At 37.3% G+C, this 50,605-nt stretch overlaps 2 protein-coding genes across 2 annotated transcripts; both read left to right on the top strand.

The window, feature by feature from the left end:
- Window positions 1-7,022: 7,022 nt before the first annotated feature.
- Window positions 7,023-22,737, top strand: LOC127653357 (eukaryotic translation initiation factor 3 subunit B-like). The gene is made up of 19 exons (XM_052140027.1): window positions 7,023-7,249; window positions 7,634-7,826; window positions 11,553-11,672; window positions 11,759-11,816; window positions 14,093-14,221; window positions 14,326-14,483; window positions 16,487-16,618; window positions 16,724-16,790; window positions 16,879-16,925; window positions 17,080-17,290; window positions 17,385-17,457; window positions 18,908-19,030; window positions 19,112-19,190; window positions 19,280-19,418; window positions 19,936-20,061; window positions 20,155-20,232; window positions 21,284-21,392; window positions 22,054-22,166; window positions 22,257-22,737. The coding sequence occupies exons 1-18, from the start codon at window positions 7,147-7,149 to the stop codon at window positions 22,152-22,154; spliced, it is 2,046 nt and encodes a 681-aa protein (XP_051995987.1). The 5' UTR covers window positions 7,023-7,146; the 3' UTR covers window positions 22,155-22,166; window positions 22,257-22,737.
- Window positions 22,738-23,782: 1,045 nt separating this feature from the next.
- Window positions 23,783-37,730, top strand: LOC127653092 (carbohydrate sulfotransferase 12-like). Its single transcript, XM_052139603.1, has 2 exons — window positions 23,783-23,818; window positions 33,495-37,730. Exon 2 carries the CDS (start codon window positions 33,547-33,549, stop codon window positions 34,855-34,857), a length of 1,311 nt encoding a protein of 436 aa, XP_051995563.1. The 5' UTR covers window positions 23,783-23,818; window positions 33,495-33,546; the 3' UTR covers window positions 34,858-37,730.
- The last annotated feature ends 12,875 nt before the right edge of the window (window positions 37,731-50,605 follow it).

Raw genomic sequence — 50,605 nt, 5'->3', positions numbered from 1 at the left:
AAAACAACAATATAAAAATAAAATCAACTGAAAATTAAATGATGCCTATATTCCTTAACTTTGAACACTATTTTGGGGGGCTTTGTTGATAATTTTGTTGTATAAATACAGTAGCGCCCTTTATCATAACAAGTTCAGTTTATTTGCCAACTAGTTCTTTGCTTAGATTTGATTTATGTGGTGAATTTAGCAAAGATTAGTTTAATTGTTTTGTTTGCAGAAATATGGCCATTCTTGAAATACTTTCTAATACTGTAAATTTGGAGCTCAATAGTCTGAACTAATGGAAAAACATGATGGCCAAGTAATTAATGCATACGGCATTTCTATTGATTCTACTGTCTAAAACGTATTATCAACCATAAGGCACCTAATTCTCCATATACCATAAAATCAGCAGAACAGACTTGAACTATTCTTAAACAGAGCACACATAATTAAAAGAAAACCTAATCTCCAAAAGAGTAACTTAAATTAAAATAAAAAAAAAACAAAAACAAAAAAAAAACATTGTATTTTCACATACAACTACATAATTAAAACAAAACGGAACTCAATGCAGAATAATAACAACCAATTACTTAAAAATGACAACTAATAATATTCCCAAACAGTCCCCAAACCTAGGATAATCAACAACAGCAGGAGTTAATAATATTGAATTTGTGACTGCATTTTCTTGAACTATGCTTTTATTTAAAGAGGGAGCAATAGATGTTGTACTATTGGCATTTTAGTAGTATACAGTTGAAGTATACAGAAGAAACACATTGTTAACTTTGATTTAATATCAGCAAACTGTATTTTTGGCAAGTCGTTAGGACATCTACTTTGAGTAGTTTTTCCAACAACTGTTTACAGACAGATTGTTTCACTTTTAATGGACTATATCACAAACTCAGTGCCTCTTTGCTTGACATCATGGGAAAATCAAAAGAAATCAGCCAAGACCTCAAATATAATTATGGACCTCCACAAGTCTGGTTCATCATTGGGAGCAATTTCCAAACACCTGAAGGTACCACATTCATCTGTACAAACAATAGAACTCAAGTATAAACACCACGTGACCACACAGCCATCATACCTCTCAGGAAGGTGACACATTCTGTCTCCTAGAGATGAACATAGTTTGGTGCGAAAAGTGCAAATCAATCCCAGAACAACAGCAAAGTACCGTGTGAAGTTGCTGGAGGAAACAGGTAGACAAGTATCTATATCCACAGTAAACAAGTCCTATATCGACATAATCTGAAAGGCTGCGCAGCAAGGAAGAAGCCACTGCTCCAAAACTGCCATAACAAAGCTAGACTACAATTTGCAAGTGCATATGGGGACAAAGATCTTACTTTTTGGAGAAATGTCCTCTGGTCTGATGAAACAAAAAATAAACTGTTTGGCCATGATGACCATCATTATGTTTGGAGGAAAAAGGGTGAGGCTTCACTTTATTAAGTAATATCGATTAAATGAGTTAGTTTCCACATTACATGATATTAAAGCTTGTTTAACAATCGACTACTGCAGAAACAGGTGTATAAAATATAAAACATAGTTCATTATAATCTCTTTTGATAATTGTACACCTGAAGCACAAGTGCTAGCGCTGCAGAATTGTTTTGCCAATTGGGTTGATAGGAGACATCTCTAAAAATAGAGAAACCCCTGCTAAGTTAACGGGAGCATTGCAGTTTTGTTTCCTTAAATGTCATCTTCTGAATATCGGTGAATGAATGCATTTATGGTCAGAGATATCAAGTAGGAATATTCCACATCCAACTTGAATGGAAAGCAGCATAACCGTGTACACTGACAAAATAAAATCTATTGCAAGCAACATTTAAATCGCAAATATTATTATATATATTTTTACCAGGTATTTTGACCTCCTTGGAAGATTCATATGAAAAATTATGATTTTCAAATGTCTGTTTGCAAGACGTTCATTTCACAAAACAGTCATGCTGCAGTTAAAATTAGACTTGCTTGAGCATTAAGTGTTGTTTCAAGTTTTGGCTTTCGTGCATGGACATGTTTTTAAAATGTCAATTGGTATTACTAGTTGACTGCCATGTAATGTATGATGGCCAAATGCATAGGGTGTCTTATTCATTGTGAAACTGTGTTTTCTTAATGGTATGAATCACACTGAAGGCCTAGACTTTAAATGCATGCCCCACCACTGACTCTGATAGAAAATGTGTGGGCAGAAATGAAAAAGCGTGTGAGGGCAAGGAGGCCTACAAACTCCATTACAGCAGTTCTGTCTGGAGGAATGGGCCAAAATTGCAGCAACTTGTTGTGAGAAGCTTGTGGAAGACTACCCAAAAACATTTGACTCAAGTTAAACCATTTAAAGGCAATGCTACCAAATACTAATAAAGTGTATGTAAACTTCTGACCCACTGTAATGTGATGAAAGAAAGAAAAGCTGAAATAAATAATTCTCTCTACTATTATTCTGGCATTTCACATTCTTAAAATAAAGTAGTGATCTTAACTGACCTAAGACAGGGGATGTTTTCTATGATTAAATGTCAGGAATTCTGAAAAACAGAGTTTAAATGTATTTAGCTATGGTGTGTGTAAACTTCTCACTTCAACTGTAATTCAATTAATCCTCTATTTATCATATTTAGTCCAATCTAAAACTATTTTTTAATGATTGTGTTCAGTTGTGAAGTTATAGATTGATCCGTCCTCATCACAAAAATGTACTGATGAAGCCTTTAGGAAACTTTTGCACAGGTATAACTTTACTCCTATACACACACTTTTGGAACATAATGCTGGTTATATGTAAATGCATAATGAATTGGATGATACAAATATTTTGGTCCAAAGTTTGTTTATTGGATGGAGTAGAATAATTTCCTTTATACTCCACTGTCCATAATACATAAATGCAATAAAAAAATAAAAAAAAAACCCATTTATTTTAATTGTGGTCGTTATTAAGCTGAGAAAGTTTAAAACAAAGAACAGAGAGAACAACCCTTTGTCCAGAGTGATTTATAATTGTATACTTTTGCTTTGAAACAAGTGAAAATGTAGTTAGTGTATATAGATTTAATTAAAAGTTTAGCTACATAGGCTAATATTCAATTTAATTTCACCGAATTAAAATAATAGGCTTGTTAAAAAGAATGAAGACTATTTTAGTATTGTGGGCCTATTAAATCCAATTTGTAATAACGGAAATATTTTTTAATTCTTGCACTATAGTGTCAGTCCCTCATGTCTCCAGAGCTGCATATGAATCATTTGACAATAAGAGCTAAATAACTGGATTTCTATTCACAACAGTCCTTTGTTCCTTGGAGGCAACTTGGAAGCAGGAGGATCAGAAAACTGGACGATAACCGGAGGAACCAACACATTAACACAGAAGAGGAGAACAACAATTAAGTAAATATCGACAAAATACAACACCAGGTAAGTACTGGCAAGTTAGTCAATACTAGGGAGTCCAACATTTCTGAGCAAACCTTGACTAAAACAGAAAAAGAGAGAGTGTGAAAGCTGGGAATAAATGCAGTCCTTGATTATTCGCTAATGATGTGCAGGAGCGTGTGATCAAAACTTCGGGGAGAATGAGCTGTGTGGACAGTGAAGGAGAGAGAGCAGAATGAGGAGTGAGAGAGGGAGGCCGGTGGATCCGTGACAGTTATTTCATGAAACTGTGGCCTTTAACTGAAGTTGTAGCCTACCAGTTAAAGGCCCACATTATTTTACATCCTGCACTGTAAAAAAACATAGGCCTACGTAAAATGTACTCTAAAATACCGGCAGCTGTAGCAGAAATGTACTGTAAACAAATGTGGTGACCATGTTTCAAGTTTTGTGGTAGCCTATGTAATGTTTATGTATATTACAGTTCACTACCGTTTATATTACTAAATTATATAAACTTGTCCTTCTGAAACTATAAAAGTCTGCTTTTCACTTTAAAATGTATTGTTAATAATCACTGTAGTAACTACAAAAGGCAACATGATGACTTAAAGTTCCAGGAGCATTAAATAATACTTGTATAAAGACAGTGGACAGTGTTATTCCATTAGGGTTACATGTGTTATACTAAAAGAATGCAATAAACAGGGTTTGAAATTAACTTTTTGGTTCACCGGCAGGGTTACTTATAGTTTCCAAGGTCGCTAGCCGCTCAACATTTTCCCTAGCCAAAATCCCTGCCTCACAAGAAGTGATAAAGATAACTGTACTGTAACTGCATTTGCATTTGTTTGGACATTTTATTTGAATGAGAATGATATTAGTTTAGCAAGATACAAGCCTAATTATTGAAGTCACCATATCTGAAGGCAAACATGGACAGTTGGAATAAGAGTAGTAGTTCTAATAAAAATGAACTCTAATAGATTTAATATGAATCTATAAGTTACAGTTAGTGCTACTGCAGTAAAAAGAAGAAAACAAATCAGTAAGGATGATGTATATTTTAAAAACTGATCATGTGATTTGTTTGTTTTTAGCTTGACCTCCTTGTGATGTTTATAAAGAAGGGGCTGTCTAGCAGTTTGGGAGGTTTGACTTCCTCCATAAAGAGCTTTTTACTAGAATGTTCTCATTGTTGGGAGGGTTACTTTTGACATGTATTCCACTACAGATTAAAGAATACATGCTGTAAAATGTCATTTGTAATGTATTCAGTTAGATTACTCAAGGTCAGTAATGTAATGTTTTCTAAATACTTTGAATTACTTCTTCAGCACTTGTAGATTTTTTCACTTGTTTTGACTATAAAAACTCTGTCAGTACAGTAAGACAAAAAACACATGTCAAAAATACATTCTCTGAAAAAACGAAATATATTATGCGGTGTTGTTTCTAAAACAAGTTAAATCAAACTGATCTTGTTTTAAAGATTTTTAGATATTTTTTTACAGGAAAACAATACAAAAATTATCATCAATAATATGATTTTTGCCCTAATATCAAAAGTCTTGCTAGAAAAAAGAAATTATGATCCAACGTGAATTTTCTTGATAAAAAAATATAATCATGCCTGGTTACATGTGCATGTAACTGGGGTTCGTGTGATATGAGTGCAAAGTGATAATCTGTGTTCCACAACTGCTTTCAGGTCCTTAAATATCCTATAACGTGCAAGTAAGGGCAGCCGGTGGACTTTCTGGTGCCCTCCTAGGGTAAGATGGTGCCCCCCTAGGGTAAGATGGTGCCCCCCTAGGGAGTTGGTGCCCTACGCAGACTGCGTATTCTGCTTATAGGGAGTGGGGGTACTGTATGAATGTAACACATCGTAAGAAAGTGTTTCACTGCCGTTCAAATGCACTTTGGATCACATCATTTATATGTATAAATGTTTTCCCTCTGAAAGGACTAAATATTAAATGAAACAAGTGGCAATAAAATGCAGTAATCTCTTCAGTAATCAAAATACTTTTTGAATGTAACTGTATTCTAATTACCAATTATTTAAATTGTAACTGTAGTGGAATACAGTTACTTATATTTTGTATTTTAAATACGTATTACCGTTACATATATTACATTACTCCCCAACACAGAATGTTCTCTGAAGGATTCAAATGGGTCACATATGTTCTATGGTCTCCACTGTCCACCGCGGTATCGAGTGCAGCCTGACTGAATCACACAACTTTCATTTTGTGCTGTCCCAGAGCTCTGCCGGTCATATCTCTGAAACATGATGTGCACTGTGTCGGTTCATGTGAAAGCACGCTTCAGAGGCATGAATACCATTAAATTTACTTCAGCAGTGGCTCCAAGTAGGCCGACATTCAAAGAATTTTCAAAGCAGGAAAAACCTTGAAAATTTCACCCGCCAAAGTGGCTAGTTTTCTACTCCCATTTGGTGGGTTGGCAGGTGTTAATTTCAAACCCTGCCAATAAACATTAACTAAACAACACAGAACACCCAATGTACATAACTGATAAAAATAAGAAGAAACACAACTATTCCTATAAAATATAAAAAAATTTGATGGGTCATGCAAGGACTTTTGGGAATGCCTGGTTATTTTTTTTCACCATCATTTTAACAGTTTACTCTAAAAAGTACATGTATTCTCTTGTTAAACATAATATACATTTTTAATTATTCATTATATGGTTAAATAATACTTATTTAACATCTAAAAAAAAACATTTATTGTCTTATTAAATATATTATAATGTTTTACTGAATAGGTTTAAGGTAGCTACCCATTAACCAATTATTAAAGGTAACTCTGGTATTTGTGTCATATTGGACTTACACTGACACCTAGCGACTTGGATGCAGCATCATTTAAAATCAATAGATTTCAGTTTCAGATGCTATTGTGGACATTTAGTATTCACAGTCAGCCATGATTATTTTAATCAATGAGTGAAAGTGTCAAATAGTCATGTGACTCTAACATGGCAGCCCCCATGTGCAGACCGTCTCCATGTAGAATAAAATAGCTTTTTTAAGGTTACTGCTATCACTGGAGTCTTCATTTTAATGTGAGTTCTCCTGATTTCCTATATATTGCAAAATTACAATTAATTTATTTAGGAGTTATACTTTTTTAATGAGGAAAACATTACTTGGTTCACCTTTAACTTTTTTACTGTAGCATTTTACATTCTTTTATCATTAAAATAATGGAAATCTTTTCAGCCCATTTCACACACACGAATTTTTAGCTAATTTAGAATGACTGGTATATATGACTTATAAAATCTTCAAAATGTCCCTTTATTGATGAAACGAAAAGATACGTATTAAAGAAGGTTAGGGTGGAATTGTAGTGGAAAGCTCATCCTGTCACATGAACAGGAAGTTGAGCGCGATAAGCCGAGGGAAAGACCAATCTTACCATAAAGGGGTGAAATATGTCATGTTGGTAGTAAAATAACACATTTGAGTAATTTTTTTTAATCAAGACTAAGATTTAAAAAATATGTTGTTATAAATTAAAAAGTAATTCTATTATATACACTGATACTAACAGTTGTGAAAGAGCGGTCATATCGTCCTCGACACACATGGTACGGCCCTTCTCTGCTCGTAGTGGTTGGCGCCGGCTGCCTTGCACATGGCCGAGTGAGTAAAATCTCTGGATTGCCGCAGTGACACTCTTTTACCAGCCCAGACTTACAGCAATCGATCTCTAAATGCGAGATACGGACAATATGGAGGCCGATCTGGAGTATGATGACGAAGAAGAGCCTTCGTTTAGTGATCCGGAGGATTTCGTTGATGACATCAGTGATAATGGTAAGAGAGGCCTGTCTTTAGCTCGAATGCTAACGTTAAATCAGCCACACTAAACACTAAAGATCATCATGTCCGCTCGGAACTAACACGAGCCCCTTTCAGATAAACTGAAATTCAGATTCAGCTTTTATGCTGGTTGTTTGTTCTATTACAGAGTTCACACTAGTAAAGTTTTACTGTTCCAGCATATGCGCAAATAGGACGAAAGCATTGTAACATCAACAGGGAAATTGAGGCGCGTGTCATCAGATTATTCTAGGTGCACAATGTATGGCTCTTGAATAAGCACCTTTTCAAAGTACATTGTGGTGATATCACACCTGCAGCATCTTAAGATGTGTCTGATGATATATGTCATTTATTGGATGGTTTGTCTTTATGCAGAGTTGCTTGAGGATGTTCTCCGGGATAAACCTCAGGAGGCTGACGGCATCGACTCGGTCGTTGTGGTTGATAACGTCCCTCAAGTTGGACCAGAACGACTAGAGAAACTGAAGAACGTCATCCAGAAGATCTTCTCAAAGTTTGGCAAAATCACCAATGAATTCTACCCAGAGGCAGATGGAAAAACCAAGGGGTAAACTACTTTGGCTGTATTGTTGAAACTAGGGATTTATCATATATATATATATATATATATATATATATATATATATATATATATATATATATATAAAATTTTGTCTAATAAGATTGGAAGTCCATTTCCACTACACACACTCAATTTTTCTGCTTTTGTAAGTAAAAATGTTGAGAAACAAAGTCCTAATTATGAAAAAAAAAAATAATAATTAAATTATGATATACTGAAGCTTAATTGAGATGCTGTGTCATGGTTATGAGTTACTAAATCATTATTATGGGAGACATTCATAATTATCAGATAAAGATTATGAGATACTAAATCAAAATTATTAGAGGAAAAGTTGGAATTACAGTGTTTCCCACATGATTTTGTGAGACTGTGGAGGGTGGACCTCGGGGGAAATTTTGTAAATTTGAAAGTTAAATGCATCATACTGGTGCACATTGAGAGCCAATTTAAGAGGCTAGACCTATGAAGAACTTAGTGCTCTAGTGAACAATGTTGTGCTCTAGTAGTAATTTAATCATTAACACATTGGTTGTATAGATTAGGGCTGCAACTAACGATTATTTTGATCTAACAATTAGAATGGTTATTCTGCGGTTATTGCAACAATTAATCATTTTGCCTGACATAAAAGTTTGTATTAAATGTGCTTACTAACAATAAAGAGGACAAAATCATCTTTTAAAAATACCTCTAAATGACATTCACTGAATTAAAGGAAAAAAATACTTTTAAGTTTAATTCAGTAAAGAAATTCACTGCAAAATGTCCCATTGTTACGAAGTGTTTTTGTCATGTTTTCCATTTAAATTGTCTAAAAATCCTTAAAAAAGAAACATTTACTTGAGAAGCAACATATCAATGTATCTTAAATAGTGTATTTTGCGTAGAAGTGTATTTTTTCACTTGGTTATTCTGCGAGTGCATTAAAGACAAAATATACATGTATTAAAAAATGAAATTTGTATGCTAAAGAAAATGTACATTGTTTTAAAGGAGTTTGATATTTATGAGAAAACAAGCCAAATCAAAATGTATATTGTTGCAGTGTATAATGGGGTGTAGACTAACTCTCTCACCTTTTTGTTCTCTTCAATCCATCTTTTACTCACAAAAAATCTCCCTCTTATTACTAAAGCTGTGTATTGCCAATTACCTTCATGATAAGAAATGCACAGTGACACATAGGCCTATATTCTGATTCAAGAAATCACGAGCCATCACGTTATAATCTAGTTGCAGCAAGTGCACGCTTGGGACGAGCGTCCTCACGACAGTGTGTATCAGCCGGGTTCAGTTTCAAATTCTCCCCCTTTGATTGTGACACTTCACGCAACTCATAGAAGAGGCGCTGACTGAATAGAGAAATGCCAGTTTGGGAGTTTGTAGTTATTTACATGATCTGCTTCTGTATTATGTAAACATTATTAAAGCAGTAACACATTCAATATAACTGCATTTAAGATGAAACACCGGGGTGTTGCTTTTTAAAGAGCTCCGGCTCCTTTTATTCCACAATGAGAGTGTGTATGTATTTACTTGGTATTTTTGTATAATTCCCTCATACTTTGCGATCTACAACACCTGAAGCTGTTTGGAAAGTTTAGAGTGCATTTGGACTGTGATCTGTGTAATTCTTCCTCTTCTCAGTCAGGCGCGAACTGCAGTGCTGCTCTCACGCATCATCATTAGAGTTTAATGCGATCTCATGTTACATTTACATTAAATGAGTTCAAATTACTTTTCGACAACAGAAATTAACGCATTAATGACCCTAGTATAGATATGAAAGGTGATGATTTCCAGAGGCTCTGGTAATTTTGATAATGTTAGATAATTAGCTAACGTTAGCTAGCTAGATAACATGTTGCATACGTTATACATGGTTTTTCATGACAAGCAGCCGAATATGTCAGTCGACATAAGCGAGGAGACTGACAGCTAACATTAGATTAACATTAATTATCAATGATAACTTCTACAGTAACATTACCTGTTTCCTATCGTACATTGCTAATGATATAAATGTATTGTGAGAAGTGTAAAAATATTTTCGGTTCATTATGAAACTGTGGCAGGACAAATTAGATGGGGATGCCACTGTCTAGGTAATTAATGGGAAACACTGAATTATGAGATCGTGAATCTTAATTTGAGATACAAAGTCATAATTTTGAAAAACTAAATAAATTGAGATGTCTCATCTAAACCTTTTGACTTACCTCAAAATGACAACTTGATCTTATCATTTTGACTCCTTAGTCAAAATTAAGAAAGTTCATATTTTTAAATATCTCAGATTTTTAACTCTCATTGTGTTTTTCTCAATATTGACTTTTTATCATAACTTCTATTTTTTTTATCTAAATTTTTATTTATAATTATGACTTATTATCTCAAAATTGTGAATTTTTATTCTTATATTTATGATTTAGGATGTCATATTTGTCACTTAGTATCTCATACTTGTGACTTCTCATAATTTTGACTTTCAATAATTACATTTTTAATCTCATAACTAACTTTTTATCTCAAAATTATGAAGTTGTATCTCATAATGTTCACTTACTAAAGCACGATTTGTTTTTCTATGTGGTGGAAATGGGCTTCTATAGATAACCAAAATGTTGGCCAGTGGGGTTGCAGCGGTATGAGATTTTCACGGTACGATTACACTCTGGGAAAATATCACTGTATATGGTATAACACAATTATTATAATTTTTTGGTTGAACAGATGCTTTATTATAATTGAAACTTGAAACCATTCAAACCAAAAGTCTTCCTTTTGAAAATAAATAGAAAAAATAAGAAAGCTAACAGAATTATAATAAATAGAATTATAAACATGATAAAAAATATCATGTAACTATAACATTTTATATAACTAGAGCATGTTAGTTTACATATTAGCATAGCATGTCAAATGAACTGCTAAATGAAAAATAACATTAGCTGTGTGAGCTTTTAAAGTAATGTCCTATGATTATTAATAATTAACATATACTGCTCCTGTCTGTACCTTTAACTCAGTGGCTCTCAACTGGTTTTGTTTCAGGACATAGATTTTACATGGGAAATCAAGTGGCGACCCACCATAGTAAAATGTAACCTTTATTTAAAGTATCCTGGGTCGCATTTCCTTTTTATGTTGCATAGTTTTGTTCATGGTTTTCAAGTACAAGCACATGCATCAAGTGACATTATTTTTGTTGTTGACATAAAAATAGGCTCCTCATTACCATGGTTAGGTCAGTGTAGCTAGTCTTATATAATGGCAATAATAATAACAAATTATAATATTTATAAAAAAAATAAGTACTAGCTGAAACGCAACTTGAAACTAACTACAACTGCCACTGTTGATATAAAATGAGGTCTAATAGATTGTACCTTTTAGATTATTTCATATGAAACTATATAGATGCAACCCTACTGGCCAGTATATTAGATCTTTAGTGTTTTGCCTGTTGTTTAAAGAACTGTTCACACTAGAGCTCCATTCTATATTTGTATATGCTGCAAGCAAAATCAGGCATCAAAATATTATAATATACAGTAGAAAAGATATAAATTTTCTGTTTGAATTGAAAAGTAAAAGTCTAGAAATTCTGTTTACTGATATGATCAACAATAAATTGTGCATCCTGAATGCATGGTTGTACTTGACTGTTAGTGTTTTAATAGTCAATAATGCTCTTCATCTTCACAGGTACATTTTTCTGGAGTATTCTGCCCCAAGCCATGCTCTTGAAGCAGTCAAGAATGCTGACGGCTACAAGCTGGACAAGCAGCATACTTTCCGTGTTAATCTGTTCACAGACTTTGACAAGTATGTTGTGCTTAATTGCAATAGCATTTGTGAATATAGAGAAACATGGACCGTTTCGTGGCCTTACTTTCTTGTCCTCTTTATAGGTACATGTCAATCTGTGATGAGTGGGAATCTCCTGAGAAGCAGCCCTTTAAAGATTTTGTGAGTATTTATTACCAACTACTGTTCTGGGTATGGACAATTAAGTAGTGAGAGCAGAGACCTTAAAGATCTTTATAGAACTATTTTCCAAATATTTGTAGCCTTTTTTAACTTGGCCCATATTTATTCAATCACAACATGAAAGATATGTCTTCAGTAATGGTTTTGTATATTTCTTTTACTTGCTTTATTTGAGGATGTTAAAATACTTATGTCTGACATTATAAAATGATATGCATCAATGACAGAATGTAATTGAATCCAGGGCTCAATGCTAAGTATTTTTTCTACTGGCCCAGTCAGGCCAGTGCTTCAGATTTTTACTTGCCCTGCCAAAATTTCACTGGCCCTAAAAGAAAAAACTAAATGGCTTTAAAAAAAAAAAAGTGTCAGAATCTAAATACATGTTATATCCTGTATATTATATTTTTAAGACATATTATTCCCCCAAAATTGTATCACGTTTATAATTTACAAGATACGATTTATGCCTTATGTAACCCCATATAAGCACTTAACAGTTATTTATTAATTAATTCATCACATTAACTTCAGCCGTCCTGCCATTTAAACATGCGCTTTTAAGCCACGAGTTCTGTGGAGCAAATGGGCCCTTTGTAATTTTTTCACAACCAGGATCAAATATTTAGTCTCGGAGTTAAAGTTTTTATTATAGGCTTAATTAAATAAACTTGAGAATCCCTGAAAGACTTGCTGCTAAATCGGTTGTGATGTGTAATATATACTAGGTAGACATTAGGCCTAATCTGTTAATTAAAAATATGGATATAAACATGAAGTTAGACAACCCAAACAAGACCAATACTGACTGATACACAAAACACAAAGAAAATACCAGTAACCAGAGAGATTTTGCTGCTTTTTATATCAAATAACATTATCATGTCAAACTAATGTTTGAAATATTACCTAATTAAATTTATATTTACGGTTTGGATATGAGCTCATTATTCTCAGCCACGTGTATAACCGGGGTTTAAATAGAGATGAATTGTGGAAAGAAACATAATAACCTTAAAGGCAATTTATTTAGATTTTAATTTACTGTGGGAACAATTCAAGTGCTTTGTCCCTTTAAGGGAGTGCTTGCATGTTAAACAGCAACTATGCTGCATGGAGAGAGATGCACAGACAGAGATATACAGTCCAGTAGACACAAACTTTTGATTTCTTGTGTTACTTTGAGTGGATTACTAATTTTAACAACATTTTAAAGTGAAGAAATGTGGGAATTTCATGCACTGTGAACATGGAATGTGTTGGGATATTTCAAATTAGTGTTGCACTGATCAGGCAATTTGAGGCAGATACCTATCTTTTAAAAAGTGCCCTTTGCCTCACCTTTGCAAGTAATATTGTGCAGTTATTATACGTTTATGCCCCACACAGTAAAATTACAGTTTTGAAAAAAACCTGTAGTTAACATGAAGTAATGATCTTAATACTTGTAGCTAATACCATGGTTACCACATGAAGGGCCCTATGATTTCTGCGACGTGGACAGCACAGATGGAATCACTGAATCCACTCTTAAAAATGGTATTTGCTATAAAACGCGTTGACACAGAATTTCAATGAGCAATCAAATTCAAATCGGGACATGTCCTAGTGTGATTGTTAAACCGCAAAAGGCTGCGATTTAATTAAACAACTGTATAATCTGCATGCGCTGCACTCTTTAAAATGAATGTGTGAAGCCGGTCTCTCATACACTGAAAACACTGCATTATGATCATCACAATCTTTGTTGTGTTGTAGATGACCGGGAGCAGAGCTTCAAAATAAAAGCTTGATTTAAATGGATGTGTGAAATTGTAAAAGACAAAAATAAAACAATGTATTAAAGCAATGTTTTATTTCCGTGAAGTTCTTTTATGCAGCACTTTATTTGACAAAACTATCTCCAGTGTTGTTTTGGATTATCCTGTAGCATTATTTAAAAGCACTTCATTTAATAAAAAATAAAGTAATGTTGAAGAATTTAATTTCAATAATTCTATTTTCATTTGATCCAAGTTTTAATTAATTTGATTAGACACCAATTTGATATTGAAATGAAATTAAACTGTCAAATAGTTCCGAAAAAAATAACCACAATATACGTCATGTCTGCTTGTGTGTTTTTGCTTAAAAATTACTTCCCTTGGACACATAAAAAGTCCTAGAGAATTGTACATTGAAAAGAGTGGAAACCGTAGTATTGCTTTTGTTAATAATTGATATTTGGTAATTGATAAGTGACGTTGTTGACTTAGGGAAATCTCCGTCACTGGATGGAGGATTCTGACTGTCGTGATCAGTACAGCGTAATCTACGACTCTGGTGAAAGAACGGGCATATTTGCTAATGATGTCAAGGAGCCCATTGAAGTGGAGGAGAGAGCAGTGAGTTTTCACCCACCTGTCCTTAAAAATATGATAACCATGTACTGTATAAAGTATAACCCCATGCATTTTGGATTAAGTCTTTGTGTGCGTATTTGTTGTAGCGCTGGACTGAGACTTATGTGCGCTGGTCTCCAAAAGGCACCTATCTGGCCACATTCCATCAGAGAGGCATTGCTCTATGGGGGGGTGAGAAGTTCAAGCAGATCCAGAGGTTCAGCCATCAAGGAGTTCAGCTCATTGATTTCTCTCCCTGTGAAAGGTATGTCATGTATTCATGTGTAGAAATGGGTCTATGACAGAGTGTGAGCTGTCCTGCTTATGGGTGACTTGAGTCCGGTCTGGGTGATATTCCCGTTTCTGTCCCCTCACGGTCACCCCTTGATTTGTGTCTATCAAAAAAAATGTGAGATTGCCAATAAAATAATGATAATAAAAGAAATGGATCCGTTTACAGAGCAACCATTTTTCTTTAGTTTTTTTTTATGGTTGATCACTTGAGAGCTTGGTGCCTAATGTCTGATTTACAGTGCATCCAGAAAGTATTCACAGCGCTTAATTTTTTCCATATTTTGTTATGTTAGCCTTATTCCAAAATTGATTCAATTCAGTATTTTCCTCAAAATTCTACAATATGTGATAATGTGAAAGAAGTTTGTTTAAAATCTTTGCAAATTTATTAAAAATAAAAAACGGGGGGGGGGGGGAAATTACATGTACGTAAGTATTCACAGCCTTTGCTCAATACGTTTTGAAGCACCTCTGGCACCAATTACAGCCTCAAGTTTTTTTTGAGTATGATGCTACAAGCTTGGCACACCTATTTTTGGGCAGTTTCTCCCATTCTTCTTTGGGAAGCAAAGGAGGACCTCTCAAGATCCATCAGGTTGGATGGGGAGCATCGGTGCACAGCCATTTTCAGAGATGTTCAATTGGGTTCAAGTCTGGGCTCTGGCTGGGCCACTCAAGGACATTCACAGAGTTGTCCCATAGCCACACCTTTGTTATCTTGGCTGTGTGCTTAGGATCGTTGTCCTGTTGGAAGATGAACCTTCGCCCCAGTCTGAGGTCCAGAGAGCTCTGGAGCAGGTTTTCATCAAGGATGTCTCTGTACATTGCTGCATTCATCTTTCCCTCCATCCTGACTAGTCTCCCAGTTCCTGCCACTGAAAAACATCCCCACAGCATGATGCTTCCTCCACCATGCTTTACTGTAGGGATGGTATTGGCCAGGTGATGAGCGGTGCCTGGTTTCCTCCAGACATGACACTTGACATTCAGGCCAAAGAGTTCAATCTTTGTTTCATCAGACCAGAGAATTTTGTTTTTCAGGTGCCTTTTGGCAAACTCCAGGCGGGCTGTCATGTGCCTTTTACTGAGGAGTGGCTTCTGTCTGGCCACTCTACCATACATTGATTGTGCTGCAGAGATGGTTGTTCTTCTGGAAGGTTCTTCATGCTGGACCTCTGTCAGAGTGACTATCGGGTTCTTGGTCACCTCCCTGACTAAGGCCCGATTGCTCAGTTCGGCCGGGCGGCCAGCTCTAGGAAGAGTCCTGGTAGTTCCAAACTTCCATTTACGGATGATGGAGGCCACTGTCCTCATTGGGACTTTCAATGCTACAGAACTTGTGCCTTGACACAATCCTGTATCGGAGGTCTACAGAAAATTGCCTTTCCAAATCATGTCCAATCAACTGAATGTACCACAGGTGGACTCCAATCAAGTTGTAGAAACATCTCAAGGATGATCAGTGCAGCTGAGCTTAATTTTGAGTGTCTTGGCAAAGTCTGTGAATACTTATGTACATGTGATTTTTTTTTTTTTTTTTAATACATTTGCAAAGATTTCAAACAAACTTCTTTCACGTTGTCATTATGGGGTATTGTTTGTAGAATTGAGGAAAATAATTAATTTAATCCATTTTGGAATAAGGCTGTAACATAACAAAATGTGGAAAAAAGTGAAGCGCTGTGAATACTTTCCGGATGCACTGTAATGCAGATATATGCATAATACAATCAAATAAGACATACAGAAAATTGCTGAAAAAAGAATGCAACAGAATTTGGACCTGATTCTTTGGGGAAGTGTACAGCCAAGCAGAAATGGTTGTTGACCGGTGTTTATTTCAAAATGATGAATAATTTGCGTATAACTAGTTCATATATTTCAGAGATCTTCTACAAAAGGATAAGGGATCAGTCATTTCATTATTTTACCTTAATTATCTTATTAAATAAACCTTGTAACTTTTCTTCACAGATATGTTGTCACATTCAGCCCTCTTATGGACACTAAAGATGACCCTCAGGCAATCATTATCTGGGATGTTCTCACAGGACACAAGAAAAGAGGCTTTCACTGTGAAAGTTCTGCTCACTGGCCAATTTTCAAGCAAGTTTCACCTGAGATTATTTTGAAACAACTTTGCTGGTTATTGAGCTGTTAGTAAGTCATTAGTATCTAATTAATCTTTAAAAACTTGAATACGCTGTTCAGGTGGAGTCCAGATGGGAAATTCTTTGCTCGAATGACACAGGACACCCTGAGCATCTACGAGACACCAGTAAGTGTCTTTTAAGAATTAATGGTATAATAAGTGGTGTAGACAGCCTATTGGTCCTGTTGTTTAACGCAGCCTTTTTGTTTTTAAGTCAATGGGTCTTTTGGACAAGAAGAGTTTGAGGATAAATGGAATTAAGTAAGTAAAACAAATTTTAAAACAAGTTAAATTATTTTGCTTTATATTTGCAATACTGATATAATATAATTTTTGCTACAAATATTTAAATGATTTCTTTCTTTTAATAGGCCCTAATATACTAATTTTAGGTCCACTAATTTTATGCCAACAGGGATTTCTCCTGGTCACCTGGTGATAATATCATTGCATTCTGGGTTCCTGAGGATAAAGACATCCCAGCAAGAGTAACTCTCATGCAGCTTCCATCCAGGAATGAGATCAGAGTCCGCAACCTGTTTAATGTTGTGGACTGCAAGCTTCACTGGCAGAAAAATGGAGACTATCTCTGTGTAAAGGTGGACCGAACACCCAAAGGAACACAGGTACAAGAATTGTCTTTAAATTGCACTTTCAAACGATTGAGACTTTTCTATCCATTTGCTAAAGTGAAACTCTGCACTTAACTTTGTATCTCAGGGGGTTGTCACCAACTTTGAGATATTCCGAATGAGAGAGAAGCAGGTACCTGTGGATGTGGTGGAGATGAAAGGTAAAGAAAAAAACATATTTGAGCAAGGACTTAAAATGGGTCAAGGAACGAAAACTGAAAACCAGCTTAATTTTTTGCAGAACATAACAAAAATTGGGATCAAAGTCCCCTTCAATTGTTCCATAGTGAAAACTTTATTTTTAAATGCAGGTAACCGTTTTTTTAACATAATTTCATTCAAAGACCAAAGGGTTTTGATTGAGAACCAGATATGTATATATTGAATCGGCTACTAAAAATTATTTTATCATTAAGTTTCGAATTGGGAGGTCTGTGGCAAATCCAAGCCCTACTTATTACAGCTAAAGAGCAATGAGTGTGTGTTCCCTTCTCTTTTACTCTTTTACTGATTAAATCAGTTATAAAGTTGTTTTAGGACTTTTATTAGCTCCAGAAGAATGTGGTTTGTGCATGTGCTCTCTGTGGGGATACCAATGTTTAAAAAATTATTCAGCCTGCATATGGTGATGTTTAGCCTTGACGCACTCACGCAGTGTAGGGCTGTTAAAAGGACTGCAAAACTAAATTCAAAATTTACCTTAAATATTAACAAAATTTTTTGTAAATTTGAGATTTCAAGTCCCCAGGTTTTTAATTGTTTCCTTAGTCAACAAGAGGGTGCAATGAAAACATGTGAATCAAGGAGTAAAATACCTGGAGAGAGCTATCCGTTAGCATTTCCATTCATCTCTATTGAGTTGCTCAGCTGTCACAGGGTCCCCCAGACTCCCGCAAAAGGGAGCCTGATCTTGGCACAAGTTGTTATGTGACTTGCTCTGCAGCCGCAGAAAAGTTACGTCCTCAAATTTCATAGCAAAATGCGTGCTACGGTAATGGTAGGATACAGTAATGTGAATGTGGCCTGGGTGATCAAATTAGGCAGAAAAATAATTAAATGAATAACTATAGCATAAATAAATTACTAATGGAATTTTCCACCAGACCCTAAAAAGTGGTGATTAGCACAATCAAAAGCTGTCTTAGAGGCATCATTCCATAGTGAGATTTCATGAATTATGCATTACAAATGAATTCACTATATTTTGTAACATGTTGCTGTAATCAATATTTAAAAACCATAAAACACAATACTGCAAAATCAAGAGTTCCCGTTTTGTTTATTAGATTACTCAGGCTGTCAAATGCATGAGATACACATTGATGTGTAGGAAACGTGTCTTATCGTCATCTCTTGTTGTCTCTAAAACAAGGATTTTAAAGTTTGTTACCAGCCTCGTGCGAGTGCGTGCTTAAGCTGCTTGCTGTCGCTGCTTTGGTGCTTTCTCTTCAGGCTAGTGCTTTAGGTGTGACGTTAATTGTTTGATACGGGTAAAAACAAGTTAATTTTTTTGCAAATAATATTCCTGGCTGTTAAAAAAAGTGCATTAAACATTAAACAAACATTTCGTTTTCAGTCCCTGAAGACAATTTTCCTCTGCTTGTCTTACAGAGGGCATCATTGCTTTTGCTTGGGAACCGAATGGCAGCAAGTTTGCTGTGCTACATGGGGAATCTCCCAGAATCAATGTGTCGTTCTACCATGTGAAGAACAATGGCAAAATTGACTTAATAAGTAAGTGTTCTCATTGTTAAACCATATACTCTTAACCAATTATTTGTATTGATGTTTAATCCACAAAATGTATTGTTTCAGAAATGTTTGACAAACAACAAGCAAACAGTATCTTCTGGAGTCCACAAGGGCAGTTTTTGGTACTTGCTGGGTTGAGGAGGTCTGTACTGTACTAAAAAAAAGATTTGTTTCGGTGTGTTTGCGTTTAGATTTGCTCTGTATAATGTTTTTTTATTTTTTCTCCTGTAGCATGAATGGAGCTCTTGCTTTTGTGGACACTTCAGACTGCACCATGATGAACATTGCTGAGCATTACATGGCATCAGATGTGGAGTGGGATCCAACTGGACGATATGTTGTGACATCTGTCTCCTGGTGGAGTCACAAGGTGATTAATCCTCACATTTTCAATAATTAGAAGTGCGTCTCAGAAACACACTGAATAATTAGATTTGCATTTCCTAAAGGAAATACAAGTATTTGCAAGGCAGCAAAAGTGATAAAGTGGCTTTGCTGTTTTTATGACCGCATGCTCTTATTTTCCATCAGCTGTGCTTGAGTCAACACATCATTAAACACAGCTTTAAGTGGTTAAATAGATGAAAGAATTAAAGACCATTCACAAACCAGTATGCAAATATTATGATGACATCAACGTTATCTGTTAGAATGTTTGAATGTATCGGGGATTTACAAATTATTAAATCTTCCATTTCTTAAAGTATCAAATTAAATGGCACACATAAGACTCAAATAAGCCATTCAACAAAAAGCTTTGAATAGAGCCTCTTCATTAAGTGGTTCTGATTGAATAAATTGCTGAGAAGACTGGAGAAAAATTTGTGGTTAAAGAATAACAGCACAGTGCGGCACTCTAATAATAATCCACACTTTGATTCATTCAGGTGGACAATGCATACTGGCTGTGGACATTCCAGGGTCGTCTGCTGCAAAAAATCAACAAGGACCGTTTCTGTCAGCTGCTGTGGAGGCCCCGCCCAACCTCTCTTCTGGCTCAAGAGCAAATAAAGGTAATATGAGGTCAGATGCAGGGTCACAGTTATTATTCTGTCAGCTCACTTCAGAATGAGCTCTTATCCTACCTCGTCTGTTTAAACCCACAGCTCATAAAGAAGGATCTGAAGAAATACTCAAAGATCTTTGAGCAGAAAGATCGTCTCAGCCAGTCCAAGGCATCCAAGGTATTTAGATGAATCTGTTTTTATTAGTGGTCGACTGATATATTGCCAAGGCTGATAAATCAACTGATATTCTGACTTTTTTTAAATTATCGGCATCTGCTGATAAGTTTTCCCATTTGGCAAATTAAAAAAAATAATAATAATTGTTTATGGTGCTGAAAATCGTTTTCTTGCATGTGAAGTGAATGAGACATGTAAATGACCAGTCACAGTTTGTTTTGTTGTTACGTGCCATCCTGCTACTACAATAGTAGACCATGTGCAACGCTGTGTCATTTAAACGGTCCGCATATCGGAGACGCGACAGATGCGTTTGAGCTCCATAATGTTAAAATGCTCGCCCGTTTCATTCTCCCTCTCTCTCTCCTCAACAGTTCCTTGTAAATTTTAACTGTCTCTCTTGTCTAAGGATCAAAAGGCAAATATCAATAAAATTAATATCATATACCATCTGCAAGTATGTGAATATCTTGTTTTAAACAGATGTAATAAACCAACCTCACACAACTTCAGCAGATCCAGCATCCTGTGGAGTGCTCATAATCTTCCTCTGAAGCATGTATTCTAACAGTCTCTCTTTCTAATGATAAAAGGCAAATATCAATAAAACTTGAAAATGCTGACTCTGGAGGCTGTATACCAAATTAGGATGAAAATTAGTAGTTTTTCAAACTGTTCGGAGACCAGTTTCCTTAAGAGTTCCATTCATTCAAAACGGCTATCAGTTAAGCCATTAACTGATTAAGAAGCAAGGTACCAAGTCAGCTGCCTATGTTTTCAGAAGCAGCCCAAGTATAAAGGGCTTCACGTGTGCTACAAGTAAATGTATTTTTCACTATGCTTTTTCACTATATTTTTTTAGCAAATTTGTTTATTTACTATATTAAATTGTGTTCTCTGTTGGCCACTGTGCTCTCTGAAAATCTGCATTTGCCATTAAAAACCCCATAGCGGTCGACGACTAGTTTTTATTTACCTGGCTGGTTTGATTATATTATGGCTAAATCAGTGTTCTGTGGTCAGATTTTTACGAGTGCCATGTGCTTTACAGGAACTGGTGGACAAGAGACGTGCGATGATGGAGGAGTATCACAAGTACCGTGAGAGAGCCATGCAGATGTACCAGGAGCAGAGACTTCTCCGCCTTGATCTCAGAGGAGGTCATTCATGCAGAGAGCACATCTCTCTTCAATATTTAACTTGATCATTAATCATCATTAGTTGCGGCCACAGCCATTAACGTTTGGCCTTTCTCTGCACTTCCCCTTTCACTAGAGTATTCCGAATGCAATAATTACATGATTGCGATCATGAAAAATTACGGAAAGTCTGTTTAGTGCAAGTTTACATAGAAAAACATTGCTTAGAGAAGCACAAGTTGAGAGAGAGAGAGCAGTGAACAAGGATGAATTTAGGATTTATTTCTTTTTCAGAAGAGAAGATGACTGTTTTTGAAGTACTAGGATAGGATCAAGTGCCTGCGAAAAATATTTCTTTAGATGTTTCTTGAAGGTAGCTAGAGAAACAGCTGCTCGGGTGGGGTTTGGAAGGTTATTCCACCATCGAGGAACGGATGAAGTGAAGGTCTGGGAAAGTGATTTTGTGCCTCTGAGATGGTACCATGAGCTGCCACTGATCTTAAGCTTCTGGATGGCACATAGAGTTGAAGTAGCGAGTGTAGATTGGGGGTGCAAAGCTAGTGGTTGATCTGTAACCAAAAATGAGTGCCTTGTATTTGATGCAAACAACCATTGGCAACCACTGCTGTTTGATTAAAAGATATGTTGAAGTCATTAATTTTTTTTTTCTCAATCATTCTAGGTGTGGACACAGATGATCTGGATAGCAATGTCGAGGACTGGGAGGAAGAGACCATTGAGTTTTTCATCAATGAAGAAATTATTCCAATCGGAGATCTGTAATTCCAACAGCAGGTACTAGTGATATGTCCGGTGATATGAAAATGCTCTTTTAAACACATTGGTGCAGTCATGATATTTATGTCAATGCATTCTTGTTTTCAGCATCTGATTTTTAGTGGAGGAGTGTGGACTTGCGTTGGAGAAAAAACTGAGATATATAAAAGATTTCCTTGTTATCAATCCAAGTGCCTTTTAATACTGGGTCCTGCAGAAGGAGAATTTTGTGCCACTGTTTACTGCTTCTTTTAAAACATCATCATCGAGCTCTCTGGAAGGACTTGCCCTGCCAACATCATTCAGGCCTACTCTTGGTGGATCTGATGTAACGTGATTTTGTTTTTGCCTTGGGTAGTTCTACCTCATCAAAAGGGCGTTACCATGGCACGAAATGCCATAAACTGTTTTTACATCACACTGAAGGAAAGCGTTTTGTTTCCCAAGATTTTCCATAAGGCGAACTTGTACTCTAGTATGCGAAAATGGCACTACAGTGGGCTTTATCCTCCTCCATTCAGATTACCTGATATTAAATGCACAACAAGGAAATAAAGTTGAACTGAAATCAAATCCTTTGTTGATTTTCTCTGAACGTGAAACAAAAGTGCATGCACATTGTTCTGCGTTACTGAACTTAAGCTAATATGCTTTAAATACAGTAGGGCTCTCACAGATCTGTGTATTTTTGAAGGGGAAAGACAAGGAATAATGTAGTTTATAAAAACCAAAATATAAATATAAAGTTTTTGCACATGTCAAGCAATATCATGAACTTTGGAAAATGTGTCAAAGTAAATAAGTAATAGCATGAATGATCTTTTGAGAAGTCCAAGTTCATATTTGGTATTTTCTGCCCTCTGTTTATAATTTATGAATGGGGCTCATTTTCATTGCTCTTTGCACAAAACATTTATGTAGAGATCTGTACATCTTTGGCTATCACATCAATGACCCAGTGGTTTAATTTACTGATCACATCATTGATCAGTTACATCTGATTTTGGATGCATACAAACATAAATTTTTTGGAGTAACGTAATGGGCAAATTGTTTTACTTAAACCGGGTGAGAGGCTTGCAGAAACTGTATAATATATGGGGCACTATTTCACGGAAAACGTTTTCGCTACGTATATAATAAATCGGGTATATAAAGTAGCATTTTAAAGTTTAGAATCAACTTTTCAGGGATTTTGATTTGCGTTTAAAACTATTTATATATGCCACCCAGAAGGAAAAGCATGCAAAACAAATCAGAAAATGTACATAATTGTTTTTATATATTAAAAAAACTGTATTTTGGATTAAAATAAGACCAGTACGTTTACAGCTTTCGTGAGAATTAGCCAACGTTGGTGTTTTGTTGGAAAATGTGTTTTTTAAAGATACTTTTATAGTTCTGTAGATGTATATGATAAATCAGTTACTTCTCCATTACATAGCATTTCTCTTTTGAAAAATCGAACCTATGTTTTAGTAATGGTTCGTGTTTATTTGGTAAAGCATGTCCTCAACACAAAAACGTATTTAAATGTATAGCTTCAGCAGAACGGTTGCTTTGAGCACGCTTAGACATCTCGCGATATCTCAGTGGGGCGCTCGAGAGCACATCATCCCTCCTCAGCTGACGCTGTTGGTCTGCCGAGAGAACATGACTCCTGCGATGAGGTGAGGTCTCCGTTACAGCCACGTTACTCCTTCATTTGATCATATTCACTTAATTAAAGCCTAGTATTCTGTGAGCTGAAGTCATAGCGGAGCCGTTGGTTGTCAGGAATGTGTAGCTTCAGTACATTTCTTTATGACTTCCTATGGAAAAAGTGCTGTAGATATGCATGTCTTTGCACTTGCTCCAAAATTAGGTCCATATCTTGATCTTATCAGTGGAAACACGATCGATTCAACATTATCCAGTCCGAATGAAATCAGCTGCAAAGTGAAATGCATTGATATATCAGTGGCTTACGGTGAGTTTTCACAAAAACGCTCGAGTCTTTGCAGCTTCCTCCTCCCACATTCAAATGGTGTCAAAGAGCTACTGTGTGTCCAGCTGAATGTGAGGGGTCGCTTTGCATTTCATCAATTAGTAGGATATGAACTTAAGAGCATGTTGAATTGTTCCTTTTCAGTGTTCTACTCAATGTTGTGCTTTCAGACTAACAGTTGACCTGAATTTCAGTATGAAATAAACAAAGCTAAATCACTTATAGTCATCACGTCAACACTTGTGTCAGTTTTTGAATATTTATTATTTGACGATACAAGGCACGAGTGCGCATAATATTTTGCATTTGGTAGCAAGCATTAGTGTGTTGTATTTAGAATAAGTGTTGATATATCGAAATGAATATTAAGCGGTGGCGTAACTGTACAAATTTCTCACGCTTCGGTTTGTATCACGGTTTTAGGGTCTCGGCTTCGGTGAGGTTCGGTATTTATGTTCAGAAATATATATATATATATATATATATTAGGCTACAACGGGGCTAAAGGCACACCTTAAGGAAAATTGGCTCTTTTCTGTTCACAAAATGTATCAAGATTGAAAAATGATTTATTTTTATTGAATATTGATGGAGCAACATAATTTGTGTGAAAATAAATAATAAGGGTAGGGGAGAGTGGGGTAAAGTGAGACATTTTTTACATTTGCTCCCCTCTAAGCGAGCTAAAATGATATAAGTAAAATTTACACATTTCCCATTAATTCAGGATGTTTCCTAGCAATGGACATTATCAGAATATATTCAGGACGAAGGGCAGTGAAAATATGATTGTTTTTTAAAAAGTGGTCTTGTGTCTCACTTTACCCCAGCTTAGGGGTAAACTGAGACAGACCAGAGAAATCAAAGGGGTAAAGTGAACCAGCTGGGGGTAAACTGATCCACTTACTTTTTCCACTCTGAAACTACCATAACAGCACATGATGTTACAGTTAAAATCCTGACAGCTAGCTTGACAACCACACATTCAAAAACTAATTTCGGAATAGTAACAGAATCATGGGGATTGGTCAATTAAGCACATTGTTTTTCTAAACACGTGAAAGTAATTCTGAACAAAATCAAATACAACATAATATAATTCAAAATGTTTTAATTAACATTCAAATGACAGTCTGGGGGTCAGAACACAGAACCCTTAGAGCCAGCTAGTGTCTGGGGGTCAGAACACAGGACCCTTAGAGCCAACTAATGTCTAGGGGGTCATAGAGATGGCGACGTGCTAGGAAGCTGCCAAACCAATCTTGTTTTGATAAGAATTCAGTTTTTAAAAAATGTCTTGTTAATTTCAAACACATCTGGCATTTCATAACATCTCAAGTATTTTATAAACGTATTAATCTCCACTGATATGATCAGTCAATGTGTGCCCAATTTGAAAATTTTCCTAACAAATCTGTTTGCTTCACTAATGAAAAACAGTGTGTTTTATGCGGGCCTTTAGCAACAGGGGGGCTTTTTACCCCAAATATTATCCTTTCACTTATTATAAAAACTTTTGATTTAATGACCTTGAACAAAACTAAAAATTATAAATAAGTAGAGTATGGATTTGTCAGTAGGATATAATGGGGCTAAAGGCTCCTTTAGTCGTTTTTGTTGGTATTAAAGAAATTGTTCACCCAAAAATGTGAAATCTCTCCTTATTCACTTACCCTTATGCCATCCCAGATATGTATGACTGTCTTTCTTAAAACACAAATTAAGATTTTTAGAAGTTAGAGCTCTGTCAGGTCCTTATAATTCAAGTAAACGGGTCCCAGAAATTTGACGGTACAAAAGTCATATTTAGGCAGCAATAAAGTAATCACACGACTCCAGTCAATCAATGAATGTGTTCTGAAGCAAACTGATGAGTTTGTGTTAAAAATAAATTGATAATAAAAACGTTAACTGTTAAAAAGCGCTTCCTGGCAGCAGCTGACACGAAGCATGACTAAAGCACGTCAGCAAGTTTGCGCAAGATTTTAGAAGTTAAAAACGTACAATTTTCGACTTAAAATAAAAAAAATAAACCCATCGATTCTATTCAGAAGACATTAATTGATTGACTGGAGTCTTGTGGATTATTGCTGCCTAAATGTAACTTTTGGACCGTCAAATTGCTGACACCCATGTTTTTCCATTATAAGGACCTGACAGAGCCCTATCTCCTCCTAAATATCTACATTTGTGTTCTGCTGAAGAAAGATAGTCATACACATCTGGGTTAGCATCAGTGTAAGTGAATAATGAGAGAATTTTCAATTTTAGGGTAAACTATTCCTTTTAATAGCAACAGAAACTACTAAAGGAGCCTTTTACCCCACAAAGCCTTTTGTTTGTTGTGTCCTACTGCCAAATCCAAAGTAAGAATACTCTATTTTGTTAACAAAAACTTCTAACAGGTTTGACCTTAATAAAAATTGCCATGGTTTTACTACAGTAAACATATTTTATCTGGTATTTTCAGAATGTTCTGAGTGAAGAACAAGAGTGACTCACTTGTATTATAAAACTCTGAAGTAGTAGCACAGCCAGCTTTCGCAATGTCTCGTTCCCTTCATCTCATGGAATCAAGGTTACATGTGTAACTGTAGATGTTCACTCAGTTCACTCGATATTGCTGCAAGCACTATGGGGAATGATATTCCATCACGCCACACTACATGACATTACACTCCCAGAGTTTTTAACACTAAATAGATAGATTCATAAGGAGTCACAGGCCGATGACTTATATGTCATATGAAAGTGTATTTGAATATTCCTATGTGGCGGATGCCTAATAGAAGCTAATATAGTCTGTTCTCTATATGAACCATATAGATCAGGGGTGCCCACACTTTTTTGCGTGATGATCTACTTTTAAATGACCAATTCAATGAGATCTACCAACTAAAAAAACTGTTTCATTTAAAAAAATAAAATAAATACTTGTTGGGACTACTGCATGTATCCCTACATGGAATTCATCTTCAAATTAATAATAATAATAAAAAAATAATGTTCAATGTATCCAGTTTTAACACTAAACCCAAAACACATACAGCACTATAGATTACAATAGCCAGGTCATTTACCTTATTCTGATGACTTGCACTGAATGGAATCAGACAGTTTTGCCTAATCCGGGCAGTAGCTAGCTTTGCAGTTTTGCGCTCTGTTCTCAGAAGCCCTTGGCGCGAACATAGTTGTCATGGCAACTGAATAAACAAAAATCTCGCTTGGTCAAAATTTACTCGTCAAGTTTAAGTCAGACAGAAACTAAAAGAAGGAAAGACATTATATTTATTTTTATTAAAATTTAATGAAAGCACATTTACATTTTGTGCGATCTACCAGCATTGCCTTTGCGGTCGACTGGTAGATCGCGATTGACGTATTGGGCACCCCTGATATAGATATACACAGTATGGATTATTAACTCTCTCACAACAAGTTTGGGAAAGTAGGTTTTCTTTCTTATGGAAGTGCTTATGACTTTAAAAGAAGCAGCTCAACAGCATATAATTAGGTGAATGTGTTGATTATAGTCGGTAGCTCACCCATAATAAGGGCTTTGGCTCACCGCTTGACAGGAAGAAGCACTCTATACAGAGAGGACTTGTTATAAAACCTTGAAAACTTGTTTTGTGAGGACCCCATGCCTCTGGCTGAATGTGCTTTGACATCAATAGGGCATTTTGCTACCTGTGATTCCTAAGCAAGGCCTTTTTTTGCATCCTTCATAACAAATAAAGAGCTGATCCGACAGCCTTAACTGATGGGTACGCTCAACATATGTATGCAATGCCCTCACTGGGCATAACATATACATAGGACGTTGATAAAACCTGAAGCACATAAACCTTTTCTAGGTTTAATGGTGGCTTTTGACAGATCTGTACCAAACTCCAGGCATGAGTTGTCAGTCGACTGCACTTGCCTGTCACCCACCTGTTTAAATGAGGCCAAAGCCAATAGGAGTGCAGACTTTAAGGAGAGAACCCGCAGCTCATAAGATTCCAGTGGCTGGAACTGGGAAGTGCCTGAAGCATCAGATTCAATTCCCAAGTCGGCACCATAGCAGGGCAAGGGGGATTCAGACACCTTGCTCCCCTAAAGAAAATTATGACTAGATTATGTTTGCCTATCGAAGAGCCAGCCTCCAGGACATGGTATGATGAGATAGTCGCTACATAAACCTTGAGCGTTGACAAGGTAAGACCAGCATCCAAATGCTGTTGAAGAAATGTCAAAATCTCAGCTATGGGACAATTCACTAGGTCTTTACCACGTGAAAAGCACCATTTGAGTGCATAGAGGCATCTCGTGGACTGTGTTCTAGCCTGTAAATCACCTACTACTCTATGTGCTCCGTTCAGGGGCCACACCTGTAGGTTCCACATCTCTGGCTGGGGATGCAAAATCGTGCTTTGTGCTTGTGAAAGAAGGTCTCTCCTTATCGGAATTTCCCATGGAGGGCTGCCAAGTATTTCTATCATCTCCGGAAACCAGGACAGATTGGGCCATTTTGGCACAATTTCCAGAATGGTTTCAATGTCCTCTTGGACTTTGCTGATAACAGAATGGAGGCGCACCATATGCATTTCCCCCGGCCATATGTGAGCCAGCACGTCCACACCAAGCTGGGCTTGGGACATGGAGTACCTGAGGGGACAGTGGGCACAGTTCTCCACGAAGGTAAATAGGTCACTTCCGCTTTGCCGAATATTTCCCGAATCCTCATCACTGTTTGAGGATGAGGTCTCCATTCCCCTGGTAGTGCTCCTTGGCATAATAACAGATCCACTCTGAAATTCAGACGGTCCAGGACATGTTTTGCACACAACGAGATGAGATAATGCCCACTCCATTGGAGGAGGCATTGTGCCATGCTCATTAATTGTGGCGATCAGAGTCTACCCTGACGATTATCCGAATGAATCAGAATGTGGTGATTCACAATGTCGGAATGAAAAGTAGTTCTATGCGGTTGATGTGCCATGCCCGAAAGTCGGGCATCCATCACACAACATGCCCCAACCTGTGTTTCTTCTGAAAATTTTAACGAATGTAACACCCTGTTGGTAGAAGGCGGGCACTGTCCACTGTCCAACAGCTGGTTACCTTGAATGCGCATTCGCTCGAGGCTCCAGGTGCAATGTGGAATATGCTGAGATGAACCCCTAAAAAGGAGATTTGCTGGCTGGGGAAAAGTGTGCATTTCACCCAGTTGACATACAGATCCAGATTTTTTACATGGCTGTGGCAGGGCGGAGGGCGAGGCTGGGGTTGTGATTATACACACCCGGTCCCTTATCAGGCTAATTAAGCCTCCGAAAGGGATAAAGGCTGATTGCAGATGGTGATGCGACGAGAGAGAGATACCCGTTGTGTGTGTTTGTCTTTTGCTTCAGTTTTATATTAAACCTATTATTTAAATTATCAAGCCGGTTCTCGACGCCTCCTTTCCATCTATCTATGTTACAATGGCACAGCAGCAAGTCTCTGTATTTATTCAATAGTGCCTCTAATTGGGCTAGTAATAGCCAAGTGTCAAGGTAATTCAAAATACGCACACCATTCATTTTCAATGAACATGCACACCATTCATTTTCAACCTTCAATTTGAAGGTGTGGGGAGACAGACCGAAAGGAAGTACTTTGAATTGATGGGTGCTTTGCGAGGGTGCGATTCAAGCATCTCAGATCTAGAATAAGCCAAAGCCTGCCATATTTCTTCGTAATGAGAAAATAATGGCTGTAAACCCCGCTGTGTGTGTCGACATTCTCTATCGTGTTTTTTGCAAGGAGACTGAATCTCTGCGTGCAACACTGGCGCATCCTGTGGTCGGACCACAGATTACAAAACGCTGGTGAAGCAAGGTGGCCGGCTTACAAACTGAATAGTTTAACTGTGATCGATCATTTTTAACAACCAGTCTGACATGCTCATGAGGGCTCGTCATGCGTTCATGCAACGGGACAGTGGGCTTACAGGTTGAGCATAGTGTGTGGGGTGTATGATACATGAAGAGGAAATGGCCCCTTTTCTGTACAACTGTAATTTTTGTACAACTGTTGCATTTTTCTCTTTTGTGAGAACAACCTCTAAGTAATACACACAGAAGCAACATTTTGAACAATGCCCCATTCCCAATGAACCGTAATGGGGAAGAGGGGAGAAACACTGTGCGCCTCAAATCAAGTCTTCTTCAGCTCTGAGCTGTGAATAACAGCAAGCTCTGGGCTTCTCTTCACAGGGCTGGGCATGTCAGGAACATTTCTTCTGTCCTGAGACGGTGAATGCTTACTCTTGGCCATATTTTGAATGGCTTCACAGATGGCTCAGCAGTAGTTATCGGCAGCAGTGGGGCAGCAAGAAATGGATACTTTGTCAGGCGCTGACCAGAATTAGATCGGGAGTGTGCTGGGAAAGGGAAAGTGCTACTTCTCTTTGGCAGAAATTTTTTAATTGCTTGAAACTGCTTTTGCACCACAATGAAGCACTTCCAAAAAGTCTTCCATGGCATTGCCAAAGAGACCGTCGGGCAACACCGGGGTGTTGATGAGGGTGGCTTGCTTTGCATCACACATCTCCGTGAGAGTTAGCCAAATATGCCGGTCCAGAACCACCAGGCTGGTCATCGCTTTGCCGATGGCCTGAGCAGTAACTTTCGTGGCTCGCAGCTGAAAATCTGTAGTGATGCGGTGCTCTTTGAACAGCTCTGGATCAGGGCCTTGCTCATCCATTTGTTTGAGGAGCTTAGCTTGAAAAATCTGGATCATCACACATACTGAGGTGTGCTAAACCAACTTGGCCTGCTGCTTTATAAGCTCTTCCAGCCAGTGCGGATGTCAGTCAATACGGTTTTGAGGGGTGGGTGGGAATGATTTGCAAAAACCATTCATCCAGGTGAGTTTTCTGGCTTTTCTGGAGGGGACCACTAAAGACTGAGCTCTTCAACCTCTCTCATGAGAATGCGAAAAAGCTCCTTGTCCTTGGAGTGTGCACGTTCTTCACCCTCGCTAGGGGAAGAGGCAGCAACATCTTCTGTGAACCACTCGCCTGAAGCTGTGAGTGACACAGCATCATCTCCATTATCAGTGCTGCCAAACATTATAAGACAATTTTGCCAATAGAGGGCTGGATCTCATCACGTGCATATTGCACAGGCGAGGACATTAGATCGGAAGGCTCTATAATTCTTCCAGCTCAAACTTACTGCCCTGCCGTGCCTCCTCATGTGGTCCCTCATGTGGAACTTGATACAGAAGAGGCAGGTGGGAGGGCACAAGAGGCTGGATCTTCCCTCAGAACGAGGTTGTTGTATATAAAAAGGATACAGTGACTTAAACTGAAGCGCTGTGCGAAGCAGGTAGAATTTTCTCTAAAGCGCCGCATTGATGAACGACGAGCGTCTGAAGCGAAGAACCCGTTTACCAAGAGCGTCTTCTATGACGATGTGGAGAACTCTTCACCGGAATACACAGGGGAGTTTAAAGCCTTGGTGCAGGCGCTGACCACAGGCACCCTGTTCGCATCTTGCTGAGATGTTCAGTCCACTGTAAGTGTATATCGACGGTGAAGCAGAAGGGTTCCAAGATGAAAAACGAAGTTTGTAGTCTTGAAGGAATTAAATTCAGAAAAAATGGGCACTGAGCGCCCGCTTATATAGGCCAACTGCGGGCCTAAATTGGCGGGGCTCAGACACTATTGCCAATCAGAGGATTGCCGTGATTTAAATAAGGGTTTCAACATGGTTGTCTAGAAGGACTCCCCATAGTGCTTACTACAATATCGAGTGAACTGAATCGAAGGGGAACCATGATTAATTGTATCAAATCCATGATTTCTGCTAAGAAAACCACGGTGACTGCAGTCTTGTTTATAAAGGTCATAGTTACTACAACATTTCTATAGTAAAACTGTGGTTAATTTTCATTTGGGTCCTTAATAAAAAACAATTTCTCTTACTAAATCCAATTATTAATTTAATACCTGCACAATTATGTTACATGCATCAACATAAAATGTATTTCAAACTAAACATACATTCAACATTAGAAAGCTTTACATCACTAAAGAAGGAACATTTCTATTAAAAAGGATACAAGAAAGTGTGGTAACGTGACTTGAGTATTTTAATCATACACAGAAATTCCACATTTTCATCAATGGAGGAAGCTAATATAACTTTGGCAATGAAAATGCCAAGCACTTTAGTTTTTGTTACATATCTGTCCGAATTAGCACTGAGTGTCCGCTTAAAAACGTGTGTGCAGTTTCGGCTTACCTGCGGCTTCACCTGGGTGATATCAGTGCAAATAGCTAATCATATATTGATGTATTACCATTAAACAGCACCTGCTTTGGGCAATGTCTGTAAACAGGGCCTGTTTTGTAAAAACTTTTGACCATCTCAGTTGTAATCGACTGCAAAAATAAAATGTTCCCAGACAGAAGACCTGAATGACGCAGGGGGCTTCTCTATCTTTAGCTTGTTTTCTGCACTTGCCATTTTCAACTACACTCTAACGTGTGCAAAAATGTGATGTCATCATCAACTGATTTAACATGCTAACTAATAGGACAGCTTCTCTCTGCAGAAAGTTGACTCAAAGTTGACAAATTCTTACCGCACTGTGGGTGGCATACCGAATGGTTCGTTTTTTTAACAGAGAACCCCCCTAAGTTACACCCCTAATTTTTAGTTTGCATGCCTATTTGTTCACATTTATGATTTATGATCTATTTATTGTAATTTATGAGCTATAAATAAAGTTATTGCAACTGAACTGTTGAATTTATATTGCTTAAGTCTATATTTTCCTCACTCTTAGGTTTGTCTGTTATAACCACTGTTTGCAAATCAGTTATTCAGGTCTCTGTAACAATTTTTTTGTTTTGTTTTTGACACCAATAAACCTTATTTTCGTAAATGACACTGTTGTGCTTATAATTTAGATGAAATGGAAGAAAATAGACATGGCTGTTAATTGCATGATGCATTAATATATATAAAATGTAATTTGTTTCTGTATATAATAATGTGAAAATGTGACAAGTAATGACTCTCAGTGCTTTTTCCAGTAGTGGACTAACCACATTCAAATTAGCTTGTCTTGAATTCCGTCAAGGTGTTTTGCTTGTGCATGTTCCAGTCGTTCAAAAAGTAGCTCATCTAAATCTGGCTTACTCTCGACAGCATGTAACTTTTGAGATTTGACTTGAAATCCGTTGACAAGTTATGCAAGGTAAAAGCTTTGTGAGCGTTGTGTATGTTTATTGCATAATAATGTTAGCTGCATTATTACAAAATTTGGTTACACAATCTTGACTTGCCTTTTTTTATTTGTTTTTCCTCTACTTTAAGATGTGATATATCCTGTCTGGGCTGTTGATTGTGACATGGAGTTGAGGTGAGAATGGCACTTTCTCAGTCGAAATCAGCCAAAATGGGAAAGTCAAGGCTATTCCGTGTGTTTATGATTGTGAGTGCAGTCTTCATGATCCTTCTTATAATCATATACTGGGATGATGTGGGGGGCTCTAATTTTTACCTGCACACAACCATATCTGGGTCTCATCCATCCCACCTGCCTTCACATGGCCGTTCGGACCCTGAAAAGAAAGCAGATGAGAACAAAGGGAGCTCATTTTTGACAGACATAGATGCATTTGTCAACCAGTTTTTGGAAGGAACTGCAGACCCTACAGAACAGGTGAGAGGAGAACCGCCCCCCGGAGAGTCTCAAAATCAGTCCTCTGAGAAATCTGAGGAAAAATTTGTTCCACGACGAGAGTGGAAAATCCATCTCACTCCAATTGATCCAGAGAAAAAACAGAGGCAGGAGAGTCGAAAGCAGCTGATACAAGATGCATGCAGCTACAAAAGTCTCTTTGACTTCCCTGGAAAGAACAGGACTTTCGATGACATACCCAATAAGGAACTGGATCACCTCATTGTGGATGACAGGCATGGGATTATTTACTGTTACATTCCGAAGGTGGCCTGCACAAACTGGAAGCGCATTATGATTGTGCTGAGTGAGAGCATGTTATTAGATGGCGTGCCCTACCAAGACCCTCTAGATGTTCCTCAGGAGCTCATCCACAACAGTAGCCTGCACTTCACCTTCAACAAGTTCTGGAAGCGCTATGGAAAGTTCTCACGGCACCTCATGAAGATCAAGCTTAAAAAATACACCAAGTTCTTGTTTGTCCGGGATCCTTTTGTAAGGCTGATCTCTGCGTATCGCAACAAGTTTGAACAAGAGAATGAGGACTTCTACAAGAGTTTCGCAGTAGTCATGCTAAAAAAATACAGTAATTACTACAATCCACCAGCTTCGGTGGTGGACGCTTTTGCAGCTGGGATTCGACCATCTTTCTCAAATTTTGTTCAGTATTTATTGGATCCCAGCACTGAGAAAGAGATGCCTTTTAACGAGCACTGGAGACAGATGTACCGCCTGTGCCATCCTTGCCAGATAAATTATGATTTTGTGGGAAAATTGGAGACTTTGGATGAGGACGCTGAGCATTTGTTGCGGATTCTTCGAGTCGACAATGTCGTTGAGTTTCCGCAAAGTCACCGAAATCGAACGGTTAGCAGTTGGGAGCAGGACTGGTTTGCCAGCATACCACTGGAATCTAGAAAAGAGCTGTACAGGCTCTATGAAGCTGACTTTAAACTGTTTGGATATTCCAAACCAGACCAGCTGTTACATGAGTAATGCATTTATGATGAACAACTACTTCACTGGGATGCTGAAAAGCTTTGACAGTACAAGAAGAGGAAGAGGAAAATAGAAGTTTCTCCTGCCTGGTTCTTAATGTTCAAATGATAAGAGTCTTGTGGGCATTGAAAGTGGTTTATACTGTAGCGAACATACATCCCTTGTATGCAACTAATTTACCCAGTCCATTTACCAGTATTTCCCTAAATGTTACTATTATTTATAATGGCATTTTGATGATCATTGTAATCAATGCACACTTTTTTTTTTATTTAGATACTGAACATTTAAAAAAAAAAAAAAAAAAATGTAACTCAATATTTTAATTATAAGAAAGGATGTATGTGTATGTGGAAATCCCACCAAGTTTAGTCATTTATTTATTATTATTTTTTAATTAACAAAGAACCACCAAACTAAAATATCAAAAATGTATTTAGGCAGTGCACAGATTATTTTAGAATATTTTTGTACAATTTTTCAATTAAATGTGAAAAGTCAAGGCACTTTTGTCTTAAAAGCTAAATAAGATTTTGAAATGCAAGCTAAAGTTTTTTTTTTTTTCTTCAGCATAAAGGGATCTTTGCTCAGTTACATCAGTTTATTTTCTTTAAAGGAATATTCCAAGTTCAAAACAAGTTCAGCTCAATCGACAGCATTTGTGGCATAATGTTGATTACCACAAAAATGTATATCAACTCTTTAAAAAAGAAAGCCCTAGTGGAAAACCAGCTTAAGGTGGTAGCTGTGTTTTGGAACATGATAGCTGGTTTAAGCTGGTCATAAACTGGTTGACCTGCTACCATCTTCTAAAAACCAGCTAGAGCTGGTATGACCAACTGGTAGCTGGTCCAAGCTGGTCTCTCAGCTCATGGCCAGCTTGGACCAGCTCATGCCAGTTTATGATCAGCTTAAACCAGCTATCATGTTCCAAAACACAACTAAGGAAAACAGGAGGCGGCACTTACAATGAAAGTGAATGTGGGCCAATCTGCAAATGTTAAAATACTTACTGTTTCAAAAGTATAGTCAAAAGATGTAAACCGAATGTGTGTTAACATTTTTTTGTGCGATACAGTCGCTTCCTAACTTTTACTATTTTGTGGCAAGTTATAGCCAATTTTACTATGTTGTTGCCATGACGATTTAGTCAACAAATGACAGTAAAAATGACACATTTTATAACTTTACAGCTTAAATAACAAGTTTTAACAGAAGAATTAATGAAACTGCTTTTATAACATCATAAGCTTAGTATTTCTGCTTAAACCCTCCAAAAATTGGCCCCATTCACTTCCACTGAAAGTGCCTCACTGCAGCTCACTGTTTAGCTTTTTTTAAAGAAAGAGTAACGAGTTGAATTACTCGAATTACTCATTCAATTACTTGAATGTCGATTGACCTTAACTTGTATTGAACCCATGAATTTTCCCAGAATTGTGTATTTTTAATGTCTCTCTGGATTTTTTTATTTGTATTTTTTAAACATGAAATTATTTGAAACCTAATTTTGTTTTAGTTCACAGTACTTCACAAAAATGCCAGTGTTCTGCAATGAAGCACATCTTTACCACTGTATTTGTGTTACTGGAACAAAATGAAATTCTTTTGCTGATGAGCAGCAAGATAAGTACCTGACAGCAAAAAGTAATTTCTTTGAAACCGAGAGAATATCACAGGAAGATTGTGGCCTGTTCTTGTCAAGGGTATGTTTTCTTTCATCATTTTGATCTTTTAGTGTGTAGCAGGGACTGGATGATCCCTCTGATCTGCAGCATGCTATAGATGTTAGTATGTGTGCCTTGCAGTCCTTTTCATAAATATGCATCACTCCAAGAGTACTGTAGCAAACACAACTCCACATTTATTTTTCTCGGTAGGCTTAGAGTGCAAAACAAAAGCTTTGTTTGCATACTATTTGAAATATAATTGCAGGCATAAAGTATTTATTTGGTGTAATGCTTTAAAAAGTTTAAGCACAATTGTCAGTATTGTTTATAGTTCCTCCTCTAGTCACAAGTTGAACTTGGGCATGTGGGAAAGCGTAATTTATTGATTTATAAGTATTAACTCCTTTGCCAAGAAGGAATTTCTTTTAATTCCCATCTTGTTTTTGTGCTGCACTTTGATCACATGTATTAAACAGATATTTAGGATGGAGAGATGAAGTGTTTTTGTATTTGGATCTAGATTGTAGATGGTAAAATGAACTGTGGAGCACAAGTGTAGCATGATTGATCTGAAATGATGGGCCAGAGGGAACAAGATGCCCCAGTTTAGCGAGCTCTCAGGGGAAGCCAGGATTCTGGAATCAACGGACGGTTGGGCCCATTTGGTAGCAGTGCCTTTTGACAAAAGTTTACCACAAAAAAAATTAAATCATAATAATTATTGCATTTTTGGCTGCAACTCTGGGTGGGCTATTGAGAATTGTAAAATCAGTTCCAGCGTTTCTCTGAAACCACAAGTTCTGTTACAGAGGGAAAAAAAGAAAGAAAATGTGCAGTATGTTGCCTGTTGATTTATGTTGCGAAATGTGGACCTGGGTTTTGTTCACATTTGGTGCCACATTGTACAAAGAAAGGTGTTATAATGTTTAGTGATTGTCTTGATGTCAACATTAAAACCTTTTTACTTGGACTTTTCAGTCATAGGAATTTCTTAGTTGCATGAAATATTTTTCAGGAAAACATGTAAAAAGCAAAAGGGAAACATTTGTTATATTTAATCAGGTCTTAGTCTAAAAACAAAAGTGTTTATGACATTTTGTTTGCTTTTTTTTATGGCAATGTACATAGCTCTTATTTGATTTATTATGTTATTATTTAATGCTTCTGTTTTAAAAGAAAAAGTTAAATAAAGTTCTATGCATGGTGAAAACTGTTAAACTGTTTCAGACCATCATTTATTTTGCATAAATGGTATGTTTCGTTTATTAAAACACCCATATTTATTCAGAGAAAGACCAAAGCTGATTTTGGAACACGAAAAATAAGTCTTTTAGAAAATCTTTTATAGAGAAAATATTTGTGGAACAATTACAGAACATTGGAAAGAGTTGTGTTAGCCTTGTGATGAGCTACTGGCATAGTTCATTAGTATGTAGACATCTTCATAACCACTAGATGGCACAAAAGTACACAAGTATGCTGCATATTCATTGGAAATAAAGCTTCATGCTGTAGTTTAGCAACAGCTTGCATGAACTGCAGTTCCTTGGATGTCTAGTTGGAGGATTGTATGACTGTAACACAAAAACAGCATTTAAGTTTTGCAGTGTTTAACAACTTAGGACTTGCTTTGATATTTTAGTGCAATTTGTATGCCTTTTGTGTGTGTTGTAGGTGTTGCTAATGTACTGAGGACAGATAGAAAATTCTACAAACGATACCCCATAACGACAACATGAAAGAAGTTTGTTTGAAATCTTTGCAAATGTATTAAAAATAAAAAATGAAAAAAAAAAAAATCACATGTATTGTGATTCACAGCCTTTACCATGACACTCAAAATTGAGATCAGGTGCATCCTGTTTCCACTGATCATCCTTGAGATGTTTCTACAACTTGATTGGAGTCCACCTGTGATAAATTCAGTTGATTGGACATGATTTGGAAAGGCACACACCTGTCCATATAAGATCCCACAGTTAACATGCATGTCAGAGCACAAACCAAGCCATGAAGTCCAAGGAATTGTCTGTAGACCTCCGAGACAGGATTGTGTCGAGGCACAGATCTGGGGAAGGGTACAGAAACATTTCTGCAGCATTGAAGGTCCCAATGTGGACAGTGGCCTCCATCATCAGTAAATGGAAGAAGTTTGGAACCACCAGGACTCTTCCTAGAGCTGGCCGCCCGGCCAAACTGATCGATCAGGGGAGAAGGGCCTTAGTCAGGGACAGAGGCGTTTCCAGCATTGAAGTACATCCGGGGCTTAGCCCAGACAATTTTATTTTCACACTAGCAACCACTTCTCTGTAGTCCAAAGCTGGTGAGAGGGTATTCTTTGAGTTCTGCTCTTGCTGGGCCTGTTTCTACAGTTTCTAAATCTTCCACTCTAGTACTATCCTCAACATCCTCTCTCCTCCCTGAATCATCTGTGATGCAAAAGAACCGATACAGCATATAACTTATTGCAAATCAGCTTCAAACAACTAATTCATCAAGTGCTACATATTTCAAATTGTAGACCAATACCATTGAAGAAAATGTATTGGGAAGAGCAGATCAGTGGAATTGCCCTAATATCTATCATGACTCTTGAATTTTCATGTACATTACAATAAAGTCATCACAAAAGAGTTATATTATAGTGAGTAAAGTGAAGTAAAAAAAATTATTTATATAAATAATTACTTTTTTTTTTTATGAATAGTCAAAATGATGTATAAGATCCTAAGGTAAAGCAATACATGAATGACTTTAGTCTAAGTTCATTGACACACCATGGCATCGAATTGTATAATTCTCCATGTTCATCTGTCAAAATCCTTTCCTTAGGAGCATTGGGATAAGAAATGTTTCACTTTTAACTTTCTGTAAAGTAAAGTGACTGATTAATTGTTACCAGTTTCCATGCCTGATTCTGGCACATCTTTGCTACCCTCAAAAGTGTATATTTACAACAAACTAATATCACAAAACAAGTCACACATACATTTTATGCTAATGCTTATTGGTTATCCTTAGAGAAAATAACACCTGATAAACAAGAAAATCATGCTCCACACTGGACGCGAACCGCGATCTCCAGCGTGATAGGCAGATTCGCTAACCACGAGGACAGAGGTTATAACATGTAACATCAGTCAGTAGCTGACGTCTTGAGGTTTAGCCTACTGTGGGTGAAAGCCAGCCAGATGATGCTCTTTAGACTTTAAGGACAAAAACAAATGCGAATTCTTACCCACTGACTTCTTTCGTAAATTTTAGAAGCCTCATTTTTGCTGTCTTTCCTGCTAACTGCTGTTAACTCGCCACTAAGTAAAGTAAGTTGATGTCAGCTCCTCCCCTACCTGCTGCATATTCAACAGAGAGGAAGAAACGGAGTCGGCCATAGGCTACCGACTGCAAAAGAACTTATTCTATAGAGATTGCTAAGACATGTGACCAAATGGGCGGCAACGTCATCAGAACGCAAAGGATTATGGGTGTGTGGCCCGTTTGAATGGGCTGGCATCGCATAGCAGGCTGTTCTGGCATGAAAATAATAAAAAATTAGCGTGAAAAACAGAATATAATCCTACAAAATGCAGCGGTCTAAAGAAAACATTGTCGGACCATACCGCCTAAAACTAAATCCTAATGCAAAGACGAGGTATGACGAGAAAATAAAGGGAATCAAAGGACTGGATCCTTACGAGCATAGTGACTGGTCAGGGGACATCAACCTGTTGCCCAACTTCCAGCACCCATATATATATATATATATATATATATATATATATATATATATATACCCACAGACATGTGCATGTATGCACTAACACTTAATATCATGTAGTCGTGTATATATATATACACACGACTACATGATATTAAGTGTTAGTGCATACATGCACATGTCTGTGACTTATCACCCACAACCTACCTCATACATTTCCAGTTATGTTTTCTATGGTCTATTTATAATGTAAATGTAGTCATCTAAATTTATTTACATGTTACATATGTAAAGAAACTGAAATTAAGTTGGTTGTTACTACTATTTAAGTTATGTAATTGTATTTGCAACCAAATAACACTGATTTTGCACAATTCTTCCTTAATACAGACAAAGGAGGCAGAATTTCATTCAGTCTTTGTGTATTTTATTTACAGAGATGGCTAAAAATCATTACATGTGAGAAGTGACATTACAAAATCTTTTGAAAAAAAAACAAAACATATTTACATATTAGATGTGAGCATGGTGTATAATTCTAACACGACGGCTTCACAACAATACTTGGACACATATTGGTCAAAGCACAGCACTCCCAAACCAAAATTATATCCAGCTAAGTCTTATCCTCCACCTCTCAAGGCACCCCAAATCCCAGGCGTATTGTGTCATTTAATATGTTAAACTTAGAGCGATACACCCGATCACTCGCTCCACGTGGATCCTGACATGAGCTAACTTCCTGGTCTGTGGCCCCTGGTGAAGGCAGGTATTTTCAGTGTAGCACCCACAAGGGCAACACTTTCTTTAATATCAGTGCCCGGCGATGGGGGTGGATTCACGGGACCTTCCATCTCAGTTGCAGGTGTAGTGTTGTCTGACAGTAACAATAAAAATATATTGTGTCATATCACAACCTTTAATCCAAAGTAATCCAGATTAGATATACACAGGGGGCAACATATATTGTATTATTTTACTATTTACCTGGGTATAAAGGTGCTGCATTATCCAACTCAGCCTCAGGACCAGTGTGGTCAGTGCCTGGCGATGGGGGTTGATTCATGTGAGCTTCCAACTCAGCCTCAGGACCAGTGTGGTCAGTGCCTGGCGATGGGGGTTGATTCATGTGAGCTTCCAACTCAGCCTCAGGACCAGTGTAGTCAGTGCCTGGCGATGCTGTTTTTGTGACCGCGTCGCTCTTCTCCTAAACCGCTTGAACCGGTCTGTGTTCTTAGCTTTGACCTCAGTATGGCTGAGGTACAGAGAAGGGGCCCAGTCAGGATCACACTCCAACATTTCATAGGCAGGTTTGCCTGCAAACAGTCACCAAATAAATTGCTATGTAGCCTAGATGTACAACATTTTCTAGCCATTTCATGCTAGTTAACAGTTAACATTGGCCTAACGTCAAATCTAATGGTCTGGTTAAATCAAACAAAACACGCTGGTTATTTGCCCACAACATAACATTTACAGAGAGTAATTGTAACTTACCTTTGTGAAAATGCTTTGAACACACCATCATGTGTGGTGGAGTGTTATCGAAGGTAATCTTGGGCCTCCTTACTGCTGCTATCCATGCCATTCGTCGCCTTTTTGTCACCTCTGAAACGTGGCTTGTACTATTATTTTTCCACGCTGGAAAACGATAAAAGGATTTTCCGTTCTTAAGCTTAATGCCACTTCTATCGTGAGAACGACTATTGCAGTTTATAACACAGCAGGTAGACGGCATCTTGAACACTGCGTTCTTCCCTCCATGCAATCAAGTCTGGCGCCTACTGTTTGTGCCGCGGATTCCCAAAATGCTTTGCATTCACCACTGGTAAAACGTCATGATGACGTCACATTAGCAATCTCTATAGGCTAGATTATGCCTATGTCTATTTTTACAGGCTGTATGTAGTATGTGCAAAGCCAAAGCACAATGAAATAAGGCAACTTATGATTTCGGAGGTTTACATAGGCTATTGTCCGGTTTCATATTTGTCAGTCAACTTTTCAAAATACATTCGGGGCTACACTCAAAACATTCGGGGCTGAAGCCCTGGCAAAATCGGCTGCCGCCGCCTCTGGTCAGGGAGGTGACCAAGAAGCTCTGACAGAGCTCCAGCATTTCTCTGTGGAAGGAAGAGAACCTTCTAGAAGAACAACCATCTCTGCAGTACTCCACCAATCATGCCTGTATGGTAGAGTGGCCAGACGGAAGCCACTCCTCAGTAAAAGGCACATGACAGCCCACCTGTTGTTTGCCAAAAGGAACCTGAAGGACTCTCAGACCATGAGAAACAAAATTCTCTGGTCTGATGAAACAAAGATTGAACCCTTTGGCCTGAATGGCAAGCGAGGAGGAAACCAGGCACCGCTCATCACCTGGCCAATACCATCCCTACGTTGAAGCATGGTGGTGGCAGCATCATACTGTGGGGATAATTTGAGCGGCAGGAATTGGGAGACTAGTCAGGATGGAGGGAAAGATGAATGCAGCAATGTACAGAGACATCCTTGATGAAAACCTGCTCCAGAGCACTCTGGACCTCAGACTGGGGTGAAGGTTCATCTTCCAACAGGACAACGACCCTAAGCACACAGCCAAGATAACAAAGGAGTGGCTACGGGACAACTCTGTGAATGTCCTTGAGTGGCCCAGCCAGAGTCCAGACTTGAACCCGATTGAACATCTTTGGAGAGATCTGAAAATAGCTGTGCACCGACACTCCCCATCCAACCTGATGGAGCTTGAGAGGTCCTTCAAAGAAGAATTGGAGAAACTGCCCAAAAATAAGTGTGCCAAGCTTGTAGCATCATACACAAAAAGACTTGAGGCTGTAATTTGTGCCAAAGGTGCTTCAACAAAGTATTGAGCAAAGGCTGTGAATACTTACGTACATGTGATTTTTATTTTATAAATTTGCAAAGATTTCAAACAAACTTCTTTCACGTTGTCATTATGGGGTGCTGTGTTTAGAATTTTGAGGACAATAATGAATTGAATCCATTTTGGAATAAGGCTGTAACATAACAAAATGTGGAAAAAGTGAAGTGCTGTGAATACTTTCTGGATGCACTGTATATGAAACACCTAGATAGAACACACAGGTATCTGTCTGTCTTTACTTCTTGTAGAGAGAGACCATACACATAAACATGATCAATATTATTTATACATGCACATTAACAAATTCTGCATTAGAAAGACTATTTTTAACATTCTATGGTACACATTATGTTATAACATCTTAATATTGAACAAATAACCAAAGAGCACTGGTTCTTGATGGGTTGCAGGTCTGATCTGATATGGGTTCAATTACAGCATGGATAAACATGGTTTGTGCAAACCACAACATGTTTTGTGCAGTTAAATATTGATTTGTGATAAATAAAGGTGATAATACATTTCAATGATTGATTTTAAGGACATTTTTTTTATGAAAGTGAACTGTTTTCAGATACCACTTTATGTCAGATATAAAACCTGAGGCAAAAGCCATCTGTGTATCCTTCTATCTGTGCAATAGAGAGTTAAAAAGATGAAAACCTGAAGTGACATTATGAATGATACTGCTGATGCTAGTGGTTTCTTGCATTGTAAGCTGTAGGCTCTTTTGGAAATTAGAAATTCCTGCTCAGGATTATGTAGGGATGTAATCTTTCCTTTAGTGCCATGTCTTCCAATAGTATTGTAAGGCCTAAATAAAAATGGTAAAATAATGTCTTCACAACTCTCAGCATGGACTATTACTAAGTAGAAATTAAATTAAAAATGTATCATCATAAAATGGTGTTATATAAAGTTGACACAATCTTCTTGGATTAAAACTCTATGGGTAGGTTGCATTTGTTTCATCTTGATGCCCTTAAAGAAAAATGAGTTTAGATCCAATGGCTGTACAGAGAAGATTATCACCTTTTTAATGGCTGCTGCTACACAGTAAAATCTTAATTAGGTGACCTAGCTTAGTTTAAACAAATCAATTTACATTGCTTTTTTTAAGTAAATATACTTATTTGGCTCAAGTAAACTGTAAAACTGTGATTACAGTAGAAGGGACATTATGACTAGAATTTCAGTTAGTCATATGGCACATGGGATACTCCTCAGTACTTTTTTGTGCACATAAATCTGCACTTTTGTAAAGAAAAATTGAGTAAAGAAGAATGTCTAAAATTTTACAGGCTCCAAGTTCACCAGAGGTAACACTAATCACCCTAATAGTGATTTCACACAAACCACAACTATCAGCCAGCTAAAACAAAACAACAACAATAGTCATAAGAATTAAAACCTTTTACATTTTTAAATAACAATTATTATTTTTCTACATAAGTCCCCTTGTATTGAACAAACATACATAATTTATTAAAGTGCAAATGGTCATGGGAATTCCACACAGCTGCAATTTTATACTTGATAAGTTTTAGTTAGAAGCCAGTCTAAAGAATGTTTAAATGTTAAATATTTTCATTAATGACAACTTATGGGTTTAGAGAGGAACAGTGACTTAATTAAAACTAGTAAGAATAGTAAACAAAAAGCTTAAGTTGAGTAAACAATTTGTTTTTACAATTTGAGATAACTATTATTATTTACAGTGTACCTGCTTAAAATAACAGGTGTATTTAATTGTCTAAAAATCAATATTGTTCTAATTATTATGTCCACATGGTTTGTTTTTATAGAATCTGTAAAACACTGGAATCGGACTAATTTATTCATCGCAAAAGCATTTTGAATGAAATATGAAATAATTTCATTTTCAAGTCCAGTTCTAGCTATTTCCCTGCCAATATTAACACTGTTAAAGACCTCCGTCACCATCCTCTCAGGTTAAATAGAAAATTAGATGCCCGTTGAGATCTGGTTCTATGTGCTAAAGGTTTTGCTATCGGATTGCTATTTTAATCCATTAATCATCAAAATGAAATGTCCGTATTTGAGCCTTTATTAATTGAATTAGAACTGCCAATTGATTTCCTGCCTTTCCCTTTTCTAAGAATGTTTTAATTAATGTAGACACTCCTTAAATCAGTAGTGTCCGTGCATGTCACAGTGATGATTTTCAACAGATCTCTAATGAAAAATGCTAATAAAAATGGTCTGCCGATATAGGTTGAATAGACCAGGGGCATTAAGTCAATCAGGTTTTTATTTTCTTCACAATGAAATCAGTGGTGTCAAATAAATATCCTGCCCTATTATTGAATCAGACACCGCTAAAAAGGGCTCAGCAAAGGTCAGTGTCACAAGAAGTTGAATTTTACCTGGTGTAAATGGAAGAGACAAATTCAAAGATTTTGAGGAAGTATGTTGCTCAGTATTGTAGCTCAGGAGATATTATCTCTCTTTAAAATCAACATGAAACTGGGAAATGATTGTATTTTGATAAGTGGGATCTATTTGTCATGTAGTTGGAGAGGAGGAGTTGATAAATAGTTAAGAAATAGTTTTGTGACGTCACCCAAACAGGACAGTCGATTCAGAGGCAGAGCACGTTTCAAGAAACATTACAAAGACATTTACTTTCTTTGGAATAACATGCACTGTGTGAAACAAGACAAGCACGATTATTCCTTGAGTTTTGAAAGCAAATAAGATCAATTTTGATTTAATGTTCACATTGAAAAGTTCCTAAGAAATCCTAAAACCAATAATTGTGGGATAGTTTTGCCACTTTTTGGGGAGCAAAGAAAGCACAACCTGAATTCACCTAGAGTGGGAGCACCAGCCAACAGTCCCTATGAGGAAAGTGGCTTACAAAACACACTAAATTATGTCTTAAAGCTACATTATGTAACTTATGGCCCTCTAGAGGTTGAAATGGCAAGTTACTTGCGGGGGAACATTGTTTTGGTAATCACGTGAGTTGGGCTTCTACTTTGTGCATTAATCGATGGTTTGAGGTGTACCGGTGTACCCTATCTGATAACTTCAAATAACATAAATGAAGATTATCCTACTTATCATAAAACATTCACTATAAAGTGAAACAAAACAACTAGCTCAAGAGACAACATGTTTAGCTGGAAATGTTCGTTAGTCAGCTAATAAGATATATGAAGACGTAGGTAGTTTGCATACCCATAAAGCTTACATTTTCCACTGTACTTCCTTGAAAATGAAATCAAGCACTGCAGTATCAAAACCCATAATAAAATGCCCCATTAGAATGGTTAACACTATGTAACGGACTACCACGCTAATGTTAGATAGCTACCTGGATAACTATTGGTCCAGTACCTGTCGAGCAAGAATAGAGGCATCACTGGTTGGTTCTAAATCCTTTCAGATCTCAGAGTTGTCTACACCTCTGAAAAGCCAAGCCGATGTTGGTTTGCGTTTTATTACGGGTTATGTTAATTTATTATGCTTTCTCTTTATGCTTGCAGACTCTTTTCTGTTCATGGTTTTATTTTTATGTGTGATCCCCCCAGAGGGTTGCTTTTTTGAATGATCCATGGTCAATGTTGCCCAGTTGTTGTGGATACAAGCTTTTAGCTTCAAGCTACTACCACACCTTTCACTGCACCACACACACGCTAAAGTAGCCGGTGTTGCCACCTGTCCCGGTTTTACCGGGATTGTCCTTCTTTTTAATAACCTGTCCCGGGAAATTTATCCACTCTCCGGGACACTAAATGTCCCGGTTTTCGAAAGGCTACGTGAATATGTACATTCAACTATCTATTTTCTCTCCACTTGAAATAGCCTATGCGTTGTGCACAGAGTGGTCCGTGTCTCTTGTGTGTAGAATCCGCTATCATTGGCTCTGGGACGTGTGACGTGACGTAGTCTACGTCATCTAGCGCGTCTGTCTTCTTGGCAGCTAGCCAGTTACTACAGGCGGCAATTTGAGAAGCAGTGTGAAGAAGATTGTACGTCAACGTCGTTCGTTAGCGTTAACATGGGTGGCGAGACGGAAGATGAAGATGACAGTGTGTTCACAAAGACGGACAGGCCAGTAAAAAAGAAAATGAAACATTCGACATACTTTAATAATGACTGGTTGAAAAATGACAATTACTCCACATGGCTAAAGCCAACACCAGGCGACCCACTTTATGCTACCTGCTCCGTATGCTCAGTTAAAATTCTGGTTAAACATGAAGGCAAAACTGCTTTGGATGACCATGCTAAAACAAATAATTTTTTTAGCAAGGCAACTGAATCCACTGAGCTGTTGAAAGTAGTTGCTTTTGTTTTTTCCATACCAGTCAGTAATGCCTATGCAGAAAGAGTGTTCAGTCATATGGAGGATGTTTGGTCCGATAAAAGAAACAGACTGCAATAGTTGCAATGGTGAAGTCTGAGCTTCAGGTCAGATTGAATTTCAAATTGTCATGCACTGAATTCAAGACATTCATTGAAGAACAGAAACCACTGATAGCTGCAGCAAAGGGAAACGCCAAGTATAGATGGAAGACTAGGTAAGCTAAGGCCCATTTATGTATGATTTTGTTATTCCAATGTCTGATTGAGACATACTAAATAAAAGTGGCTATAGATGTGGCTAAGGTATGGTAAATGCAAATCTAATGTCATCCCTCTACTTATTTCTTTAGCAAAGCAAAAGCAAGCACAAGCACAGTATCTAAGCAACCAGGTAAGCTATAAGTTAAGATAAGTGAGAATACTTGAGATGTTTAAAATATTCACGACTATGCACAATCTTACTGCACAACGACCAATTGTGTCTTCTGAGTCTAATGTCTAATGGACATTTTCACTTGTGAGCAAAGCGGTGGCCGGGTCATTGATTTGTCCAGGTTTTTTATCAGACATAGGTGGCAACCCTAAGCCGGACCGGCTTCATATATGGACATGACGTAAACACACATGGACGAATGATGCAAAAATGCAAAGGTTTCTGTTAGGGGTTTGGTCTAGTTAAAAGGTAGGTTAAAATATTTACCTTAAGCAGTTTTCTAAAAAAAAATGTAATTTTTTTTTTTACTTGTCTGTGAGCTTGCTTGGCTGAATAATCTGATGTTATATCTTAGATATCCAGATCAAAATATGCCATCCAGCAGGAAAAGCAAACATATCATCAGAAAAATATGTTTTCGACAATTGACCATTCCGACCATCATTTTTCAGAGAAGCTGATGTTCACCTCTATTCTTCCAGGTTTTAATAATGCATTGGACAGTTCTTAACTCAATTACAGTGATTTCAGCAGTCTCCTTGCTGAGTTGTTTTCTTTCTTGATGCAGGCCAATAATTTGCCCCTTCTGAAACACAGTAACATCTTTTTCACGACCACTGGATCTGTCTTCCGACATGGTTGCTTAAGAATTGTGAAGCTACACACTGCATCTGTTAGGGTTAAAAGAACTGTTGTCAGTTGTAACATATTAATCACTGCAATCATTATTCAATTATAAGCTCAAGGATCAGTTCATTTAAATCCAAATGCCAAAGCATTCTTTGGCAAAGCAGTGTATAACACAAAGGGGAGGATCTCAGCAAATGACACTTAAATTTCGATGAAAAAACAAAGGTGGTGCATGAATTTAAAATTAGACTGAATGTTTATGGACGAGCAAATCTTTGTGGGCTAAAATGAGTTAGAGCGCCACCTACATTTCAGATGTACAGATATTGTGATGGAATGTGAAAGTTTTCTAGTGCTTGCTGCCATCCAGTTGAATGAAATAAGACTTTTCAAAGAGAGCTAGAGTGAACAGAACCAGAATTACATGTTTTCATGACAACAACAAAATATATAGTTTTGCAAATAGTAAAAAAACTGTTTTGGTCCACAGTATGTGTGAATGGAGTGCTTTTAAATTTGAGTGTGAAAAATGAGTGTGAAAAATTGTGGGCGGCAACCCAAAAATGCACCAGAGTTAAAGGGGTAAAGTATTAGAACATACATTTACATTTATGCATTTGGCAGACGCTTTTATCCAAAGCAACTTACAGTGCACTTATTACAGGGACAATCCCCCCGGAGCAACCTGGAGTTAAGTGTCTTGCTCAAGGACACAATGGTGGTGGCTGTGGGGCTCGAATCAGCATCCTTCTGATTACCAGATTACCAATTATGTACTTTAGACCACTACACCACCACTACCGTTAGATATTTTTAAAAGCAGTTGAAGTCAGTGATTGAATAAACTGGGTTTGAAAAAAAAAAACTTGGACAAAGAAAACAGGTTCATAAAGGGAATAAATAATGCTTTATTTCACTTTTAAAATTTCCAAAATTTGGCAAATTCATGATCAATACAAGTTAAAGAGATGTCTGCAGTATAATATAAAGACATTATATGTTTTTTGTTGTTTTTAAAACAATGACAATAAAATCTATCTATCTATCTATCTATCTATCTATCTATCTATCTATCTATCTATCTATCTATCTATCTATCTATCTATCCATCCATCCATCCCTGTCTGTCTGGCTGTCTGTCTGTCTGTGTCCATCCATCCATCCATCCATCCATCTATCTATCTATCTATCTATCTATCTATCTATCTATCTATCTATCTATCTATCTATCTATCTATCTATCTATCTATCTATCTATCTATCTATCTATCTATCTATCCATCTATCCATCCATCCATCCCTGTCTGTCTGGCTGTCTGTCTGTCTGTGTCCATCCATCCATCCATCCATCCATCCATCCATCCATCCATCCATCCATCCATCCATCCATCCATCCATCCATCTATCTATCTATCTATCTATCTATCTATCTATCTATCTATCTATCTATCTATCTATCTATCTGTCTGTCTGTCTGTCTGTCTGTCTGTCTGTCTGTCTGTCTGTCTGTCTGTCTGTCTGTCTCCATCCATCCATCTCTGTCTGTCTGTCTGGCTGTCTGTCTGTCTGTCTCCATCCATCCATCCATCCATCCATCCATCCATCTATCTATCTATCTATCTATCTATCTATCTATCTATCTATCTATCTATCTATCTATCTATCTATCTATCTATCTATCTGTCTGTCTGTCTGTCTGTCTGTCTGTCTGTCTGTCTGTCTGTCTGTGTCCATCCATCCATCCATCCATCCATCCATCCATCCATCCATCCATCCATCTCTGTCTGTCTGTCTGTGTCCATCCATCCATCCATCCATCCATCCATCTATCTATCTATCTATCTATCTATCTATCTATCTATCTATCTATCTATCTATCTATCTATCTATCTATCTATCTATCTATCTGTCTGTCTGTCTGTCTGTCTGTCTGTCTGTCTGTCTGTCTGTCTGTCTGTCTGTCTGTCTGTCTGTCTCCATCCATCCATCTAAAATACTTTTTAATACAGTACATATGAAAGAAAAATTTCCAGCAATATCTGTGGATGTTTCCAAATTAAAGCCGCCCTAGTTAGTGCTGT

The sequence above is a fragment of the Xyrauchen texanus genome, chromosome 12 (genome assembly GCF_025860055.1).
Source record: "Xyrauchen texanus isolate HMW12.3.18 chromosome 12, RBS_HiC_50CHRs, whole genome shotgun sequence".
Lineage (NCBI taxonomy): Eukaryota > Metazoa > Chordata > Actinopteri > Cypriniformes > Catostomidae > Xyrauchen > Xyrauchen texanus.
Note: the sequence above shows the minus strand (reverse complement) of the source record. Positions and strands in the feature narration are given on the sequence as shown.

What these genes read in the sequence shown, in the direction of transcription:
- LOC127653092 (XM_052139603.1), top strand. Translation starts at nt 33,547, where the DNA reads ATGGCACTTTCTCAGTCGAAATCAGCCAAAATGGGAAAGTCAAGGCTA.
- LOC127653357 (XM_052140027.1), top strand. Translation starts at nt 7,147, where the DNA reads ATGCGAGATACGGACAATATGGAGGCCGATCTGGAGTATGATGACGAA. An exon ending in AGCAGCCCTTTAAAGATTTT is followed by an intron (nt 11,817 to 14,092) that starts GTGAGTATTTAT and finishes TTGTTGACTTAG; the next exon opens with GGAAATCTCCGTCACTGGAT. An exon ending in GCCAGTCCAAGGCATCCAAG is followed by an intron (nt 20,233 to 21,283) that starts GTATTTAGATGA and finishes TGTGCTTTACAG; the next exon opens with GAACTGGTGGACAAGAGACG.